The following is a 71,277-nucleotide window of genomic DNA, read 5'->3' on the forward strand; positions in this document are numbered from 1 at the left end:
CAGGTCATAAATCTGGGTCTAGTGATGGACTTGGACCTGAAAACCAGCAACCAGGCCATAAATCTGGGTCTAGTGATGGACTTGGACCTGAAAACCAGCAAGCAGGCCATAAATCTGGATGCAGTGGTGAATTTTTACCTAAACTTTAAAAAACAAACAAACAAGCGAAAATAAAGCAAAACCAAGGGTATCAGAAACTCAGCCTACAGATCTACCTAAAAACTCAACTAGACCTGCAGATTATTCAGAACTTTGCTGTTCCAGTCCTCACCGAGAAGGTGGACCACATCAGTCCAGTTCTGAGGCCTTTACACTGGCTAGAGGATTCTACTGCTGGTCTAGGAAGATCTGAATGGTTCAGAACCAACATACATCAGAGACCTCCTGACCCAGTATGAACCTAATAGACCCATTAGGTCATCTGGATCCGGTCTTTTATCAGTCCCAGAACCAGAACCAGACCTGGTGAAGCTGCATTCAGCTTCTATGCTCAACATGTCTGAAAGAAACTCCCAGTAAGCCTCAGATCAGTTAAAGACCCTCCTGCTCTCAGCAGCAACAGATTTATTTAAATCCCAAATCTGCTTCTATTTCTTTCTCTTTTGTCTTTCATTTTTAAATCTGCTTCTTATTTATTATTATTATCTTATTATTTCTAATGTTTCTCTGTGAGCAATGCTGCCGTTGAGGTGTTTAATCTACGAATTAACCTGTTTTTCCTCAATTATACAGTACGTTTAGAAATCCTTTTTTTGTTTTTATTTTCTCATTAACGTCCAAAAATGTCCCGAATTAAAATCACTTAGACAAAAAAAATGACAGTAAAACATGTTTTATTGCCAAAAATAAAGTGGAAAACAAGAGAAAACAGCAAGGTAAAATGATGCATACACCTCTGACGTCAGCATTTACTTACACAAGCAGTCATCAGGTAACAGCCAGTTTGACACACACAGCATGATCACACACCCATCACTGTTTTCCATTAACAATCCTTCCTCCCATCAGATAGTTTCACACCTCGAGACACATTAAACTGTGAAACTGGTTTCTCCAACAGGACCTGCATGAAGAAACTGCTGGATGTGAGTAAAAGGAGCGTCGCTGTGCAGCGATTCTGCTGAAATGCCTGGATGTCTAACAGAAAGTCTACGTGCTTCATCGGGACGGGTTTGGTTCGCTTCCGACTTAGATCTTCTCTTCACGTACCAGGAAGTAAAACAGACCTTTCCTCTAAGTAATATAAAACAGTTTCTGAACACGACCCGAGTCCCAACGGTCGTTCTTGGCACGTAGAAGGTCAGCTATTCATTTACGAAGCACTTTCTGACGCGAGACCTTTCAGCTGCTCGTTGGAGGGTTTTGCCTCCAGCTGTTTGGTGTCCATACCATGAAACTCCACTGCTCTGCTTTCCGTCTGTCAGCTACAACTTCTCATGGAAAAAGATAATTACAAGCAACATTTCCACCTGATTGTTAACTTATCCTGCAAAAGTGGTTAAACTACTTCTATTGTTTAAAAAAATGCATACAGAGAAAACAGTTAGTACCAAAAGCCACACAAACATAAAGACTAACACATGAAATCAGTCCTACACAAAACATTTGGCAAAAATCTGACAGGTAATGATCATAGTGCTCCATAGTGCTGATCCCACATGGTTTTTTTCCCCTTTACAACAACTCAGCTGTCCTCTAAATCTTCTCCTGAATGAAATACACAGTTTTCAGGATGTAAACAGAGACCATGTGGAGATGTGGAGGCCTGGTCACAGCAGAGCTCTAATTCACGCTAAATTCAGCCGGAATGAAGTTACACGGGACGTTTTCTCACATTTTCATCATCCTACAGCATCAACAAGCTTTAAATAAAATATTAAACATCTTCTAAAGTATTTTTCTGAGTCAGAAATGAGATTTTTTTTCATTCTCAGTGTGCTACAACAATGTATGGGTTTCCAGAAGCTGACCAATCAGAAGACAGATTATTGGGCTTGATCACACTGAGGCCACGCCCACAGGGAAGCAAAATGGATTTGGTTATTAAAAGATTTTCGTACTAGAACATGAACAGAAAGCCACAGAAAACGTCGGCCAGCAGGTGGCGCATGCCGACACTGAGCATGCTCAGACACCACCTGACAGCCTCGTTATCGAGTCTTTGCATTCACTTCCCAAATTAATCCAGTTGATACTCAAGGATAAGACAAGACCACCAACAAAGAAGAAAACAGAAGGAAACGAAGAGTAAAGCATGGAGCTGGATCAGATCCTAGCGGTCTGGTTTCCTTGTCTCCCTGCCGGAGCTGCGTTTGTTCGGTTAGCGTTCTGCACAAGCGAGCGTTGGATAAAACATCCTGTAAACTGCAGCAGATACACTCATCGCCATGTGGACTGGTTTCACCTGGAGGAAGTGAGACGTCAGAGATCTGCCTCCTAACTGCTGAAACAATGAGTTAATTAAAGTTTCTCTGATGATGCGTAGCTTCCGGCTTCGGCGGGTTTCAAGGCAACGTTTTCTCTCGGACACGTGCTGCGTCCGGCATGAAGCGCGTTCGCGTTCCTGTTTCCTGGATGAGATTGTACCAGTGTAGTGACAGCTGGTGATGCTGCTGCAGGCGGAAAGTAAAGAAGTATTTTAAAACTTTGTGTCGGAACTGAACACGTCGCCTCTCGTTTTCAGCAGGAACGTTCTGGAATAAATCAGGAAGGAGTCACGAGCGGGTCAGCTAACGTCCGCAGGGTTTCCTGGCTACCCGAGAAAAACGCAGCGGGATGACCAGAAGAAAGGACAACGTGCACACGGGCAGAACCTCAGACAGAACCTCCGGCAGACAGAACCTCAGGCAGACAGAACCTCCGGCAGACAGAACCTCCGGCAGACAGAGAACCTCCGGCAGAACTGATCCAGACTCTGAGAATAAAATCTTGGAAATAATCTGAATGGTTCAGATTAAATGCTGCATGCTGAAATGTGACGAAACAAAAAACCTTTTGAGACGCTGGTACGACTAAAAGTACTGCTGCAGGACCGGGAGTACTTGTGATTTTTCTTCTGATTCTGGTTCTGAAGGAGGTTTTCTTCCTGGTTCTGGTCCTGATGGAGGTTTTCTTCCTGATTCTGGTCCTGCTAGACCCACTCCCACACCAACCAGACAACAGGTTGGAGGTTTTCTTCCTGGTTCTGGTTCTGATGAAGGGTTTTCTTCCTGGTTCTGGTCCTGATGGAGGGTTTTCTTCCTGGTTCTGATGAAGGGTTTTCTTCCTGGTTCTGGTCCTGATGGAGGGTTTTCTTCCTGGTTCTGGTCCTGATGAAGGGTTTTCTTCCTGGTTCTGGTCCTGATGAAGGGTTTTCTTCCTGGTTCTGGTCCTGATGGAGGGTTTTCTTCCTGGTTCTGGTCCTGATGAAGGGTTTTCGTCCTGGTTCTGGTCCCGAAGGAGGGTTTTGTAAACTAGATAATTATTTTATGAGCTAGTTTGTAAGAGCCTTTATCATGAGATGGACTGATGTGGATCATATGATGGATATGTTTCAACTGGACCGTAACTGGAAAATGAATTGGACCAAACTGGATTGTAAGTGTCTCGAGATGAGTTCATCGTGAGTGTACAAATAAAGATGAACTGTCTGTTTATGTAAATTCTGTAAGTTTAGATAATTTCTTCTTCTTTAATGAACAGAAACATGGAAACACGATGTCCTGAAGGCCCAAAGAAGCGATGAAGACTAAAGTCAGAGATATTATGCATGTTTCTAAATATCAAAACTAATCTGAAGCAGTTCTTGTTTAAAAGCAGAAAAACAAAGCATTAAACATTTCCATGAACTGGTTTAAATGTACAAACTGGGTTAGGAGGACGGGGGTTACAGCCTACGTTTTCAGTGGTTGTAATTCAGTAGAAGAAGTTCTAACAGGGAGCAAACCTCAACAACTGTGGTGGACATCCACCAGAGGAAAACGGAGCAATCGCTTCCTTAGGAATTCCTGTCATTTCCAGGAATATCTGGGATGTTGTATCATTGGCCAGTTGGCTCAGACTGGAAACAGCTGGTGAGTCACGTCTTTTTAACGTGATTCACAGCGTTTCCATACCCCCAACCTGAGAAATGAGCTGAGACTTTAAACATGGCGATCGGGTCCAAACACTGGACTCAAACTTAACTTCACCATGACCTCTGATGTGTCCAGGTCTTCACCGCTTCACAAATTTTCTCCACAGGTAAGTCACCTGCTGCTTCTGTTTGTGACATCAGCGTTCAGTAGGGGCGGAGGGATATTTCCTGCATGAATCACTGTCATGACGTAGTTCTCCGAACACATTAAGCATCTGTGAAAGAGCAAGAAGTGTAAAAAAGCAAAAACTGTCTCGTTTCTCCACACAGAACTGGAATTATTCCTCAGAGCAGGGTGTCAATCCGGCTGGCGGCGTCCCCGTTTAAAGAGCCTCCGAGGTCAAACAGCTGGTCCAGGTTGACGGTGGAGCTACAGAGGAAGTCCCCGCTGCTTTGCTCCTCCTCCTCCGGCCATGGCGTCTCCAGGAAAGCCGTGGCGAGGAAGGTCTCATCATCAAAGTCAGACATGTTGTTATTTCGTTGCTCCACCGTCCCTTCAGGGGTCTCAGCAGGAGAGATGTGGGTCCCCCTCACCGTCAGGTCCTGCTCTTTCATGATGGGGCTCAGAGGTTCCCCTCCCTCCAGACTGAGCTCCCCGCTGAGGGCCGAGTCCAGCAGGGCATCCCAGTCGAAGTCTCCCTTCAGAGGCCCGACTTCCTTTTGTTCCTCCACGCAGAGAAGAGGGGAACTGGAGCGTCGGGGGGCTTTTCTGGAGCCCAGTGGCTGTTTCCTTTTGTGCCCACTTCTTCCCCTGACCACTGGCCAGGACCCCAGCATGGTCCCTTCGGCCAGGTGGGGGTCAGCTCCAGTCATCTCTTCAAGCTCCTGGAGGAGCAGCTGGGACTCTGGGTTGATGCGCAGGCCGAGCGGACTCCTCGCGGGACTGCAGGGGCTCCTGGACTGGGGCTGGAGGTTGACTCGCAGTCTGCTCTGCAGCGCTGGGTTGATCTGGACCGGCGGCATCCGTCTCTTCTTGTAGGCGCCGCTCAGGAGGCGCTCAGCATACTGCGGGTCAATCTTCCAGAAGCCTCCCTTCCCCGGCTCATCTTTCTGCCGTGGCACCTTGATGAAGCACTTGTTGAGGGACAAGTTGTGCCGGATGGAGTTCTGAAAACAGAAATAAGAGGTTTTTTCTTACAAAGACAGGAAACAAAGGCTCCAGCATCAAACGGCTGTACATCAGGCTGTTAGGACAGGAAGCTGAGGTGGCAGAGCGCCGTACATCACATTAATGCCTGTGTACTCTCGCATTCATCCAGCTAGCCTCTTCACTGAAGCTCAAACAGAGCGCTGACCCGCTGACCTTTGTTAAATATTATCTGCCCCGTGTACGGCCTTAAAATAACAAAATGCTGTGAAGAGAGGCTCAGGAGTACAGCTAACAGCTTCATCAATCATTGATCCAGCAAAATTAAACTGGTGTGGAGAATTCCTGGCAGCCTGGGGGGGGATATCTGCTCCTCCATCACTTCAAACGACCTCAGATGAGAGTTCAGAATACTTTAGAATGAGATAGAAGTTTTACATTTGTGCTTCTAGCAAAGTTTTCCTTCATTTAAGGGGATTGATTTGGTATTAATCACCTGCAACTCTCAGAAAGTTTCCTCAGAGTGGCAGCAGACCCACTCAGCTTATTTTCCTCAGATAGAAACAAATCCAGCTGAGTAAAAATCCACATCACTTTGAGCGAAATGCATCATCTGTAAACCTTTTGAATCGAGTGTAAGTTCTTTTTTTTTATCATCTGTATTACATTAATAAAAACATATCGTGAACTACATTAAATAACTGGATACCACGTCAGAAAACGTCATGTCGCCATGAGTCAGGACAGACAGCAGGAAGCAGCAGATTAAGTCATTATCTGCAGATAAACACCTGATACCAGACTGTTTGTTTAGGTAAATGATGTATCTTTTACGTTGCATGGTTGTTAAGTCAGTTCATCCACTAGAGGGCAGCGCTGAGTTCAAAGTTCATTTCCAAGTTTGACACCAGTTGGTGGTAGTTTCCAACTGTCAAAAAACACCAGAAGAAGAAAACAAAGTATTTTTTTGGCCTATTCAGCTTCTTCTTCACACTTCTCAGCTTCCTCTGTTTTCTATGTTGGTGGTTTCTATCATCTTTCTGTTTCTCTGGTTGTAAATCAGCTATTCAGTTTAACGCTGCCCTCCTGTGGTTTCCGGTGGTATTGCGCTGTTTTCCGTGTTGGACAGCTAAGCTCCAAAACAGACCAAACGGACAAACCTGTCTGTCTGTCTAAACATCCGTCTTCCAGGTTAAATGGACCTTTACTGCTTCTATCTGAAGATGTTTTTCTCTTTCAAATACAAGTTCAGTTCATCAAACATCACATTGCATGTTAAATTAATACCAGAGCTGTTTTTCTGAATTTGCTGCCTCATTAGGGTTCAAAACCACAGCAAAGATGGCTTCCATCATACAAAAGAGAAGAAGGAGGGGGAGGGGGTTCAATTCTGCCCGAGGCTGCATAAAGGCCCACACCGGCCCTGCATCTATTACACACACACTCACGCGCACACGCAGTGATACTTAAACCCCCCCCCCACACACACACACACACCAGCCAGACAACAGTGCGTGTGAGACTTTCTATTTCCACACAGTGAAAACTGTCAGAAACAACACGTCCTGTCTCTGAGGACAGTGTGTGTGTGTGTGTGTGTGTGTGGTCCTGTACCTGCCAGGTGGGGTCCGCGTGCCGGTAGTAGCAGAAGTTGTCAGTGATCCACTTGTAGATGCAGGACAGGGTGATTTTGCTCTTCTTGCTGGCCTGCATGGCCATGCAGATGAGCGTGGCGTACGAGTACGGCGGCTTGATGTGCGCGTTGGTCTTATAGTCCACCTCGTCCGGGCAGTGCCCGCGCGCCACGATGCCGGGGAGGGGCTGCATCCGGCTGTAGGCCGCCGCGGTGGGCTTCCCGGGGGTCAGAGGCATCCCGATAGAGGCAGGGTCCCCGGCCAGAGGGGAGGCCGGGGCGTCGGATCCCAGCGGCTGGTGGCCGAACAGGTGCGGCTGCTGGTGCGCGTGGTGCGGCACGTTGGCACCGAGGATGGAGAAGTCCTGCAGCCACTGCAGGCTGGTGAGACTGTCATCCAGGCTGATGGAGCTGCTGATGCAGCCGGCGTCCCGCTGCTCGGCCTGCGCAGCGGCCGTCACCACCTCCTCCTCCAGCCCCACCGAGCCTTCAGGCCAGGGGTCCGTACAGCTCAGAGACAGCATGGCTCCCCCTCAACCTCTCCCTTCCTCCCGATGCCACAGTCTGAAGGACCGAAAATAATAAACACACAACTTCAAAGTGCGCAAAGACAGAGAAAATCTTAATGATGTGAAAACAGATCCTGTGCGCGCGCGTAAAGGCCTGTTATTTGCCTTTAATCCAGTGGTACCTGGATTAATGTGGAAAATAAAAGCTAAAAACATTCTGACCCCCTGAAAAGTGTTCTGTGATAAAGTTCAGCTGCCTTTTCTGTCTGCGGCTCTCAGAACTTTCCTGAAAAATGCGCACTTGACGCTCAGGCTTGAGAGGAGCGCACGCGCCACCCGCGGCCTCTGCAGTCTGTAAAACCCGCTCACAGGACTAAAAACGCCGTTTTTCTCCTCTATAACCTCGTATGATTGTAAATATAAATTATTTTTATCAGATCTTGGAGGAATTTGCGCATTGGAGACATTTTCAACCTGTATATTTATGTAACAGTGTTGATGTTTGTCATCAGTTAAATAAGTTATTTATAACTTTCTTTTTTTTAGAAAAATAAACTTTTATAGATCCTGAAAGAAAGAAGCCTGTTGTCAGAGCGGGGGGGGGGGGGGGGGGGGGGGGTTCCAGGCCTTGTGGGTCCGCAGTATTTCCATCCTGACTCACCTTCAGTTCGCTGCGACGTTCAGCGCAAGACGTAGCAAATCCCACACGAGCAGCAGGTATTGAACCTTCAGCCTGACTAACGCGCACCTGCGGAGAGAAATGAGGAATTCCTGCGCTCTGCGTTTGGCGCTGCGTCGCGCGCTCCTTCTGCTCTCGCGGAGGTCTGTGTATCGGTGTGAGCGGGCTGCGGGGTCGGCCGGGGAAGCAGTTTAATACCTGGTGCAGGAGGTTTGTCCAGCAACCATAGAAACGGGACACCCCTTGTAAACAGCTTCCCGCTCCGCCATTGGCCTGCTGGTTTCCATAGTGATTCATTTTTAATCACCCCCCAAGTCAACTGTGGCTGCTGCCCGATCAGGTTCTCAAGCTGAGGCCCGGGGCCCCTGCAGGGGACCTGCTTGGATTTTCACCCTTACAACTTGCAAACCACCTTTATCTAGTCTTGATTGCATGTTTTTTTTATTTTTTTTATTTTAAACTACATGTTAAAGCGTTGACTCCCAGTCAGATGCAGACATAATGTTTCCACGCAGACGTGATGTTTCCATGGAAACATGATGTTTCCACGCAGATGTGATGTTTCCAGCCTCAGCTGTCAGATTCTGAGGCTAAAATGATGTAAAATGAATGTATGAATAGACAAAGCAGCATAAAGAGCAACCAGAATTTTGTAGAAATAACACACAGATCAGCAGTGACCAAGCCTTTTCTCATCTGTACATCATTTTCTCACGTCTGAAACACACACACAACATACACTATTTACGTGTTTACACACTTATTTCTGCTATACTTTCTACCTGCTATCCTCACTAAACCAACTCCAGCTGGAAACTGGATGGAAATTTCTGGTCTGGTTTTAAACTGGTTTGAATCCTACCTTAAAAAAAAGGGACTACTTTGTGTCAGTAACTATAGATCTACGTGTGGCGTTCCCCAAGGCTCCATGCTGGGATCCCTATTGTTCATCATCTACATGCTCCACCTCAGCTGCATCCCAAACATCTTCTTGGCTTTATTCCAGCCATAGAGGATCCTTATTTTCCTGCTTTTCTCATCACTTGTTGATCTTCGGCTGCTTCTGATAGGACATTACTGTCAGTTTAAGCTCTCTGATTGGTGGAAAGTCTGACAGGAAGTGACTTCATCATCCTCTGTGAGGTCTCCTAGCAGCATAGCAGTGATGAAGATGAAGATGTGATAAATAATGGTGTTATTATGGATCATTTACCATGTAGAGTCTCTGAATAAACACTACATGTTGCGTAGTGGATAGAAACGCTGGAAAACCTCTGTAGACCAGCTGGAGGGTCACATGACCATTACATGGTATCCTGAGACCCTGGTAATGATATAAACCATCTGGTGGAGTTTTAAGGTTTAAGTTAAAGTAATCTTGACTGAATAAAACTGGAAGAGTAAAATTATAAATAAATGCAGTAAAAATTGGGAGAAGAGACTTAAATAAAATATTCTACAATTAAATATTAGACATAATAATAATAATAATATTAATAATGATCATAATAATAATAATAATAATAATAATAATAATGTCTAGATAGCCTGAAATACATCAAAGCCAAATCATTTTAGTAATAAAATAAAATTTAAAAAAAAGCATATTTGTGACAAATAAGATAAAATATTTCAGGAGGAGCAGTCAGATTTTAAGCTTTCAAACCTTCAAACTGCCAATTTAAGGAGCTTCAATCCAGGTTTATGCTTTTCACCCTCTAACATGCATTATGTAACTGGCTACTTTAAACTCTGACAGCATTGTGACTTCTGTTATGTGCATTTGTTGGACTTGCAGCATTCTCTGCTTCTTGCCTGATGTGAATTTAACAGGACAGATTATCCATTTTCTCTTTACTTTAACCTTGTGCAGAATGAAACATGTTTACAGTTAGCCTTTGTTTAAAGGAAGAAGTGAGGTAACAGGAGAAAGCACGCTCATCTTGACCTTCAACATAACGACTGCTTTGCATACGGAAAGGTTAATGAAAGCTGTTAGAATATATAAACTAACCAGAATATAATAGAAAATGAAACGACAAATCCAGCATTTGTTGCTGCACAGCTGAGTCTGAGAAACCAAACAACTTGTGTTCCAACATTTCTTCCTCTCTCCAGCAAGGCGTCTTACCTCCTACACATGCACAGTTCATGAAGACATCATTTCAATGTGCAGAGAGGACCCATCCATCCATACCTGCATCTCATCGCTGGACCACCACGGTGGGGGGGCTTATGTCAGCTGTGTCTCATAAAATAGACTAATAACTTTCATTTAATGTTTCCTATGTTATATACATACGCAGAATTTTATATAAATTATTTTAATGTGTGATGGATGGGCGACCTGTCCAGGTGGACCTGCTTCTCCTAAATGTTCAGAGGGACTCCAGCCTCTCATGACCCCAAATCCAATTCAGCCGTGTAGACAATGAAAACATTCATGGATTGAATGTTTTGACATATTTGGGAATATATATGAATTTTTCTACACTCTCAAATCTATAAATCTACTGATAAGAGTTTGTGGTCTACAAAGCAGCACATTTACACCCCTGCAGCTGAATTTGCTTTCATGCAGCACATCAAACTCCAGCAAGCGAACAGAAACACACTTTTTAAAATGCTTACTCAGCTGATTCAGCAAAGAAATGTAAGAGGACATCATCAGAGGAAAGGAAAGGAAAAGAAAACAGGAGATGAACCAGACTTTTCCTGTCTGGACACATATCAGACCCAGCGATAGGAGGCACCACTGAGGAAACCTGTAAAAGTTCCTTTGTGCTTCTTAAAGAGGAAACTCTTTCAGCGCTTCTCAAATCACAACACAGACGTCTTCAGTGTTCTCATCTAAAGCAGACACGTTGCACCAGAGTCCTGCAGGTTTTACACGTTTAGCAGCGCGACACATCAAAGCACGACCCGGTACCAAAGGAGAACGGCGGTCATCCAGCAGTTTGTGCAGTGGTGCTTCGTCACGGCGTTTTAAATGGACCTTCCTGCTTTGTTTTTGTTCCAGGACACACAGGAAGGGATGTTTCTTTAGTACGGTGGCCCTGAAGCTACAACTAAAAATAATAAATAATGCAAGAAAAAAAACCTTATTGCAAATGACGACGATCGTTTAAAAAAAGAATAAATTAAAAAAACAAATCAAACTAGAAAAGCACTCGGAGAGCTTAAACCTCTGCCGAGGGCCACTGTTCTAAAATACTCCTGGATCCAAACGGTGATCCGGATCAGCCCTAAAATGAAATCAGTTCTTCCTTTTCACATTTCCAACAAGTCCGGAAAGTTTCATGAAAATCCGCCCAGAAGTTTTTTAATTATCTTGAACACAAACGAGATTAACGCCGTAAATAAACAACCTCCGTGGCAGAAGTAAAAAAGACTGCAAATTTAAAAACATGCCTGATTAAAAAATAAATAAACACATTAATGTAGTTGTGTCTGTTAATGTGCAGCTGTGGTTAGCTCTCACTGTACAGTCTGGAAAGTTCCCCTCTTATATCTGACCCATGAGATGAGGAGCTCCACAGAAGGATCCCAATAAACTAGACTGGGTAGGATACCTTCGCTGGGGGGGGGGCACCTACAGGCGGGAGGAGTCAAACATGGAAAACACGCCATCCGTGTGCAGCCAGCAGCCTCAACGTTAATCAGTCACAAGCTGAAAGTTGGACCCGTGTTTGGACTTGCAGGAGGGGAGTGGTGGTGGAGGGGTGAGGGTGGGGGAGGGGGGGGGGGGGGTGTATGTGAAGGAATGTACTGTTGTTCATAAAGCAGAAAAGGAGAGAAAGGCGAAACAAAAAGGTTCGGCCCCTTGAATGGTGTGTTAGTGTGGCTGACTGGTTTCCTGGGGCCCCACAGAGACAACTGGAACGCTATAAAACCGGGGCCTCTTCTTCTCTGTGTCCCCAACATCAGAGACTCACCTCCACCTGGCTGATGGAAGGTCAGGTGTGGGAGGGGTCAGGATTAAAACCTCGGTGACATATAGGAGGGAGGGAGGAGAGAGAGGCGCTTCCAGCTGAGTTTTATTCATATTCCAGCTGATTTTTATTCATATTTCAGCTGATTTTTATTCATATTCCAGCTGATTTTTATTCATATTCCAACTTCAGCTTCAGTCCCCCCCCCCCCCTTCCCCCCCCAAAAGTCTGACCTTTACCACCTGCTTGGAGCAGGCTGCTCCGACAAAGTTTGTCTATAAACCGCCTGCAGACATTGAATCAGGGAATAAAACAGCAGAATAAATAACTACATCGTCATCGTTCATTTAAACTATAAACGTCTAAATGTCTGCAGGAATTATTCATGAAAATAGTAATTCTGTTAGAAAATGAGCTGATGTCACAATAAAGATCTGTGTGCGCCGATGCTGATCAGAACCGAATTTCCAGGATCAGCCGAGGTGTTGAGTGGATCCGGTTCGGTGGTCTCAGGATCTGGTCTGCTCTTTGCAGATGATGTGGTTCTGTTGGCTTCACCTGGATGTGATGTCCAGCTCTGACTGGAGCGATTTGCAGCTGAGTGGAGAGGTTGGGATGAGAAACAGCATCTCTGAATGATCCTCAGCTGGAAATGTGGGGAGCGTCCTCTCGGGGTCGGGAATGAGGTCCTGATCCAAGTGGAGGAGTTCCTGTATGTCGGGATCTTGTTCAGGAGGGAGAGAAGGACTGAGCAAGAGATGGACAGGCAGGTCAGTGTTAGTCTGCAGACTCTGCAGTAGTGAATAAAATGGATTAAAATAAAAAATAAAATGAAAATTAAATTAAAAAGAAAATGAAATAAAGTGGATCAAACCAAAATAAAAAAAAAATCATTTAAAAAAGATCAATCTGAAGTAAAATAGCATTTAAATCATGACTGGGTGATGTTTCAGCCTGAGTTCAGGTGTAATGATCTCAGCTGGACACACGAGGGCGCCAAACAACCACAGATTTAAAAAAAAAAAAAAACCTGAATGAAAGAGACGTAAACAAAATTTACAGAAAAATACAAACATTACACAAGTGATTCGTGGAAACACTGAAAGTAAATCACTTAAATGACAATAACCCAGTGTTTTAAGTTTCCCTGCAAATGATGTGATTGAAATAAAAGAGGCATCATTAAAAATAAAGAATATTGATCCGTCTGACTCTTTCAGCTTTGTACCCATCTGATTTATCACCATGTTGAACAGTTTAGTTTGTCTCACCATCATCTCAGATTATCTGGATTATGTGGAATTATTTAAGACTGAAAAATGACGGAGTCGTACTTTGGATGACTGTTGCAGGAACAAACGTGACATGTTTACCTGTAAACCACTGAGTGTGTGAAGCTTTTCCGGCCTCCTGCACACATCAACTCCACCAAGCTGCTGGTGACCCAGTCCAGTCTGGTTTGGTAGGTGGAGACGACATCAACATGTAACAGGCTAAACGCAACCAGAAACACACGGCGTTGCGCACACAGCATCTTCACATGGAGGCAGCCAATGATGACGACGCTCCAAGCATCTTCAGTAGGACACGGATGTGGACGTCACCTTGACGACATAAGAGTTCCCGGATGTTTTCCCACATTCTGCTCCCCCATGAAGGCATCTCTATAATCTGCGGGGTACTCATGTCTGCGATGCTGAAGAAGAAACTCGGACCACTAAAGCGATTCAAGCAACAGAAGACTACATGTTTACAATAAATTACGCTCCTGTTTGCAGGTCGACGTGACTGAATGTTAATCTATGAGCAGAAAAATGAGTCACACGGTCTCTCGCTGTGTGAAGACTTCAAGGTACACTTTATGTACTTTATTTAGTTTAATCTTTAAATCTTAATCAAACAGTCAGTAACAGAGGTGTAAAACTCTGTGATGGACGTCTGACCCTCCAGCTGGTCTACGGAGGTTTTCCAGCATTTTTTCCAGCATCCGCCCAGGAGGTCTATAATCCAGACACAACATGTAGTGTTTATTCAATCTCTATATCATAAATGATCCACGATAACGCCAGTATTTATCACATCTTCATCAACTATGATGCCAAGAAATTTCAGAAATGATGATGAAGTCACTTCCTGTCAGACTTTCCACCAATCAGAGAGCTTAAACTGACAGTAACGTCCAATCAGAAGCAGCCAAAGATCAACAAGCGATGAGAAAAGCAGAGAAATAAAGCCAAGAAGACGTTTGGAATGCAGCTGAGGTGGAGGTGCTTTAGTGAGGATAGCAGGTAGATAGTAGCAGGAAGAAATGAGGAAAAAAAAACAGGTTGGGCAAAATTAAAAACAATATTTTGGAGTTTTTAAAATTAAAACTACTGAACAAACTCCAGCCACAAACAAACTAAATAATGTTCTGGTTCTAATCAGGATTTGGTTAAATCTGAAACTATGTCAAATAAATTAATCAGTTTTCACACATTTACACTTTGACTTGAAAAAGGAAAAATGATGTAAAACGTAATATTTATTAAACCTATTGATCATTCCCTGGTGTTTGCCTCAAAGTGTTGACTTATCACCCATCCTTATTTTTAAAAAAAGAAACTTTTGATGAAAGCTGCTTTTGTACCCAATCATGGCACCCTCACCCGTCACTAATTAATCTGGAGGTTTGAGAAGCTTCCCAAACACCAGAAGAACTGTTACAACAACATTTACTAAGTGTTTCTGCATCAGATTTAGACTTTGTTTCTGTTTTCTAAAGATGCTGAATACGATTCATTCTGTGAACCAGATTATCAAACACACCAACATTTTCATTTACAAAAGCAGATTAAATAATGTACCTATATTTAGTTAATGGCTCAGCCATCTTCCTCTGTGCAAACTATTAAATTCAAGAGAATTAACAAAGCAGTAACAAGAAGAATGAAGCATTAGGAGGCTGCAGGTCCTTCTTCAGAAGAAGTGAGGTATTTGCTTGGATTGCAGATCTCCCAGGTACCTGAATGGAGGAGTGTCTCGTGTGTTTTCACCTGCAGATCAGCTAAATAATTCAGCCAGCGGCAGAACGTGAGCTGGACGGCCTGCTGCCAACGGCTGCTCTCACATAATAAGATTAGTGTTGTTCCATCAGGAGAATAGTGACTGTAAGTCTGTCAGCCTTCAGTCCACAGAGGAGATAAAAGCTCCGGTTTCACTCGTTTGGAAAGTGTTGAAATGAGACGCACATCAATGCAGAAACACTCCTTAAAACGCCAGAAGCGTTTTAAATCATGTTATTTATTAGTTTATATGGATTTAACCTGCACAGCAGTCCTGTTTTACAGATTAAAACCTAGGTTTTGTGTTTTTACTGAACGTACACCTCTTTTTTTTTTTTTAATCACCGTACATCAGTTTTAATTATTCAGCTTGATGCTCATGTGAAAAAACTGGCATTTCCCAAAAGAGCAATTGGTCAAGACAGAAGGCGACTATGGCATATAAATAGGAATTAAAAAGAAAAGTTGTATGAATCAGTATTTGTCTACCTAGAAAACAGCTGCTTCAGATAAAACACCGTCAGTTGCATAAGGAGGAAGACCAAATCCAGCCAGAAGATTTTTACGAGTGATGATTTATGATGAAAATGTTTTCAGGACGTAAAGACATTCTGAACATAACAGAATAAACATGTAGTTAACTGCAACAAGCTGAATGTTGTTAAAGTCTGGAGCTTCTGGATGTTTCTATGTTGGGCGGAAACAGAGAAGACTCAAAAACACGAATCCACACAGAAAACACAGATTATGCAGCCAGATGATATGCAAACAGGACACAAAGTACTTTCTAAAACAGAGGTCCAACACTTCGGTCCTCCAGGGACCATGTCTTGCAGGTTTTACAGGTTTCCCTTCTTCAACACACCTGATGAAAGTTAATGTGCAGAACCTAACAAGGTGTGTTTGATCTGAATCAGGTGTTGAAGAGAAATATGTAAAACCTGCAGGACTCCTCCAAAAACCAAAGTTTGATGGCTCTGATCTAAAACGATGCTGCGACACAAAACTTTTTGGACGACTCAAAGCATCAACGTAGCAAAGACTCAGTGATGAAGATTTTCCTCCTGATGTTTGAAAATTTACTATAGTTTTTTGTTTTATTTAATTTTTTCTCTTAATTCAATTGGAATTATTTCCATTTTTTTAAATTACTTAACTTATTTTTTAAAAAATATTTTAAATGTACTTATTCATTTTTTTCTTATTTCTGTGATCATTTTTATTAATCATTTTTTCCTTTTTAAAAACATTTTTCTTAATTTCATTTTTTAAATATTTAAGTTATGTGACAGATATGACATATATTTATATATTGCTTAATACTTTTATTTCTGTTTCAGTGAATGCTTGTCATACTTTTTATTTATCATTATTGAATTTAATCAATACTTTCCTTGATCTAAAATGAAGAAAATATCATTAAATTCCGTTTTTAAGAATTAAAATAGTAATTATGTGCAATGTTTACCTGCTACAGGAAACAGCCAATCAGCTCTATGAATTCACGCTATAAACAAATCAAACACATTACGTCAACATAGCAAAAACGAATACAAGCGCGTGTTTGCATATCGGGACAACCACGGAGGGTGGGGTACTTATTTTCCTTCCAATTCTCTTCGACTCCACCCACCAACATTGCTCCTATATATCAAAGCGAACACACAATCATTTTAAACACTAGCCAATCAGCGCTTCCCTACTACGGTCTGGCTGTGGTTCTGACCAATCAGCTGCGCGCTCCTCTTTGTTGTTGGTGATGACATGAAAATATTGTTGTTGCTGCTGAAGGCTGCGGCAGGACGCGGACAGGGAGGCAGCGATCACCAAGCTTTCGCTGCGGTCGACTCGACAGGTTCTTTTACCTTTGTTTTATTTCCCTCCCCTGCTTTAACGCAGCTCCGCGTCGCCATGTCGGTGAATATGGATGAACTCCGGCACCAAGTGATGATTAACCAGTTTGTTTTGACGGCAGGCTGCGCCGCCGATCAGGCGAAGCAGCTCCTACAAGCGGCCCACTGGCAGTTTGAGGTGAGTGTGATTTATTCACATCCCGCTTTCTCTTTTCTGGTCCATATTTGACCTGAACACGAGCTGTCGGGTGGTTATCAGGAGTTCATGTTGATGTTTGTGTGGAGCGTGTCGGCCCTGCGACCACGCGCTCCCGGGGCTAATGTTAGCGCAGCTAGCCGCACTGAGGACGTGGTGCTCCGCTCAATGGCCGCTTTGTTTACATTCTCATCAGGGCTCCACCGTGTCACTGCAGAGCTAATTGTTGTTAGCAGGATAATCCAGGAAATGCTAAAGAAAGGCCGGAATGGATCCTGAACAGTTTACCAGTGTCTATCACTTCTCAGTAAAGCTTTAGGACAGCTACACTCAGCTTCTTACAAACAACTTGCTTCTGATATTGTTGTATTCTTCTAAACAATTTGACTCTGAGTTATGCTGTGCAATCACGATTGTTAATTAAATGTGTATGCCCATGGACGTACTGTACTTTTCTGGTTAATGTATTTTATTTCGCTTGTACAAAAGCGAAATAAAATAAAAGCAGATTGAGTTGGATCTTCCTTATATGGGCTATTGGCTTTCATTATGTTTTATGTTTGTCTGTAAAGCGTCTTGAGTTGGCATTGCCGTGATTTGACGCTATATAAATAAAGCTGAATTGAATTGTACCGAGGGTTGGGTTTATAGGGACCATTAGACATCTTTTGTCTTGTCAAACTAAGGATTGTATTGTTATCTGTATCTGTCTCGAAAACGAGTTGTATCATCATCTCAATAAATTACAAATGAACTGTTGTTGACAACAGTTTGGCTTCATTTACATCTGATAACATGTTCCTCTTTCTCATCACACTGATCTTTATTTACTGGTTTAACGCGTTAAAACCAACCAAACCAGCAGAGATGATCCTGAAACAAGCACTAATAAGTTAGGTTGAGTGGGAGCTTCCCCCAGCAGCGCATAAAGAGGTCAGAGTCTCTGGGCTCGGTGCGCCGACATTGATCCAAGTCTTGTCCAGTTAAATATAGACTGATTAAGATGCATTATCCTTCCAGCTGTTCTCCGATCCGTAAAGTCAAGAGAGCCTGAACCTGCGGGGGAATCAACTTTCAGACAGGTTTTTTTTCTTAGACTGTAAACAAACTTTACTCATGACATGTGCCTGTGGCTGCATGTCAACTTTCCCCACAACAAACCCACTGAGGAAACTTTTATCCCACTAAGTTGCTGGTAATATTCAATAAAATCAAATAAAAGAATAATTTCCTGAGCGATAAATTGATTCCCATTCTTCTGAAAGAGTCTCCTGGATGGGAAATAACCAGATACTGAACCCTTTTCATCCAGATGGTTGCTAGATTTCTAATCTGGGAAGTGGATACAAACACAGCTGTTCCAGGACGAACTCCTCCTTACCAGCTGACACACCTGAAGGATGTTTGACATCCAGCCTGAGCTTCCAGATGGTTCCGTCAGACCACAGCTCCCGGATCAGCTCCTCTGTTCTGGACTTTGTTTCCAGTTTGGAGGCTCTGACTGGTTTGTTGTATCTCGGAGCATAAAGACACCTGGATGACATCACAGGTGTTCAGAGACAGACCGGTTGGTTAAAATGTAACGGCAGAGTTAGCAGCGGCGCGGTTGTCCTCCTCCTGACATCATCAGAACCGAACCGGGCTCAGAACAACACAGCAGCCATGTTGTGTAAAGATCAGTGATGATGATGTTGTTTATATTTATTTCTTAGAATCGTATAAATCAAGTTTTTATATGAGGTGTTATTTGGCCCAAAATGTAATCTTTCTTCTTTTTTTTTTTTTAACCATTTAGCATCCATACCATGTGATTCGTCACATGATTATACATCTGGTCTCCACTGGCGGGTCGGGTTGGGAAGGGAACCCAGAAATCCAGCCCAACTCGTCCTACTTTTCTGAGATTCGTTTGTTTGGGTATTGTTCTGACTGATCTGACCCAAAAGGGGCGGGGCTTAACACGCTGCAAGCTTTGGTTCGTTAAAAACCATCCATTTCTGTGTGAGTTGTAATAAAAGCAAATCAGGAATTTCTCTGATTTTCTGTGTGTTGATTAAATGTCCGTTTATAACAGTGGTACGAAGCTCCGTTCTGTGGACACGCGAGGTCCAGACAGAAGTTGATGAAGGACGGCGTCACGCTGCGTCACGCCGTTACGTAGCAGAGGCATTTGTCGCGATCCTGCTAATATTCTACTTCTCAGGGACGGTTACAGCCGGCTGTAGGAACGCAACACCACCAGGCTTTAGTGTTTGTTTTTTCTGGTATCTATCAGGGCAGATACCAGAAATGGTTTTTTTTTATCGGGTTTTGAACAAAGTTTTTACCATAAAATGATGCAAAATGTCTCAGAAACTTGTATGTCTTTGGAGAAGGTTGTTTTTTAGGACTAAAGTTGTTTTCATCAGTTAAAGCCAAACTGTGGGTTCTTCAGGTATCTGGGAGGAGAATAAAAACATTTCTGGTTACCAGTGCAGGCAGATGGACGTGTTCAACGTATCTGCTGTTTATACAGAGACTAACAAGACTGTAAAAAGTAAAGATTATTATTGGTGTCAGGTCTGCAGCAGCTTCCTGTCTGTCAGTCTTTCTCATGAAGCAGAAGCTGCTGTTTGAAGACGTCGCCTGCGGATCTGGAGTCCAGAAAATGACGTTTTTAACAGCTTAAGCTGGAAAATGTTGGATGTTTCTGCTTCAGTTTGTCCCAGTTAGTTACATTCACTGCAGGAGGAACTTCCTTCCTTCTCTGTAGGGGTACATTGTGTTTTTATGAAGGTCGGGTTTGTCGCTGCGGCGTCGCCGTCCACTCGGCTGTGGGAGACGAGGGACGACCACATCAGACCCAACCTGACAAATAAACTAAGTGGAAACAAAGAGCTGTGTGGCCTCATTGCACAACAGCTTCACGCCTCCACGTGTGTCAAGTTGGACGGCCGACATTCCTGTGCAGCCGCTGCTGTTGTCAAACAACCCAGTGGTGGGGGAGGGGGGAGGCTGGGAGCGTAAGGAGGGGGAGGAAACCTGCATTCATTCATTCTTTCAGAGCAGAAAACAAAAGGCTGCAGACAGGCTCATCCTCCATGTCTGAATCAACAAACACTCCGCTGTCCCACGGCTTTTTCTGACAGTCAACTCACCACAAACACACCGCCATGCAGTGTTATTTAGACAGTTAACTAAACTATTCATCTGGTCTCCAACCACTTTTACACTCTATTTATCAGAAACGACAGTCAGGAAACGGTGAAAGTTCATTCGTAGCAGCTGCTGATCAACACCCTGATCAGTCGCCATGTTTATACGACGTTTCAGACCTGAACTGTTTACGCTGAAAGTCGTCTGTGCATCACGTGAAGCTCTGCCCGACGCTGGACGCCTGTTAGCGTCGCCTCGGTTTTAACAAGGAAACATGTTTATAAACATCTGCTGAAGAGTGAAAACAGATGTTTTTAATGAGAAGAGATCTGGGCCCAACAGGGAACCCTGAGGCGGTCCACAAGTCTTAGACGTTACAGGTCAAAGTCATGACCGTCCACAGATGGCTCGTAGGGAAGGGCTGCTGTTTGGCGGCTGAAGGCCCGTTTCTGTTTCAGTTTCGTCTGTTATGGTCGTAATGTGGTCTGTTTTCAAGAAGCTTAGCTCAGGAAGTTACGGAGGTGGTGTAGGGTTGTGTAGCTGACACACAATCAGAGAAAGGAACAAACCAGAGAAGAAGAGGAACAGGAAGAAGGCAGCACAGAAACCGCCAAATAAAACACACACAGCAGAGAACAGCACAAAATGTAGTTTTCTTCTTCTGGTGTGTGATGGTTGTAAACAACTTTATATCGGGGGGTTACGGCTACGCCCTGCGATGGACTGGCGACCTGTCCAGGGTGTACCCCGCCTCCTGCCCAAAGCTTACTGGGATAGACTCCAGCTTCCCCGCGACCCTTCATCGGAGCAAGCGGTTCGGATAATGAATGAATGATTGCTTGGAAGTGTAACTCAGCACTGCCCTCTAGTGGATGAACTGACCCAACTGGCAACGAAAAAGTATGATGCATGATAACATTTACAACAGAAGTCCACATTTACGTTCGTAAGGGAGCAAAAAAAAGCTCTGTAGGTTGACAAAGCTGGAAAACTGGGAAAATGTCCTTTGTAAGGGAAAAGTGAAGCGAAATTCCTCAGCAGCCGAGTGGAGAAGCTGGACTTGCTGCTGCAGGAGAAGCTTCCAGACTGTAAAATGACTCGTTTACCTGCGCGATGTGCTGGAGCTTGTCAGTTTTACGATGTTGTGATCATTGGAATGACTTTCCCGCCGGCGTTTCCCGTCTGCGAGGTGAATACGATGACGTCAGAGTCTCAGGAATGTTCCCTGGAGAGCTGCTGGGTGTGCCGACTGGCCTTGGCCTTGTTTACAACGGAGAGGAACAATACAAGAAGCCGGCTCTGAAAGCTGCTGTTTACGTTGAGAAGATCTGGATTTCTGTCAGAACGTGAGGAAAAGTCCGACTGAAGGACGAGTTACGTTTCTGATGGACGGAGACGCCGAGACAGAAAAACTTCATATTTCTGTGTTTATCAGGAAAGTTGATCCAGTTTTCAGCCAAACTTTGTCACTGTTGTTTCTGACAGTTCCTGAACACATCACAGGTTATCAGCAGCTTCAGATTGTTTTTCACACTTTATTATTCTGAGATAAACAAGTTATTTTTCCCTCTGTCCTTTTATTTCTACGTATAACTTTTAATCGTATTAATTTATTTTAGATTATTTTCACGATTTAATATTAAATGAACATTATTTTGTTCTTGTCTTTTTTATCTAATTTCCCAGTTTTTTTTTTTCATTGACATTTCTTAAATTTTATTTATGAAATTGTATTTTTTTATTCCTGTTTTTAATCAACTTCTTACAATTTAATTGAAAAGAAATCTATTTAAACTCCTTTACGAGATGTCATTCAAGTAATTATAGTGGAAAAATTTAAACAAAAAAAGGAGAAAAATCCAAAAAGTTATATAAAAACATTTTTTTAATGATCTAGAAATGTTTTGACTTTTTTTTTTTAAGTGTTTATTATTTTATTAAATATATATTAAATTCTCCATCCAGAGTTTTAACAACAGATTGAAGGCTGAGACCATCGTAGAAAAGTCAAACATGATTTCTGTCCTGCTGGAAAAACAAATATTTTAGTGAATGACTCAGTTTAATAAAGTTTGTAATAAATGAAGAAATTTGTCCAGTTTCTGCTGCATTCTGAAGTTTTCTGTCGATGTCATGAATAATGATGAAAAGGGTTGAAGGTCATGTGACCTGCGTGGTGATGATGATGCATGTTTTCCTACGGCGTTTGGAGGAAAACCAGAATATGATGATTATTATGGATCTATGTATTTTCCTGCAACATATCATCCTGGTTTAAAGGATGCGAACATTAACCATCTTCCGTCTCTGCCTGCAGACGGCGCTGAGCTCCTTCTTCCAGGAGGCCAACATCCCCAGTCACCACCAGATGGTAAGTCCACCTCCTCATTCTGAGGTTCAGACTGTAGATCAGGGATCAGCAACCCGGGTCCTGGAGGTATCAGATGTTTCACTGCGGGAACACCTGATTTATACAAACAAAGCTTGTTTTGGATATTAAAATGTTTATATGGTAATCCTCTGATCAGGAACGGTTTCCTAGGTGTTGCAAATCTGCTACAAACTGGTTTAATTATCTGAAACATTTCCATTATTCACTAGTATTTACATAGCAGTAAATAAATTCAGGCGTTACATGTTAAAAAGGAGCTTAAATTCTTCTTTGTGCCTTTTTAAACGACAAGAGAAAATGACTCAGTAATGTTTATTATGATCAACTGAAGCTGATCAGGATATAACAACAGACGGATGTTAAATATGGAAAGTCTGAAATTTACTGTGGAGAAGCGTGGTCCAGATGTCGGTGAATGAAACACACATTTCCTGTTAAAGACGTAAAAAAATGGCGAACTGGATGTAGTTGGAAGGAGGCTGAGACGCTCCTGGACGTCGGCGCAGGAAACGTGAAACTGCTGGAGGGAACGGAACTCCGGTGTTCATTATGTGATCCCGACCGGGCTGCATGCCGGCGATCTGATAGCCGCTACGGAGGAACAGCGTGCTGGACATGTGGACCGCAGCGTGAAACAAATAGCCATTCAAAAACTTATTATTGTAGAATTAAAAAAGCCAAAAGGATCTTTTTCTGAGGAACAGCTGGGAGAAGTGACGCGATGCTCAGCATTTCCAGACTGTTGTGCAGATGGTCTGAATCCAGTTTACAGACCTTTAACCCTTAAAACGCCAGCAGATCACAGAGCGCCATCTTTTCCATCATCACCAGTGTCTCAGTACGATAGTGTGGAACTCTGATGGTCATGTGACCCTCCAGCTGATCTACGGAGGTTTTCCAGCGTTTCTATCCGTCCAGGAGGTTTACAATCCAGACACAACATGTAGTGTTTATTCAGAGACTCTACATGGTAAATGATCCATGATAACACCATTATTTATCACATCTTCATCACCATCACTGCTATGCTGCTAAGAGATCTCACAGAGGATGATGAAGTCACTTCCTGTCAGACTTTCCACCAATCAGAGAGCTTAAACTGACGGTAACGTCCAATCAGGAGCAGCCAAAGATCAACAAGTGATGAGAAAAGCAGAGAAATAACAATCCGTTATATCTGGAATAAAGCCAAGCAAACGTTTGTGAATCAGGGAAAGACGGACTTGCTTCCTCTGTAAACATGGCCGACATCAGCGTGAGATGGTCTCATTAATGTGGAAACCATCTGTCTGCCCATTCACTTCCACTCACACAGAGATAGCTGGCAAGAGAGACGATGTATCACTCTGAAACATTTCCAGCTGATTAAACTGTGAATCAGAAACTTTAGCTGGATGAGATTTAGTTTCATCGAGTCCAACTTTTCACTCGGACTTGTACAGTTAAACGTCACCTATGTTCCGCCACATCAGAGCGTGCTTTGACGGTGTGAAGCGTCAGAACCTGCTGCAGAACCGGTTCTCCATCCGTTTGCTGAACACTCATTGTGCAACAATATGAAAGTCCCTGATAAACATCTGGTGTGTTTGACTTACACCACATCTGTTCTGCTTTTGTTCTTTCTAAACCTCTGATTTCAGGTATTTATAAGTTAAGAGCTGTGAAAGCCGTCATTTGAAAACTGGGTTCAGGTTAAAGAGCAACAGACTGCAGGCAGCAACGTTCCACAGCAGATGCATGTTATTCAGTGATTATAACCTGCTGAATGGTGAAGGAGAAGAGGTTTATTTAAGCAGTCAGACTTTTTCACCTGGTATGATTCTGCAGAAACTTCCAGTAGCACCAAAGAACTGAAGCCGTCGCTTAGAGCGAGGCGACCGTTTTGTTTTTTTAAACCTTGCCTGTTCCCGGGTTTTAAAGGACCAAATGTAGCTTAAACTCTGGTTTTTCTGCATTGTCACCAGTGGCCACTAGAGGGCGACTCACACCGCTTCTGTATGTAGAAATGTGAGAAAAAAATTCCTCATTTGATTCACATTTTATATATTAAATAATTTATAATAACAGTGATAATGTTTTTTACTTATAGAGCATAAGGCTGCCATATTTTTTATGCCAGGGGGAATGTACATGTGGTGGTGGGGGGGGGCGGGCGTTAGGGGCCTTTTTATTTATACCACATATTAAACATTTCTATTAAAACAAATTTGTTTTGCGATTTGGTTTATTTTAAGGTATAAAAACCTAAAACTGATAAGAGTTTTGTTTTGGTCTAACTAAACGCTGAGGGCTGTCTCCGTCTGTGGTGTGCTAAGCTAATAGCTAAGCTAAACAGTAGTCTGTGATGTGTAGTTCCCTGAATGATCTGACTCCAAGAACAAGTTCTTGGTACTGAATGAGATGCGTTGACTCAATCAGGGATCTTAAGAAGAGGCGGGACATCATTTTGATGCAGCCAATCACAAGTGAGGAAGAAATCAGATCATACCATTACGTGAAAGAAGGGAGGAGGGCGGACTTTCAGAAGACAGGGGGAGTAGTGGGACGGAGGGAGATGGAATTAAATACATTTATGTCTGGAAAACATGGAGAAATGAGTGATGAGGTGTTGGGGAATAAAAATATGCATATATTTCAAATAACCTGTCATATATAGGAAATTGATCCTAATTAATTTAAATTGCTTGTTGTGGTTCTTTGTTCAGTTCATTAAAATGTTTTATAAAAATATTTAAAAAATGCATAAAATAAACACTACATGAAAATTTAAACCAGTTATAGATGTTAAATTAGGCTAAAACAGGATGAAGAACCATTTGGTAGCTGAAAGAGTCAAATCTTTAAAAAAAAAAAAACCCCCGAATCTTTAAAAAGAACCGAATCTTTAAAAAGAACCGAATTTTTAAGAAGAACTGAATTTTTAAAAAGAACCGAATCTTTAAAAAGAACTGAATTTTTAAATAGAACCGAATCTTTAAAAAGAATTGAATTTTTAAAAAGAATCGAATCTTTAAAAAGAACTGAATAAAAAGAACCGAATCTTTAAGAAGAACTGAATTTCATTGCATGCAGCTGCAGTTTCATGAGAACATTAAAACATGGCGTCTTTTTACAAGAAGTTGTTTTATAATATGAGGCCCCCTCCCTTTCCAATTCTGGCTGCTACCTGACACGTGTGTGTGTGTGTGTGTGTGTGTGTGTGTGTGTGTGTGTGTGTGTGTGTGTGTGTTGGGTGGGTTTTTTTTAACTGGATGGATGTCTGATCTGATCAAACCATCGAGTGGATCCTTTAGTGTGTGTGTTGTTGTTTTCTTGTGTGTGTGTGTGTGTGTGTGTGTGTGTTGCGGTAACTTTGCCGCATCATGTCAACCGCTGGTTCTGCCGACACCTGACAGCTTGTCTTCGTCCCACAGATGTGCACCCCCAGAAACACCCCCGCCACGCCACCCAACTTTCCTGACGCCATCACCATGTTCTCCAAGCTTCGGGCGTCTGAGTGTGGCCCCGGTGCGGGCAGCGGCCCCTCCCAGGTTTCCATGGCCTGCTCCCCGCCGCCCTCCTCCTCCTCGTCAGGCTTCAGCTCCTTCTGGGCCTCCTCGCCCCCCAGCCACCAGCCGGCCTGGCTGCCCCCGTCATCACCCACAGGCCACCACATGCACCACCACTACCACCACCACATGCAGCACACTCCCATGTGGCCCCCCGTGTCTCAGCCCAGTGGCTCCCAGCAGCCCCCCGTCGTGTCGGCGCTCCATGGTCAGAGATGAGACCAGAGGCTGAGCTGCAGTCAAAGGGGGGCGGGGGGTCAGCTGGATTAACCGTCAGATCTGTGAGGGGGTGGGGATAAAGACTGCTGTTTTCCAGTCGGAGGACAAACGACTCGACATCTTCCTCAGCAGTCTTGAACGGTGAGGAAGAACCCGCCGGGTCTCTGACGACTCTGAGCCCAAAAACTGTTAGAGGGCCACGTTGATGCAACCAGGACCCAACAGAGCACTTACTGAGGATCGGAGCCATGTGATCTGTTGATGCGCTTCGTCATCAGTCTCTGTTATTTCTATGTTTTATTTGTTTTTTCTAGACATTTCTCCTTTGATAGAGTTGAAATAATCAGTGAGTCAGCAATAACCAGCAGAGGGAGTGAGGAAGAGGAGCCTGGGAGAACAGTGGATCCGAGGTGTTTGGAGCTTTACAGCCATAAGTAAACCCCGAGTCCTGGAAACATCTGGATGGAAAGCGTTCTGCTTCCTGCTGCCTTTCATCCTGCAAACAAAGATGGCAGCAGCCAAAGTTTCTTTTTATAAAAAAGGAGTACATTTCTGAATTCCAGCATCAAATGCTGCATTTAACCAGTTAACCCCTGATGGACGCTTATCTCCTTTCAGGTCATTCTTATCTGTTTTTGGCCTCCATGATGGATTTTTCCCCCCATAAATGATATTTCTGTTAAAAATATTTGAAATTCCAACTTTTTTTCCTCAAAGATCAACTGGATAATTTGTGTTTCAACTCATCAGAGGACAAAAAGTTCTGAAAACATGAGACGGACAGTTTTCATTTCAGTCAGCTTCACTCCTGACCAAAAGTAGCAAGTATGTTGTTGTTTCAACCCTTTGATCACACAGTGACACTTTTGTGCTAAAAAAGATTATTTTGATAATTAAAATTAAATTTCCTCCCCTATAAAGTATAGTATAGTGAAAGTGACTAATTTTACTTTTTGTTTAAATAAAAACACTGACACTGACCAAACGGCACCTAAAGGGTTCAAATAAAAGGGAAAGTCAATATTTAGTATTTTTGAGTGAAATTTATTTGAAAACGATAAAACAAAGTATGAAAATTTATGTTTTCACAGCCATGTTTGGGAACAAACCTTTTTATTCTCTAATGACCTGAAAGGCAGTAAATTATTTATCTGACAAAAAGAATAAATATTGATTCCAGTTTTGCAGTATAATTTCAAACTGAACTTTTTAAAACTCTGTAATTACAAAAAGAAAATCATTATCTTTTGTTTTAGTACATAAAGTAGCATCATGTGATCAAACTGGCATTTAAATGGTTAAAATGATTGAAATAATCACGTCTGGAATTTCTATTAGGACTGAAGTTGATTGAACTGTGAGAAAAAGCAGAAAACAGCGAATCTTTAAGGTTTTTCTGCAGTTTTTGGACATTTTTTCTGGGCTGGGCTGGTGGGAAACTAAAGCGACCCTGGTGGGATTGACAGAATCAACTATGCAACCGCGTGCGACTCACGACACACCACAGAAGAAGAGACGGGGTTTAAATCCACTAAAACAATGCGTGAATAACTGATTCAGTTAAAGCCCTAAAATGACCCCAACATCACACACAATGCGTGTGTGATGTTGGGGTCATTTTAGGGCTTTAACTGAATCATTTTGTGGCAAATCTTTTCCTGAGCAGGAGATGTGGTCGTTCTCCATCCAGATGTTTGGAGGAATCGTTTCGACCCATTTTTTAGGTAAAATCAGTTTGATTTGAAGCTCCCACGGCGACCAGTGAGGCGATCATGTGAGGACGGACAGCGGTCATGTTTCTGAGGGGAGAACGGTGGAAATACAACTTTCTGTTGGCGCTCGAGGCAAAACGAATGCGATCTGATGTGGGAGAGCGGCTACGGAAGCCGCGGCGCCCTGGTCTGCAGGAGCTTCTGAGGCCGGCTCGGTGATGCGATAAGCCACGCCTACCTCCGCGCGCCCTGACGGACGAGGCCTCGGATGCTCTGAATGTAACTTTGCTGCAGACACGGAGGCGGCGCGGAGATTTGGGGTCGCCGTCAGGAGCGGGATGTTCTGTTTCACAAAGACAATCAGCTATTTCAGGGTCAGAGTTTGTCGTTGCCGTGGCAACCGGGGAGTTTAAACCGTCAGGCTTTGGGTTCAGATCTGAGTAAATTGAAAGAAAAACATGGCGTTTAAAGGAGCATTCCTGTGTTTTAGGAGGCTTAACGGGATGTTTGGTATCCTGAGCCGTTCGGGGTTTATTTCCACGACTCCGTCACACTACACACAAACAGCTGCTTTTCACTCTCATGATGATGCTCCAGGTTTTATTTGTCTCCATGAACTTTCAGTGGACTGAATCCTCCTGCAGCCGGTGCAGGTGAACCGTCGTCTGTCTGGTTTGCAGGTAAAAGCAGAAGAAAACCGGTTTGGTCCTTTAAAGGTCTGAAATGGACTCAGATGAGTGTTTTATGATGGAAACTGCAGAGATCTGGACCTTTAAACCAGACTGACGGTGGATTTGTTTGGTTTTTTTTCTGTCTGAACTGTAGACAAGTTGAGAGGAATGACCTCTGACCTCCTGGCGGGTTTGTTGTGGTGTTGAACGGCAGCCTGGTTTTTGTGTTTTTTATCTGCAGGATGCTGAATGTGTCGGTCTCCACTTCATGCTTTGAACTGTAAGCTCCAGCTGACGCGTCACAACCACAATGACAAGTTTACAAACTGGGCAAACGTACCTCCTACTCCAGTCTTTTTGTTTCTGTTGGACTTCTGTCTCTCAGATCCTCTGAAATTCACTTTAATCCACCAACAGATCTTCTAGAGAGTTCTCTAAAAACCTTTGTGTTCATTTCCTCTGTTTAAATTTGTATTTATATGTTTAATAAAATGAGTTACGACCTGCTGTTGTGCTTGTTTTCACTGTAAAGACTTCGGGGATGAACTTCTGCAAAGCTGCTTGTTGGCGAGGATGAGGAGTGAGGAAGGATGTAGTCGGGGAGGAAGAGTGAGAAAAGTGAGTTTGTTTCTCATCAGTTTAAAGTGAGAAACCGATGTGTGATGAGGAGTAGCTTAACATGCAGAATGACCACAGAGCTCATTACAGAATCGAATGTGAAAGGAGTGAAACTCCTAAATACAGGGTGATGGAACATTTTAAATGTGTAGAAACAGCTTTACGTACGATCCCTAGAATGCCCCCCTAGAGCTGAATTGATTGAAAACATCCAGCTGTTGTACATGGTGTTAGAAAAGCACTAGTTGTGCTGCAGATGAGGATTTGTGTTTATAAACACACAAATAGGAAAAATAACGAGACTTTGTTAGAAATAAAACAGGAAATACATGGTAGAAAGTCTCACATTTGAAAATGAAAATGTAAAAACTATGATCTTGATGCGTTCAAGCCGTCCGCCGCCACACAGATCAGATCGTTCATCCCTCGGTTCCGATGATTTCTGGGTTGTTTACGTTCTGACTCGGATCGACCACACGGCCTGTGAAACAGCATCCTCTCCTTCATGACAGGAAGTCGTCTGAGTGAGTTGTAACCACACCTCGACGCGGCCTTCCGGCTCGCCGCCTCCTGTTTCTGTGAACAGGATGTTCACCTCGCTGCTCGGAGCCAACAACTTCCCCACATGATGCAACGAGGCTGTTGACTCAGCCACACACACCATCCTGACACCAAAAATACTCACTCCAGCTATCTGACTCCCGTCCGACACACACTGCCTCTGCCGCCTGAAATGACGCCTTCAGGAGGACTCAGAGCTAGTTTAACGTTCTCGCTCCGCTCAGAAAAACATGAAGCATCGGGATATTAATGCATTTACACTCGTTTATTCACTGTTGTAACGGATAACAACACTGGAAGTGGCTGAAAACAACTGAAGCTGGGTCATGTGATTGTTTCAGTCCTCTGATGATGAAGATTACCTCGCACACGCCAGCAGCTTAGCGTCGCCCCCTACAGGTTGAGCGGCTCTTCGCTCCGTGCGTCCGCGGCGCTCTCGGCTGCAGCTGAAGCCTGAGTGATGGAGCTCTGAGACGTGTAGCAGCCCAGAGCGGACACTGGCCAGTCCCGCTCGGAGCCGCTGGAGGCTGGACGGGAAGAGGACAGGTGTGTTGGAGCAGGAAACATCTAAAACCTGCAGGATGGTGTGGAGTCTGGCTTCCTGGAGCTGATCACACCTGGACCTGCGAGCGGGACTCACCTGAGCGGCTGCACTGCATGCTCTTGGCACTGAGGGAGGAATGAAGGACGGGAGTGTTGTGTCCCACCTCCAGAGACGTGGCGGGTCGGTGGGAGGCGGAGCTCTTCACCTGGTCTTTCGTCTTGCACATGGCTGTGGTCAGCAGAGCGAAGGTTAACGTCAACAACAAACCTGTCGGCTATTTTCTACACAAAATGGCCATTTTTCTAAACTCCACATCAAATCAGATCAGGAGCTTTGTTTGGTCACACATGGTCACAGTTTTTCCTTCTGAACTCAGACTGATGTTGTCTCAGGAAGTCTGTCCAGCTACGGATGGTTTTATCCTGATGTTAGAACCACAGAGAGGAACCCTGGAGCTATTCTGGACCAGGATCTGTCCGCTAACTCACATAAAACAGGTTTCTAGAACCTCCTTTTTTCACCTCCAGAATGAGGAGCATCCAGGCTCAGAAGGATGCAGGAAAACTGCTCCATGGATCTGTTACTTCCAGACCGGACCGCTGTGATTCCTGAAAAGTCTCCATCTGGTCAGGATGCTGCAGAAAGGTTCTGATAAAGATCATCATCAGAAATCTGACACTTCTGTTGTCGCTGGCTTCCTGTAACGTCTACAACAGGATTTAGAAATCTTTGTCACCAGGCTGCATCGGATCTGAAACGTCTCAGAGATCCAGGTTGTCCAGAGCTGCAGGTTCTAAACCTTCAGGTATCAGGCCCTCCTTTAAGATCAGACTTAAAACCTTCGAAGTCTTCTAAATCTGCATCAGCTGCGATAGCTGATCCAGCTGTTGGGAGGTTCTCCGCTACAAACTCCAGAACTTACCGTCTTTGGATGAGATCGTCGGTAGTTTAGCTTCTGTGTTTTTTACAGATGAGACGTTCACACGGCCTTTGTAAATATGCCCGTGTAGTCCGATGATGTCTACCTCCTGCAATATGACCAACACACACACACACACACACACGGTACTTTACCAACGGGAATAAAGGAGATAAAAATCTTACATTTACAATGTTAAAGACGAAGTACAGAAAACAAGAATTCATGTGAAAACTGATGGATCAGATCATCAACCCGGGTTCCTAAATGGAAATAAATTAAATAATTACATTGTTCTAAGTTTTTTTTTTATTGACAACAAGCACTACAACATGATGTTTCAGTGACAGAGATAAATAACAGTAGAGTGATGCAAGAGTAAAAACGAGTTACGAGTTTGTTGACATACGACACATCCAGCAGGTGGCGCACTTCTGTCATGATAACTACTACAGTGACTACTACTAATATAATAATAATAAATTAGTAATAAACAGAAACATTTACACTATTAAAATACATTTACATGTGCATATATATCTATATCTAAACTAGATATATATCATCACCATTATCCTGTTGAAATAGTAATAAATATGGTAAATATAAAAAATAATAAGTAATAAACAGTAAAAATAAATTAATAAATAAAACTAATAACATAAATAAGAATAATCATATACCTTATTTAAATGTATGATTCTTTTGAAGTGTTTATAGGAGAGATATTAATAATAAGTTTGTTCTTTACAGTAACTGAATTTAAATAGATCCATATCTAGTTTCTCATGTGCTGCATGTCCCGCGTTGCACCGGCTTCAGCAGACACCAGGGATCCTCAGCCGCTCCTGCAGGTTTTAGATGCTGCAGAGTCAGTCTGCTTCTTACCCACTGATTCTAGTCAGGGGTGTTGCAGCAGGGAAACTCCTAAAACCTGCAGGACCCGGATTGAGGATACCTCCCCGACCCCCTTTTTGGTTTATTTAGCTTTTCTTGTGTCTTATGTAGCAGAAAGACAACCAGTGGCCATAAATAAACACACCGTTTTAATGGGTGAGATGTGATCAGCAATCCATCCTACAGGTTCAGACAGGTTAGGGAGTCTCCTACCTGGAACACGCCGTCCACCTGGGGGTGGAGCTTGGTGTGCTGCAGGCCGCTGCGTCTCTGACTGCTGGAGGTGGTGGTGTGATTCCCCCCGCAGCTCCGTGGCTCCGCCAGCTGGCTGTAGTCCGTCAGCTCAGAAATGCGCTCGCTGTGCGGGACAAACAACAAGCCTGAATGTGTCTGTGGAGCGTCTCCAACTGTTCCCACCCGCCCGGCTTTTACTTCCTGCAGCACAGAAAACTGTTTTTACTTCGTCTCAGGAGGACTTTTCTCTTTCTTCCAACTGAATAAATTATTTTATCATCTGGTGTCGAGAAGCTGCTGTTGTTTCACAGACAGGCACATGTTCACCAGTCTGCTGGTATTGGTCCAGTTTAATCTGAACCCAGATTAGAACCCGTCACCCTGACCACCCCAACTCGGAGCGGCCACCCCTCACACTGCAGACCCTCCTGTCCCCTGCCTGGACCTGACTCACTGCGGCACTCCTGCTGGGTTCTGGTTCTGGTTCCATCCCTGAATGTCTAAGCTTTCTAACTGCTTGCACATGTCGGCGTAGCTCCTCCTCAGCTGCTGCGTCCCGCTGCCAGCTTTCATTCTGAGACGAACAGAACAGCAGGTGTGTTTGTCACGATTTCCACACAGAAGAGTGGCAGGAAGTCGGCGGCAGGTCTCACCTCCGGTTGTGGCGACGGAAGTGCTCCATGCCGCCATAGATGCTGAACGCCCTCATGGACTTATGGGAGGGAAAGGCAGGAGAGGACGGCAGCGACACCACGTGTCTTTCATGTCCCAGAGAGAGGAAAAAAACAGGAGCAGCTCGGTCAGACTTGGTTTTTTTGCGCCCCTTCCCCTGGAAATAAGACTTTGTGTTTTGTGAGTTGACTCACGGTCCCGGAACGTGCTTCATGACGGGTCGGTCACATGACAGGCAGTGAAATCTCTCCACCAGCTGTCTGCAAAGAAACACAACATCAGTTTCTTCCTAGAATACAGATCTGTTTAGTCCTGCTGCCACAGGCCCAGGATGCTGGTAGACGTCCCATGTTGCACTGGGAGACGTCCCATGATGCACTGGGAGACATCCCATGATGCACTGGGAGACGTCCCATGATGCACTGGGAGACATCCCATGATGCACTGGGAGACGTCCCATGATGCACTGGGACATGTCCTGATGCTGGTTTCTGTCCTGGTTCTGGTCCTGATGCTGGTTCCTGTCCTGGTTCTGGTCCTGATGCTGGCTCCTGTCCTGGTTCTGGTCCTGATGCTGGCTCCTGTCCTGGTTCTGGTCCTGATGCTGGCTGCTGTCCTGGTTCTGGTCCTGATGCTGGCTCCTGTCCTTGTTCTGGTCCTGATGCTGGCTCCTGTCCTTGTTCTGGTCCTGATGCTGGCTCCTGTCCTTGTTCTGGTCCTGATGCTTGGTAAAAGCGTTTCCTATTAAAGCTGGAGTAGGTAATATTGGGGAGCTAGCAGGATGTGAAAATGGCGCCCTGTCTTGACTCCTCCCCCTGTATTGGCTCCTCCCCTTGTATTGCCCCCTGCCCCTACTTTGGTCCCTCCCCCTGTATTGGCCCCTCCCCCTCTGCTTTTGCTCCTTGCATGATCCAAGGCGTATTTCTAACGTTATGTTCTTACCGGCGTTTATCTGTTTGTGTTCAAGATAACTCCCAAAGTTCTGGACAGATCTTCATGAAATTTTCAGGACTTGTTGGAAATGTGAAAAGGAAGAACTGATTTAATGTTGGAGGTGATCCGGATCACCGTTTGGATCCAGGAACTTTTTAAAGGCCATGATGGAGGTTTGCGTTATCAGAGTGTTTATCTAGTTTGCAGCTTTTTCCACCAATGATTTTCTCGGCTGTTTAGCAGGAGGAGACAAATAAACAGAACCGGGTCGGGAAACCCTTCCTGTATTTTCTCAGCCGTGAAGAAGCTTAGGAGACGTTTGGATTGGTCAGAGTTTTTACAGCCTCTCCCTGAGCCGTCACCTTATCGTGGTGGAGGGGTTTGTGCGTCCCGAAGATCCTAGCAGCTATGTTGTCGGGGGCTTTATGCCCCTGGTAGGGTCACCCATGGCAAACAGGTGTCTAGGGGAGGGACCAGACCAAGCACGGCTCATAGACCCCTATGATGACGACTAACCTGGGCATGAATGTTCCCTTGCCCGGACGCGGGTTACCGGGACCCCCCTCTGGAGCCAGGCCTGGAGGCGGGGTACGAGAGCGAGCGTCTGGTGGCCGGGCCTTCGCCCATGGGGCCCGGTCGGGCTCAGCCCGAAAGGGTTACATGGGCCCCACCTCCCGTGGGCTCACCATCTGCGGGAGGAGCCGTAGGGGTCGGGTGCAGTGTGAGCTGGGCGGCAGCAAGGGGCGGGGACCCTGGCGGTCCGATCCCCGGCTACAGAAGCTGGCTCTAGGGACGTGGAACGTCACCTCTCTAGTGGGGAAGGAGCCTGAGCTTGTGCGCGAGGTTGAGCGGTTCCGACTAGATATAGTTGGACTCACCTCGACGCATGGCTTGGGCTCTGGAACCAGTACCCTTGAGAGGGGCTGGACCTTCTTCCACTCTGGAGTTGCTCATGGTGAGAGGCGCCGAGCAGGTGTGGGCATTCTCATCAGCCCCCAGCTTGGTGCCTGCACGTTGGGGTTTACCCCGGTGGATGAAAGGGTAGTTTCCCTCCGCCTCCGGGTGGGGGGACGGGTCCTGACTGTTGTCTGTGCTTATGCACCGAACAGCAGTTCAGAGTACCCACCCTTTCTGGAGTCCTTGGAGGGAGTGCTGGAGGGTGCTCCTTCTGGGGACTCCATTGTTCTGCTGGGGGACTTCAATGCTCACGTGGGCAATGACAGTGAGACCTGGAGGGGAGTGATTGGGAGGCATGGTCCCCCCCCTCTGAACCCAAATGGTGTTTTGTTATTGGACTTCTGTGCTCGTCATGGATTGTCTATAACGAACACCATGTTCCAGCATAAGAGTGTCCATATGTACACCTGGCATCAGGATTCCCTGGGCCGCAGTTCAATGATCGACTTTGTAGTCGTATCGTCGGACCTGCGGCCACATGCCTTGGACACTCGGGTGAAGAGGGGGGCGGAGCTGTCAACTGATCACCACCTGGTGGTGAGTTGGCTCAGATGGTGGGGGAGGAAGCCGGTCAGAGCTGGCAGGCCCAAACGTGTTGTGAGGGTCTGCTGGGAACGTCTGGCTGAGTCCCCTGTCAGAGCGAGGTTCAACTCCCACCTTCAGCAGAGCTTCGAACATGTCCCGAGTGAGGCGGGGGACATTGAGTCCGAATGGGCTGTGTTCCGTGCCTCTATTGCTGAGGCGGCCGGCCGGAGCTGTGGCTGTAAGGTAGTTGGTGCCTGTCGTGGCGGTAATCCCAGGACTCGTTGGTGGACACCAGCAGTGAGGGATGCCGTCAAGCTGAAGAAGGAGTCCTATCGGGCCTTCTTGGCCTGTGGGACTCTGGAGGCAGCTGATGGGTACTGGCGGGCTAAGCGGCATGCGGCTTCGGCTGTTGCCGAGGCAAAAATTCGGGCATGGGAGGAGTTCGGTGAGGCCATGGAGAAAGACTTCCGGACGGCTTCGAGGAGATTCTGGTCCACCATCCGGCGGCTCAGGAGGGGGAAGCAGTGCTCCGTCCACACTGTGTACAGTGGAGGTGGGGAGCTGCTGACCTCAACTCGGGACGTTGTGGGTCGGTGGAGGGAATACTTCGAAGACCTCCTCAATCCTACCAACACGTCTTCCCATGAGGGAGCAGAGCTGGTGGACTCAGGGGTGGACTCTCCTATCTCTGGGGCTGAAGTCGCTGAGGTGGTCAAAAAGCTCCTTGGCGGCAAGGCCCCGGAGGTGGATGAGATCCGCCCGGAGTTCCTTAAGGCTCTGGATGCTGTGGGGCTGTCCTGGCTGACACGCCTCTGCAGCATCGCGTGGACATCGGGGGCAGTACCGCTGGATTGGCAGACTGGGGTGGTGGTCCCCCTTTTTAAGAAGGGGGACCGGAGGGTGTGTTCCAATTACAGGGGAATCACACTCCTCAGCCTCCCTGGTAAGGTCTATTCAGGGGTCCTGGAGAGGAGGGTCCGCCGGATAGTCGAATCCCGGATTGAGGAGGAGCAGTGTGGTTTTCGTCCTGGTCGCGGAACAGTGGACCAGCTCTATACCCTCTCTGGGGTCCTGGGGGGGGCATGGGAGTTTGCCCAACCAGTCTACATGTGCTTTGTGGACCTGGAGAAGGCATTCGACCGTGTCCCCCGGGGGCTCCTGTGGGGGGTACTCCGGGAGTATGGGGTACCGGACCCCCTTGTACGAGCTGTCCGGTCCCTGTACGACAGGTGTCAGAGCTTGGTCCGCATTGCCGGTAGTAAGTCGGATCCGTTTCCGGTGAGGGTTGGACTCCGCCAAGGCTGCCCTTTATCACCGATTCTGTTCATAACTTATATGGACAGAATTTCTAGGCGCAGCCGAGGTGTTGAGGGGATCCGACTTGGTGGCCTCAGGATTGGGTCCCTGCTTTTTGCGGATGACGTGGTCCTGTTGGCTTCATCTGGTCGGGATCGCCAGCTCTCGCTTGAGCGATTCGCGGCCGAGTGTGAAGCGGCTGGGATGAAAATCAGCACCTCAAAATCTGAGACCATGGTCCTCAGCCGGAATAGGGTGGATTGCCCTCTCCGGGTTGGGAGTCAGGTCCTGCCTCAAGTGGAGGAGTTTGAATATCTCGGGGTCTTGTTCACGAGTGAGGGAAGGATGGAGCGCGAGATCGACAGACGGATCGGTGCGGCGTCTGCAGTAATGCGGACTCTGCGCCGGTCTGTCGTGGTGAAGAAGGAGCTGAGCCAGAAGGCGAAGCTCTCGATTTACCAGTCGATCTACGTTCCTACCCTCACCTATGGTCATGAGCTGTGGGTCGTGACCGAAAGAACGAGATCTCGTATACAGGCGGCTGAAATGAGTTTCCTCCGCAGGGTGGCCGGGCTCTCCCGTAGAGATAGGGTGAGGAGCTCGGTCATCCGGGAGGGGCTCAGAGTAGAGCCGCTGCTCCTTCGCATCGAGAGGAACCAGTTGAGGTGGCTCGGGCATCTGGTCAGGATGCCTCCTGGACGCCTCCCTGGTGAGGTGTTCCAGGCACGTCCCTCTGGGAGGAGACCCCGGGGAAGACCCAGGACACGCTGGAGGGATTATATCTCTCGGCTGGCCTGGGAACGCCTCGGGATCCCCCCCGCAGAGTTGGCAAATGTGGCTGGGGAGAGGGAAGTCTGGGCTTCCCTGCTTAGGCTGCTGCCCCCGCGACCCGACCCCGGATAAGCGGCAGAAGATGGATGGATGGAGTTTTTACAGATTTACAGTAAACTGAGGGGTCTAACTATGTTTCTTATTGTTCATGATAACAGAATGTATAGACTACTATCAGGAGGAGGAACCAGTTCACCCAGAGCAACATTACTCCCCCGGCTGTAATAAAAGCTGACTGAAACGTTCTCTGTTCTGGACCTGACAGATCACTGATGTAACGCTGGTTTTATCCGGACTGGGAGCTGGACCAATGAGCTGCTGGTGCAGACCTGTTAGACGGACTGTGATGAGTTTTTACTCACTTCCTGATGGCGGCGGCATCCTCGTGCTCTGGTGCTCCCTGAGCCTGCAGCTTCTTGTGGATGTTCTTCCAGCGATCCTCCAGCTGCGTCTTCAGGGAGTCCAACTCCATCCTGTTCAGCTGTCCGATCAGACAACGATCATTTTTACTTTTTATCCTCAGAAAACATTTAAAACAAAAGACTTGAAGCTGAAACTGAAGCATGACAGGTTCTGACGTTGCTGCTGACAACTCCTCCGTACCTTACACTCCATCTCGGTGGACAGCTTGTTGATGACCTTGTGCCAGTCCTCCTCCTGGCCCGTCACTTTGTTCAGCAGCTCGTGGAACATGGCGTTCAGCTGCTCCGTTGCAGAGTCGAACTGACGACGACTCACTTTGCTGTCCAGAGCGGATTTATCTGCTTTCTGCAGGCGTGAAAGGAGACGACAACATGAGGCATGTCATGACCTCCGCCAGCTGTAAAATATCTGTTCACGTTCCTGTCAGGAAAGTCGCAGCAGATGTTTTATTTCAGCGGTGCAGTTTGGACTGATTCGTTTATGTGGATGAAACTTTTACCTGCTAAAAGTTTACAGAATGAAAACAGCTTCTTTTATTCCCTGCAAACGTCTCTGACCTCATTCTGCAGGTTTAAAATCCTCTAACTGTTATCTAAAACGTGTTTTTACTAAGCAAAGATTGGAGAAACTGCTTTACTGGTCTGCTTTACTGGTCTGCTGTTACTGGTCTGCTTATCTGGGCCTTTCGAGATGCATGAAGCATCTGCTACTGGATTCCCAGACGACCGGTCTGAGATAAGTCTTTACCGAACCTGCAGCTCTGCTGGAGTCTGGCCCATCAGACATCACACAGGGAGAAGAACATGTGTCGGCGCATGGAAGGTGAAGACAGTAAACAATGTTATTATTTGTGAACCGACTTCGTGTCCCACACGGGACATCTGGAACCACCAGGTTCATAAAGACCGAGATGTTGCTTCTCTTCAGGAATGACATTCACTGCTTCCTCACTAACACTGGATGTAAATTAAGTTTGATTTGTTACTGAACTGTTGTAAACGAGTTCATGTCGTTTTCAGGAGTTGATATTTGACCTAATGAGATGTGTTTTATATGAAAGGGACATTGTGTAACATTTTCTGCTGTTTACTGGATTTCTGTGATATCTCTGGTGTTTTATGACCCCTGTTAACAATCTGACACATCCTCGTCAGCCAGGACATTTAGATTAGTTTCTACAGACGGGTAGGCCAGCAGGGAAGCGCCTTGTCATTTAGAGAAATGCAGCAGCAGCTAACAGCCAGGTGGAAGGAGCCCAAGAAGGAAATGATTTTAAAACTTTTTCTCCTCCATCAGCTGTGTTGCTGAACTTAGCCTGAAACTAACTGCTCCCACAGGTTTCATTAGCGTTGTAGTTAATGGCGGCTTTTTGTCCCAGTACATGCAGCTTATAAAAGCTTCTCACCGGCGTTTAGTCCGGCTTTACCGCCACTGAGAGCCGGCGTTTACCGCGGCTACAATGCTACAGAAACCATGGAAACACACCCTGCATGTTGTTAGATGTGAACTCATCGGACAGCAGAATTATGTCGTCCGTTTGTAGTTGTTGCGTTTTGCGATCAGGAACCTCTTCGCCTAAAAGAAACCTGGATGACATGGTTTCCTTAGTGATGTCGAAGCTTTTTGGCCCACAGAGGCTACTGTTGTTGCAACAGCTGTTAGAAAAGATGAGATAATGAGTTGAAATAGGATTTTTTTATCGTTAGATGGGACTAATTCTTACACAATGTCCCTCTGAATGCAGCGCTTGTGACTCCTAGAAGTCAACACGTGTCTCCATCATTCCTGCTCAGTAAGCTTCAGAAACCCGTTTTCCTTCCTGCTGATTACTGAGCAGTTGGAAACTTACGATCATGTCCTCCAACGTCTCCCTGTCGGCCTTCCTCCCCTCCAGCTCCTCCGTCATCTTGTACAGCTCCTGTGGAAACAGCGGTTCAGAGACAGCTTGTTAGTCGCTGAATGGGACAACAAGCTGACACTGTGGGACCAGTCTTGACCGGTCTGGACCGGTCTGGACCAGTCTGGACCAGTCTGGACCAGTCTGGACCGGTCTGGACCGGTCTGGGAGGACAACATGTCCTTCCTGCAGTTAAGACACACAACCTCTTGTTCACACAAGCATCGATGTGCAACAGTGATGTTTGATCGTCTTCATTCCCGAACCCCTTGATGATCCAGTGGAGTTAAAACTATCCAGGTTTTATTCTGACAGATCTGGAACACTGAAGAGCAACCGGATGGAGACTACGGGAGCTGACAGAGAGAAGGGAGCAGAGGTATTCTGGGACTGTTGTGTATGAAGGATCAGCGATGTCCAGCTGGACGACAGAGGATGCAGCAATGAGGAAGAGACTTCACGTTGGAACTGAGACATGGAGCAGCTGCATGCTTGTACGGTAGATAGAAACATCTAGGAGTCTTTGCTTTGTACAAACAGGATTATCTCTAAATTACAAACCAAGTTTTTAAACGCAATTAGAAAAATAAATCAATAAATTCATATTCCCAGATATTTACACATCAGTCAAATATTATCCCAGACCATCGGATCCGATGAAATCTCAGGACAGGTCTGAGATCGTGTCCACATGTTGGAGTCAGTGTACAGCAGTGCATATGGAGTGCTGCTCTGCAGACCCGGAAAATAATTATTAAAACTCTCAAACTGTCTTTGAACTGTCCACAGTTTCAGGAGTCAGAATCTGCAAACGCATGCAGATTAAGATGGATTCCCGTATTACAATGGAGTCTGATCACCTTTACCAGACCTGGAAATAAAGAATTATGGCGTTCAGTTACCAGAAGCCTTAGCTTGAAGCAGACGCAGGGAATCACATGTGGATCCCATCGTAAGATCGTTCCTGCGATAAGCTTCATCTCCACGGACCAGCAGACCCATCAGGTCTTTCATGAACCATTTCAGAGCTTCAGGACCAAAACCAGATCATTCAAGTTTACAGGTGATGGTTTAACATCTGGAAAGAGTCCCTGCTACTGGCTGCTTACCTGGATGTGTCCCTGCTTCTGTCTGTTGTCCTCATGCAGACTCCTGGTGGTCTCGTGCAGCTTTTCACAATCAGCTTGGAGCTCGACGATCACCTTCTGCACATCGTTGACCAGCTCCACGTTCTGACAAACACACACAGTCATGTTTCCATCACTTCAGAGACATTAAACCCTCCTGCTGGCTGCCGTTACTCCTCCTAACATCCGCCTAACGCAGCCTGGTGTTTTCTACTCTCCATCCTGGTCTGCTGCACTGACTCGGCTCGTCTCTCCTTCCTCCAGCGTCCTCCCTGCTCTGCCTCCGCTCCGCTGATGCATCAGGCCGTTCACGCTGTCCTGCAGCTGCTCGTATTGCTGGAACAGAAGGCTGAGCTTCTTGCCAAAGTTTACAGTCTTGGCAGTGAAGGCCGACCGCTGCAAGCTCTGACCGAGGTCCTGACTTTCGCCACTGTCCTGCTCGGCCTCCAGCTGGAGGCTGCTGGACAGCTGGGAGGTAAAGGACAGTATCATGTCCTCCAACATGCTACGGAGGTCGTCCAGCTGAGGTCAGAGGACAGGGACAGGATGAAGAATGGAGGTTAGGAGGATCTATGTTGTCCCTGAGTCATACATCTGTTAACATATCTCATATTAGCGTCTCAATCTGCAACAGTGTGTTAAACAGTCCTGACTGACTTCCTCCGCTGACCTGATCCTGCAGGTGCTGGTCTGCAGCTCTGTCCTCACACTGAGCCTGTCTTATCTTCAGATGCTTTACGTTTTCCTCCAGCTTCTGCACACACTTCCTGGACATAAAGGTAAGGACATGACAGCACAGACCGACATCCAAACAGATTATGATGAGGATTTAGTGTCACTTAGGACAGAAAGACCATGATGATTGTGGTGATTTATGGTGAGCGGAGGACCACACAGGGTGGACTGATGCTCTTCCAGCCCGGTTTGGTTCTGGTTGGTCTCGGTGCTGCGTCTGACGCAGTCATCCAGAGCATCCCGACTAGAAAAGTAGGCAGGAATCTCTGGTCCAGTTCAGAAGTGGGAGACTTTGTATCAGTTGGTAACTACAGATCTATGCAGGGATGATCTGGAGTTCCTCAAAGCTCCATGTTGGACCCTTTAGTTTCCATCTCTATGTTCCCACAAGCTCAGAAACAAGACAAACGTCTGACCATCAATATGCTGACGACGCTCAGCTCTGCATCACGGCCTCAGCAGAGGACTCTGGTTTCACACTTATCAATAACTGGATGTTCCACAACGTTCTGCAGTTAAAGATGAAAAGTAAAATATTGATTTTGGAACAAAAGACAAGGATCAACAGATTAGTGTCCAGCTTCAGTCAGCAAAGTTAAAACCAACAGATCAACCCAGAAACCTTGGTGTTGTTGTGGACTGAGTCCAGTTTAATGTCTGAATGAGAGCAGGAGGTGGATCCACCACCTGGAAAACAGATCTGGAACTAAGGAACCGATGACTTGGCACAATTCAGAAAAACTAAGCCCGGATGCTTCTGATTGTGTCCTCACAGGGACCAGGAAACAGGAAGTTATCACTCCGCTTCTCACATCTGAAAGGGACCTGCAGAGTCCTGGTTTTGTGTCAGGGTTTTAGTAAGGTTCTCTTTAGTGCTATTTTCTACTTCCTGTCCTGTCAGTTGAATTAGCTGAATGAGAAACACCTCGGACCTCCATGCCGAGTCTACAACTGCGTCTCAGTTCAGGGTCTGCACACCTCCAAGTGCGCAGACTACGTAGGCTACAAAGTGTTCTCCGTCGTCTGCACACACCGAAGTGCGCTAATTGTCAGTAAAATGAGACGGACTATCTAGTGTACGAGATTTACCCATAGTGCTCCAGTCCTCCGTTGCCTGGCAACTACATATGCCAAGTTTATCTAATTACTGATCCCATTCTCCCACAAAAAGACACAAAAATATTTTTTAAATGACAGAAAATGGTGCCACTAATTTAACTTTGATTTATTTTTCTTTTCCTTTGTGTGTAAATGAGCAACATGAGGAGGAGGCGGTTATTAAATGACAAAACAGTGTCTTATGTCACTGAAGCATAATTTAGCACATTTTTAATTATTGTTCCTTATTCCAGTCTCCAGTTATCTGAGTGACTGTAATAAATTCAGCATTTTCTTTAATGAAAGGGGACGAAGACATCTGAGGACGACTGGAATGAAATTCATTTGTGGTTATTGGACACAATGGTGCTGTCCTCCCAGCTGGGTCTGCTGGGACAAATATGTGTGCATATACATAAAAATAAATAAATAAATGGTCTGGCTCTGCTGCTCATTCTTTTCTATCAGGAGCGCAATGAACTCTGGGATAAGAGGGCACAAAGGATACATCTCTTGTATTCTTTGTTTTAAGCTAATCTGGAGCCAAACGAAGTGCAGATATGATGCAAGGAGCCTTTGAATTGAGACAGCACTTGGCGTGTCACTGTGACCCATGCAGACAATGCATCCACATTGGAAGTGTCCAGAACCGGAATAGAGACACGGCAGTCACAGTTGATCTCCTGCCTGTGTGGTGTCCAATGTTATGTTTGGTGCTTGATCCAGCTGTAACAGTTCAGACTGTGATGATGATGATGATGATGTAATTCCAGCAGATGTTAGTTTACCTCCTTGTATACGTTTTTCTCTTTTTAACTTCTTGCATTTGTATTTTGTTTCTTTTTAGCTGAACTGAATGTTTCTGCACTTCGCTATTTTTAATGGTTTATATAAAGAACTTTTGTTGGTTTTTACTGTGTAACTCTTATTTTTTTCATTTCTATTGGCGTAGATGCTGTATTGTTAATTGTTATACTGGATTATTTTGAGCTCATTTTGCAGCGGTGTCCTTTAAAATGAGCTAAATGAATAAATGTTGATCCTGCGCATTAAATTTGATGTAGAAACCTGCTATGTTTAACTCGGTCCTCCAGAAGCTTTTACGAAGTGGGAGCCTCCTGCAGTTAAAAGTGAAGTCTATACGGAAGTGCATAAAACTGCAGTCCCCCCATCATCCAATAGGAGGTGCAAAACAGCAAATCACCATAGACTCCCATGTTAAAAAGAAATAAACATGTTTACAGCTTGGTACAAAAAAAACATTTTAGGTTTATTACGTCAGTAATTAAGTAATTTCATCTAGAAATTTGGCATAGCTAGGGGCGTGTCCTTTTGACAGGTATGCAATATCCTGCAACAAGAAGGCAGAATGTGGAACAGCAGCAGTCTTCAGCCAGTTAGCAGCGTGATTTAGCTTTAGCCGACTACCTCCATTACCTGGTTGGGTCCGGGTTAGCTCAGTTAGCTCTTAGCTTCAGCTTTTCTCTTTGCCTATTTCTGTATTTTCTGAAAGAGATGGCACATGCCAAGATGGCGACGGTAGGAACCGCCAACTCAGCTCTTACTGGGGAACCTACGAGTGACGTCACGGAGGCTCCGCCCATCTTTCATATCCAGTCTGGGGTTTTTACCTGATGTATGATACTTGCTGTCTGAGCTCACAAGACACTTTGCTGTCTGCTTCCACACTGTCTGAGTCTGTCTCCCTGTCCTGACCCATCAGGTTCATCAGCATGTCCTCCAGGTTGTCCAGCTTGGGACAGACATGTCAGCTCATCAGAACCACAGAGGACCAGACTGAGAGGGATGATGCTGAGGACTTTGTTTTTTTTGCTCACCTTCTCCCGGTCGCTCATGAGGCTCTCTATCAGCACTCTCTGCTGGTTCAGCTCCTCCATCAGGGTGTTGGATGTGTTCCGGGAACCTGAACGTTAACAAGACCAGAATTCCTTCTCAGATAAGAGGTCACCTTATAGAGACAGGGTCTCTACGTCCCTGTTCCTGATATGAAGCTGGTGTTGTGTTACCTTTGCTGGAGACGAGCTCCCTGAGCTGAGTCAGCTGAGTCTGGTCTGCTTTTCTTTCCTCTAACACTACGATGCGAGCCTCCAGCTGGACGAACCTGTCCTGCAGTTCACCCATGTTCCTCAGGGCCTCCATCATCTCTGGGTCTGAGCTGCTGGCCCTCTGCGACGGGGCCCCACCAGGAACCGCCCAGCCAGTCCCGGTCTGTGGAGACGACCCCGACAGGAGAGAGACCTCTGAGACGTCCACGGCTTCCTGCGGGGTGAGAATCTCTGCAGGAACGGTTGGAGAAGAAGGAGCTGCTGGCGTAGTGGAGCCATCAGGAGGGAGGGGGGAGGAGGACGGGGTGGAGGGAGGAGGTCCAGCAGGAGGTTTGGTCATCATGGCTGAATTTTCAGGTTCCTGTCAAAACAGCAGAAAGTGAAGCAGGAAGATGTTTCTGGACTTTAACTTCATATGAACGTTGTCGTCTAAAGTTTGTTTATTTACTACATTATTTTCTGTAAAGAAAATATTTTAACAATACGTCTCAAGATTTTTGCTGTCATGTGACCAAAATGACTGATTTTAAGCTGTGCAGCTGTGGGATTTATCAGGTAAAAGCGGCTTTTCTCGGATGGAAACACTCATAATAAACAAAGAGGGAGAACTTGTTCCGTCACCTGATTTTACTGTGATGAGGCGAGTCAGGATTTCTCCACACATGCAGAAATGTACACGTATGAAGGCTTGAAATAAAAGTTACTCTGATTATTATCTGAAATACAGTATTAAGGATTATGTAATTATGTAAGTAAAATAAAAAATTAATAAAAATTTTTTATCTAAATATAAAATATACTTAAAATATCTAAGACAAATGAAATGTATTAAGAATGAAAATGATATTTTATGAAGAAATTTATCAAAAAAATATAAAATATTTTACAAATTGAATTATATTTTCTTCAAAATGTGTTTTTAATGAATATCAAATAAAATAAAAATATCAAATGCAATAAATAAAAATAATATATTTTAATCATATAAAACAAAAAAGGTTTAGAAAAAAATATATATATATAATGTGAACATAAAATATATTAAACTTTAATGAAGTATTTAAAATCTCTTTATGTTCAATTTGAAAATCTATTATAAATACAATATTTTTATATTCTTTCTACATAAAAGATAAGAATGTAAATAAAATTAAATAGAATGTAGATAAAAATATAAAATAAAAATATAAATATGATCAATAAAATATGAAAAAAAAATGTTTTAAATTTTTTAATTTTAAGAAATGTTTAGTAAAAACATTTTACAAATCTGTATTTAACAAAATCTAAAAATGTTTCGATTTCCAGCATGACCAGTGATTGAAATATATCCAATAAATTATAGTAAAATATGAATGAAATAAAAGAAAATATATTCATATCATAGAACAGACTGTGACAAAGTGGGTAGGCATCACCATTTGTCACTGCTGCTTTTTAGGGTCTTACACAGAAGCCAGAGCAACGTCTTCATGCAGAGGAGTCTTTCTGTGGATGATCTCTTTATTTCCATTCCTCCGGATAATTTATGTGTCAAACAGCAGCTGGAAGCCACAGCTGTTCCTCTACATTAACACGAATAATCATCATCATCATTAAACCGGAGTTATGACAGTGATCGCATCAAGAGGATCGATAACAGACACACCCGCAGTAAAACTTGTGTCCGTTGCCATGGGGATGAGATATAAAGTAGATTTTAGTAAAGTTCAGTTTAGTGAAGTGATTAGAAACCAGTAGAAACAGGCTCCAGAAATCAGCGTGCTTCTTACCATCTCCCTGAGCGATGGCGACCAGGCGATCCCGTTCAGCTCGTCGCCGTCTGGACGTCTCTGAAACGCCACCCTCAGAGACCTCTGTTAGCCATAACAACAAGGAGACATGCATGGACTCCATCATCATCATCATCATCATCATCACCACTTCAAGCTTCCGTCCAGATGGTTTGGGTTCATTCCAGTTCCTCACCACGGCGTCCTCCAGCACGTCCACGCGGTGGCAGCACTTCTCCACCGCCTCCATCACCTCCACCTGAACATCCTTCATCTGGACAGAGAGGCATCACATGCTTCACTCTGCAGCCAATCAGAACGCAGCAGCTCATCCGCACACCAACAGGCGAACCAACCGGCAAACTAAACTCATGACTTTTCCAGATTCTCCATCATTAGGGAAATGATCTGCTCCATCTCTGATTGGTGGAGGTCAGAGGTCAGAGCTGAGTGGGGAAGAAAGCTGAAAGCTCTGATTAATTATATATGAATGAAGCTGCTGCTGAATACTTTACTTCTTTGTTCTACATAAAAACTTCTTTCAGCTTCGTTTCATTCTTTATAACCTGCTGACCTAAAGATGTTAAAAAGAGTCATTTTCTTGCTTTATTTTTGCATTTTTCCAGAGGAAGAAGGTACAGATTAAAATGCTCTCAACAACCAGCTGGTCTGGTTTCTCAGACACATTTAAAGTCTAACAACCGATCATTTTCATCAATTACCCCAGCTGTGGTGCCTTTGAGCGCTTTCCCCTGATGCTGCTGGGGGTGCTCCTCCATCCCATCCTGCAGGTCGTCTCTCTGGTTGGTCGGCGTCTGGCTGAGCCTCATCGCCTACAAACACAATCACAATCAATCCTGGGTGTCCTGACTTGACCCCGTCACGTTGAGCCGTGTGAAAGCAGACGAGAACAGACGAACCAGGCTGGTGCTGGTTTCCGTGTCGCCCTGATGATGATGAGCAGGTTATTAAGATTTCCTGCGAAGGCATTGGAGGGTTGTTTTCTGAGCAAACACTGGATTTTAATCTATTCCGACATTCCTGAGCCGCTGTCCGGACAGGAAATGATGCACGGAGACCCCTCAGCTGGTCCTTCAATGGTTTCAATGGTCATCAATATTCTCTTTACTTCATAATATATTAGTTTTATTTAACACATTTTTGTAAACGTGTAACATAGTTACATTCACATCACATTTCTTCGTCATTAAAATGATAAAACTCCTGACTCCACTGAAGTCGGGACATGATGTAAAAACAATACAGTGATTTGCAAATCAATTTTAAAACGAATTCTATTTTATTCACTACAAAGATGAGATATTTAGAATTCAGATGAATAAATTTGATTATTTTTTGCTAACAATTGCTCTTTGGAATGTGATGCAACATGTTCTTAAGACGCCTGGGACGTGGTCAACAGAAGACTGGGAAAGCCGAGGATCTATAAATATCTGTTAGGATCGTTCCACATGGGAACGGGTGTCATGATTGGGTATAAAAGGAGTGTTAACTGGGTAACTTACATTATTGTGTTTTTGTATTTGCTGTTCCATATCTTGGACATGAACTTCCTTCTAAAAGAGGTTTTTAATCTGAATGGGATGTTTTCCAGGTTAAAAAAATGTTTTTTTAGAAAGGCTCTGTCATTCAAAAGCAAGTACAGGACAAGTTTAAGCACTGCGCTTGTCTCCACACTCTGCCTACTGGATAGCGGATCCTGTCAAACATAAAGGACACGCCCACAATTATGCCAAATTTAGAGATTAAATTTGAACATGGGACTCTAAGAGGATTTACTGCTCTTTGGAGCCCCTAGTGGACGAGGGGGAAACTGCACTTTCTAGCACATCCACACAGACTTCACTTTGACTGCCAGAGGTTGCCACTTGATGTAAGCGTGTCAGATCAGATTACAGTAATATGATTACTCCCAGATATCTGATTTTGAAGTAAACAGACTATGTTTTATAAAAATATCTGAGAATCTCTTTAATATTCAAGAAAAAGTGTTGTAAAATATCTGTAAATAGAATTATACTGCATGGAATCAGGGATTTAGTGACAATACCGACCTTAATGGGCTTTTTGTTTACTTTTAACTGTTTTAATGGCAGACAAACAAACAAACGCAGAGCTGAGAAAAGCCCCCCAGCGTGGCACTAATAGTTCAGCTTCATTGTTGTTACTGTTTAACCAGTCTACCCAGTAACACCAGTCACTTATTAACTGAAAACAAACAGCATCGCCATGGGAGGGGGGCATGCAGGGGTTTCCACAGTCAAACAGGGTTTATAATAACCATCCTCCGCCCTGGCGACATGTGGCGCACGCCGGTGGACGGGGGCACCCCGGGTCACCTCGTCATGGTTAATCCAGCAGGAACAGCGGCTGACCCGGTCCATGCCCACGCAGGACATGAATGATTCAGACCGGCTTCAGAAAGCCTGCAACCTGCCCGATGTCCTGCTTTTCACCTGACAGCTATTCATGCCCTGACAGCCAGAGTCATCTCTGCGGGGGACTAATTACCCCCTATCGCACAGAGGGAGAGGACGGGGGGGGGGGGGGATCAGGAGCAATGGCAGACCTGGACGTCACCGTCAACAACTTCATATTTTAACACACATTTCAAACTCCTGACTTCGTCACCAACAGTCAAACGTGTGTCTTCTGAAGACGTGTCTGAGTTTGTTTACTTTCTTCTTCTGGACAGAAACCTGAAGAGAGACACGCAGGGGTCATTTGAGATGTCAGGGTGGCGCCCGTCTCCTTTGTGCTCCCTGTCATCAGCAGCTTAGAGCTGCGCTGACACGTCTACTTCGGATGGCAGAGGAGGAGGAGGAGGACAAGGAGGAGCAGGAGGGCAGGCTGCTGGCTGAATGACTTTGGTTTACGTCACACGGAAAATAAACTAAAGAACAAATATCCTCAGTGGTTTATCCTGGTAGCATCCAGCTTCATCCAGGCATTTACAACTCAATAGCACCACTGGGAAATGTACTGTGGGCCAGATGTGGCCCAGAGGTTATGAGCTGAGCCTAACTTGGATTATGGCATGTGTTTTATGAGCCATATCTGGCCCAGGAGTCACAAAATGACCACATGGTTCGGAGTAAACCGTCTTCACCGCCTGGTCTGCATCCACAGACCACTACACTTCCCGCCTCTCTTTGTCTGACTGTATCTGTCGGATGACGTTACGGGAAATGTTTCCAACATCTAGGAGAAGCAAACATTTCTCCACATTGGTGCTCCTCTTGTTCCCAGTCCATCTCCCCGTCACCTGGAAGTCGATCCCAGCACATGAAGGATGTTGGAGTCTCAAACTGCAGCTGGAGGGCAGCTGTTCGGAAAGATCCTCTCCAAACAGGTGCTTCAGACATCATAACTTATGAAGTGAAACAGACTGAACTAAAAGCAGAAATAAAATTGTTAAAAACAGCTTTAGAGGAAACAGCCACGGCTGTAATCCAGGGTTAAAAAGTTGCACTGAAATGTGAGCTGGTATGACATCGCAGACGACGCAGTCTTGTTAATTCACACTTAAAGACAAGAAAACAGAAATGATGGGTCATAATGGAGGGTCAGTGTGCCTTAACATCATACAGGGAGGCATAAAAAGCTTAAAAAACTTAACTTCTTTCGAGGCTTTTGGAAAATCCCAGCAAATGTGTCAGATTGCAGCTCCTGATCTCATCATGTGATGCCCTCTACAGAATCTGTTACCATAGATACATCTAAATACCTGTATATTACATGCGATCTGCACTGAAGCCACGACGTTGTGCAGTAACGTCTTGATTTTATTTTTTCTTCCAGCATGAGAACACTGCAGCAGAGTTTTTCCTCAGACTGGCAGCTCAAACACCCAATTCGGCTCAGACAGAGGGTTAGCATGGAAAAAACTGACTTGTGATGGAATATTTCATGCTTTTTAGGTACTAACACCATGCTGGGTTCTGGTAAACCAAAGGTTCTTAAAAACAGTTTTATGTCTGACAGGACATGTATTTATATAAGAAATCATTAAAATGCATGTTTATCACTTTTAGAAGTGACATATTTAATACCTTTAAAGACATTTATTCCAACATTTTCCAATATCAGAAGCTCTTTTAGACACTTCTTTTACAGGTCAGATCTTTAGGGGACCAAGAGGCTGACTGATGCTGGAGCATCTGTCTGTGTAAAGGACTGTATGAGCTGCTGTTCTCACCTCAGACACGCCGTCCTCGCGTATCTGGATCCCTCCCAGTCCATCTGAAGCAGAACCGGAGGTCAGAGATCCGTCAGAGCCTCCACCCTCCAGCAGCTGTGATCCGGACCGAACCTGCTGCTGGTCCGGAGAGCCAGGACCCACCGGGACATCAGGCGTTCTGTCACCGGGCACAGAGCCTGTCCACCGGATCGTCACCTCGCGGAGGTCCAGCTGTTTGAGCACCGCGTGAAGCAGCGCGTGGAGAGCGGTGAAGTTGACACAGCCCTTCTGGTGGGTTCCGATGGACAAGTTTAACAAGTCATATAAGGTGATGTTCTCCTCCGACATGTTGGTTTGTGGCGACGGGACAACAGATTAGGCTAGCGTTAGCTGACTCAAACTTTTATCACAGTGTAAATTAATAAGACACGTTTTAAACAAACTAAAACAACCAGGACACGTCTCGTTGGTCTTCCCGGGACGGTTATGACCGGTTCCCGGTTCCCGCCTCTCTCCAGCGGAGGTAATCTCGGAGGTCGTCAGCCAGAACAAATGCCGGTTAAACGGCACTGGTGGAATCTAATAACGTTGAGAAAATATGAAGCGCTGTCAAATTACACACATTCACCGGAAGTAATGGCATTTACCTTTCACCTTAAACTAATTACGTAAACTGACAATGAATGAAAAACAAAAATTAAAACCAAAAAATGTCTCAAACATATTTATTTAACCTATACTTTAAAACTCTTCGGTGCAGGAAACATGAGGATGGCGAGATCGCCATACTTTGGCAACCAGCGATGCTTTAACTTTGAAGACATACACCGGATGTAGTTGTCGCTTAATCGCTATTGACGTCCCTATCTGCGAATTCCCACGTTGACCCACTCACAGCGTTATCTGTTGCCTGGCAACAGGCGGCCAGGCAGCGCTGAGAAGCAGGAAGACAACAAATCTCACAGTATGGACACTTGGCTATGATTTTTTTTATACATAAAATTAAAAATCATTGAGCAAACCATATGTGTAAAAAAAATTATATATTTAGATATCTATAATGTCTCTCTCTCTCTATTTATATAGATATCCATCTCTCTTTCTTTCTCTCTCTCTCTCTCCACACACACACACACACACACACACACACACACACACACACACACACACACACACACACACACACACACACACACACACAGTATATCTACATATATAGTATATATTTGAAGGATTATTCTGTTTTGTGAAGGTGCTTCTTGGTAACTAAATCTTATAAAGTTGGAAAATACATTTATGGGATGAAGTTGTAACCTGCTCCACTTAAAGGGGAAATAAAGACACAAACAGTATAAGATTTATTAGCAAGAAGCATTGTCAGAAACAGAAAAATAATCATCCAATCACTCGTTTACTTTTCATGCCAAATTTATAGTTTTATGTATTGTTGATCAGAGTTGAATTATTTGCTCATGAGGACGATTTAAAGACTGAATACTTTGTTTTCCCAGGATAACCAACTATTTGTAATATTTAAACTGTAGATGTTCAGGCATAAAGTTCACCAGTTTCAGCTTTAACCAGGTAAAACACACAGCTGTTCAAAATAACATTTTTATTAACAATAAAAATAAGCAAGCGATATTCTGAATGCCATTCTTCATTTCTACATTCCAGTATAAAATCACCCACAAGTATACATGTTTAATTCCCTTAAGATCCTTGATTGCATCCATTGCAGTGGCAACATGAAATAAAGTAAAGAACCTGTCCCCTCACGTCTCATTATGGCAATAAATTATCTAGAACAGTGAACTGATTCACACACTGGCAGTTTAACAAAAACAAAACAAACATGTCAGCATATCTGATCGTGTTGCTTCAGGATCACGTGAAGCTGTGTAGAACGTACAGCACAGGGCTCGTAATCAACAGCGAGGTTGGCATCGGCGCCGTTTAGAGTTTTATTAGCAGGAAAAGTGTCGATTCGATCAGAAACAAGAATAAAAAAAGACCCAGGGCAACATCAGAAGTTTGTTATGACACCTTTACGTCTTGGCACGGTCGTGCTATGATGATGTTTCAGGATATGCAACAATAAAAACTCCAATAAAGGCACTAATTCATATAATACATGTCTGTTTAAGTTCTATTTTCATAATGATGCTGAAAAACATTTGTACTTATTGGTCTGAAATCTGTTTTTTGTAAATTGTTAAATGAAACATGGTTATGCATGAGCTGCTCATTTTTATACTGAAGGTGCCTTTAGAAGGAGCTGACGCAGTTCACCAGATGAACAAACAGCTGGGATTTTTTCTTTTTCCTTCAACAGGGGACCTTTAAGCTCTTTTTATTTCAATCTCCAACATTCAATTCGAGGAGCACATTTACCTGGCCAAGTCAGTCACAGCAGATGCACCTGAACTCATCATGCAACCATATGAAGCCTCCATCATCATCATGCAGCCTCGCATGGCCTCTTGCAGCATCACAGTACTCATCCTGTAATTCTGACACAAGTGATGCTTCTGCTTCACCTGACTCAGACGACACCTTCATACGCAGACGCCAGAGATGGAAATATGTTCATTACAGGAAACAAAAATAGCTTGAAGAACATAACAAATATTATATGTGTTCAGCTACTGAACTTCTCGTTTCTTGGATCAGTTTCTTTGTTTAAGAAGCAAATTTCTTTACTTATTTTGCACTAAAACAGCATCTCGCAGTCGCAGCAGCATGTTATGATGGGGGGGGTTTCTAACCAGCAAACCGAGCTGATCTGGACTCAGAACAGGGACAACACACATTTCGAGCTGACGTGGTGACAGATAAGTAACAGATACGGATGGGAAAGTGTTTAGAGATTTAAGCGGCTTTCGATGGGAAGGTTTGCATTTCTGTGAATTTCAGCCTTAAACTGGTCAGAATTTCTCCCAGCTTCTGTGACTAGAGGCGTTCCACCTGTGCTGCAGGTGTACAACCTCACTCCAACTTAAATCCACTTGTAAGCCTTTAAAGATGCTCATTTTGACATTTTTATCGCTGGAAACTCAATGGGATCCCTTTAACAAAAGGAAAATAGGAAATAAACCGAAGTTCAGCAGCTAACTGGGAGGAAATTGTAAATCTGGGATGAAATTCCATGATTGTAAATGCATGAAGCAGCATATGTGGGCAAACCTGACCTGCTGCTTCTAAACGCACCTCTGGTGCATCATTTACAGTTTTATCCAGTTTTCTTTCCAGCCATGCTGCCAGCGAGACCAAAACTTAAACAAACAAATGTCTGGTTTACTGGTTTTGTTGGGTTTTTCTGCTGAAATGGTGAGGATGAGAGAGAGTGGGAAATAAAAGACAAAAAGGCACAAAGTCCTCGGTTAATGTCATCAGAGCTAAACGCAGTCAGCTACAAGCAATTACAAGCTACTAACTGGAATGTGGAGGTCGAGACCATCTGGACCAGATTACGACTGAATCAGTTACGCAGAAGAGGGAGAGAAAGGAGTGAGAAGACAAAGTTCAGGTTTGTGATGTTTCCCTTTAAACTTTAGAGTGCAGCGGGATCAGGGTCGGACTTTGTTTTACTTCTTTTCTTGTCAACAAATCCATAAAAACAAAAACACTGTATGTTTAGTTTGTGTTTGTGTTGGATGCAGAGATTCTTGGTGACTAACTAGCATCTAAATGAAGGAGAAAACACGTCGTTTGGCTTTTTATGGGATTTGTTGTCAAGATAAAACGTATATAAAGTCCCCAGAAAAACACAGGAAACATGAAAAAGCTGCAGGACGGCTCCTCCAGCTTCCACGTGACGGCGTGATGCTGCCTTTCGGTCAAAGTGCCTCATGCTTTCTTCACCGATGCTTCTGAACTACGACTTCAGGCTGGTTTGAAAGGCGTGCACCAAAACAAAGAAAAGGCCAGAAGGATAACAGAACGAGGTATATTTGCCGTGTGCACAAACTCCTCCACTGTGCAGTTTACCCGGACATATGAGAGAGTTTGCTGCGGCGGGGCGGCTCAGTGGAACACAAACCTACCGCAGCATCAGTCACATCCGGGTGGGCCTTCCATCAGATGCTGCGGTAGTCCGAGTCCCGCCTGCTGGCCTCAGCCACCCACTCAGCCAGAAAAAAGGAAATGGTTCCCAGAAAGCCTACGATGACCAGGATGAGCAGCTGCCAGTGCAGCAGCAGGTAGTTACTGTAGAAGAAGGCCACGGCCGCCATGATGGACTGCAGACGGGAAACAAACGGTTAGATTTGATGTGAAACTCGTCTGCTACGCTGAGAGAAATGTTTTTCCTGCAGTGGTCACCTGGATGAACTTGAAGACAGCGAAGGCGGGGGCGCTGTTGTCCCGGAAGATGAAGCCCACGATGCTGAGAAGCTGCGTGTTGAAGCAGCTGTCGCCGAGGCCGAGCAGGAAGCTGCAGAACAACGCCACGCCCACGCTGAGATGCAAAGAGAAACACATTCAGCCTCCTTCTGCAGCCGCACGGTTCAGAGGCAGAGCAGTGACAGATAACGCTGTGACGATACGCTTTTGTCCCGATTCGATTCCGATCTTTTGGTGCCGATTCGATTTAAATTATGATTATAACAATTCTTTGATATTGCTGATTAAAAACAAAAAAACTTTTTTTTTTTTTGCTCGTCATTTTGTAACATCTTTATCCTTCCCCCTTTAGGTGAAGTGTAGAGATAGTTCTTTTTTTTTTCCCCAACACCCACCCATCCTTCCTCATGTCATCTTTTCCGCATTTTAAGGCAGCGCCGGTAAAAAAAACACTGGTTGCAGGGCCGAAGTATCAGTTCGTTCTGTAAACTTGTCAAACGTAAATGTCTGTATGTCTAACCTTGGATGAGCTGACCTTGAATTTCCCCTCGGGGATAAATAAAGTATCTTTGATTTGATTTTTCTTCATTTCAACGAGGAAAAAACAGCGTAGTTGTCAGACCATCATTCTGCTGCTATAATGCCCAAGAAGACAAATAAAAAGATCAATAAAAACAATAAAAAAATTTTTTTTAAAAATCTATTTTAAAATTGTGAAGAAAAAAAATCCAGATTTCTGATTTTTCAATTGGATTTTCCCACCCCTAGTGACGAACATCCCAGAGAACAGTGGCCCGCCTTCAGTTTGGACACCTCATGTAGAAAGGCCTCCAGGCTACAGGGCTTTACATGAAACGCTGCTGATCACCTACAGACGAGCACATCGCTTCCCTCCAGCAGGTTGGGATGTCATGATGACCTCATTTTACCTCAACACTGTCTGCAGCGCGACGACAGACTCCACGTGAACAAAACCAGGAGGGCCATCCTATAAACCGCTGTTTCTCTCATGGGGGTACGCGTACCCCTGGAGGTACTTCAAGGCATTCCAGGAGCCACATGAAATTTTTTGAAAAAATATATTTTTTAAATATTTTCTTTATAACATCCTTAAATAAAATCATATAAATGTAATTTCATATAAATATTTAATATATTCCTATAAATGTAAGTGTACATTCATAAACTGAATTTACGTTTAGATTTACAGTATTTCATTCCTCCTAAAATCCCAGATGCCGACGTGAATTGAACCCCACTGTCGCCTTGACAACAAAAACAATGGAGTCCTGGTTGAAGTGTATAGTAGAGATGTGCAAAACACGACTAAAGTTTAAAAGACCAAACACAAACAATAAAATGCTGTATTTCGTGTTTTTTCTGAACCAAAAGTACTTTGCACTGGTTAGGGGGCGTTTCGCTGAAAAAATATTTTACAAGGGGTACTGTGATGCAAAGAGGTTGAGAACCGCTGGTCTAAACCAGCGGTTCCCATCTGGGGGTCGCCTGACTGGAACAAGGAGTCCCCGAGGTTTTTCAGGCCCACGTGAGTCAAAGATCTTTTATTGTGAACACGCGCCTGCATTTACACTCAAAGACACACACCTGATGCCTCATCCGAGTAAGGTATGGTTTGTTAGGTTGCGAGGTGTAGAACGTCAACAAACTTTATTTAAACTGTCAAACTGCAGGACGCATATGAAACGCTGGCGCATGATGCTGTGTCCCAACCATAGACTATCTATAAAGAGATGGGCGGAGCCTCCGTGACGTCACCCGTAGGTTTCTGAAGAGCTGAATTGAAGCTTGGTGGGCGGTTCCTACCATCACCATCTTGGCAGCGTCATGCGTGTCGTCTCGCCCAGATAATACAAATATGGGCAAAGAGGTGGAGCTGAGAGGGGGGCTGTGAGCGTCATGGTGGATGATTGACATTGAGCGAACTCCGAGCTTTCTGTAGCTAAGGGCTAACTAAGCTAACCCGGAGATAACAGGAGCTAACCAGCTAACGGAGGTAAGCGGGCTAAAGCTAAGTCACGCTGTTAACCGGCTAAAAACCAGGGTTGTTCTACGTTCTTCTGACTTGAAGCCGGAGATTGGTACCCGTCAATCAAAAGGACACGCCCCTAAAATTTCGAGATTAAATTACTTTTAAACGGGCGAGTTAGAAAAAAATTCACTCCCCCCACAGTTGTCATGAAGGTAAACCTGACCTATTAAACCTAAAATGGATTTTAGAACCAGGCTGTAAACACGTTTATTCCTGCTGTGAAGTTGGTCTTTTTAACATGGGAGTCTATGGGGAATTTGCTCTGTTTTGCAGCTCCTAGTGGATGAAGGGGGAACTGCAGTTTTATGCACTTCCGCATAGGCTTCACTTTTAACCGCCGGAGGTTGCCGCTTGGTCCCAACGGGGATGAGCAGGCGCTGGACTTTGGTGGAAAATGAGCACGAAGTGGTGGGGAAATGAGATCATCTGCTTTTGGGAGGAATAGTTTTGGGATGTGGTGAAATATTTTGGGATAAACGTGGAATCTGATGCGCTGGCTGTGAAACGTGAAGCTCGGCTTTGTGTTGCCTTCAGGCGGACGTCAGGTGGTCGTAACTGGTATTATCTGGAAGCGCAGCTTTTCTGGGTCCATACAACCCCCTCCATGCCAGGTGGAGCGGGTGGACGGATCACATGACCTGTTGGGGGCGTGGCTTATGGTGACGCCATCGTTATTTACTGCATATTTATTTTAAAGTTGTTATAAGACAAATACTTTGTTGACAAATTAAACTTTGAGTGACGTTTTAGTTAAAAGCTACATGTGTGACAAAGTGCAGAAAAAAGCAGCACCTACATCACATCAACCGTTTACACGCATGACCTGGTGCAGCAGATGCCTGCAGGTGACAGAGAACGATCCTTTCCAGCCCTGTTCATCGCTTGTGACACACTGGTTTCTGCTCGGTGGTTAAACTCAGAGGAATGAATAACAAACGGCTGTTCAGGTTTTACCTGGGGGGGATGTAAGCCTCCAGATCGGTGCCCGCTTCTGGCGCCAGAGGAGCATCGCTGGCGATGTTGAGGAAGATCAAGTAAAATGCGATAAAGTGCGTGAAGAGTCCCAGCAGCACCACGGGGTTCCTCCCGAAGCGGTTGCTTTTGTTCAGCATCCCAAACACACCCCCTCCTGCTCGGAGAGAGATGGGAGGAGCGCTGTGAGTGCAGCTCGCCGTCTCTGCAGAGCTGCAGCAACACAACCTGCATCATCAGGAACTCACCCAAGATCTCGCCGATGCCGATGCAAATGCCGGAGATCCCAATCAGGCTCTTTGCATCTGTGCCGAAGCGCGTCATGGCTCCAATGCACGTCCCGTACACCCCGCTGTAAAACGTCAGCTCCAGACCTGTCGGTGCAAGCGTAGCAGAGAGCATGGATTCACACCCAGACATGGCAGAAAGACATCGTCTACCGTCCCCCTGGCGAGCCCCCAACCCACTGAAACCAACCAGGAAACCAGTCTGGAATAAACCCAAAACTAGTCCAAAGCCAAGCGTTAAAGAGTCCAAAACAAGTTCAGAATAAATCAGGACAAGGATGCAACCGGGCCAAAAACCAGGAGTCTAAACCAGTTTGAAACCAGTATAAAACCAGTACAAAAGCAAAACATCAAATCAGTTTAATGTATGTCTGAAAACAAGTTTAAAACTGACAAAAAAAGAAGTTGAAAATATAAAATCCGGTTCAGAATACATCAGGACAAAGTCTCAATCCAGTTCCAACTCAAGTCTGAAAACAGACTGGGCACCAGTTAGGAACAGGGTCTGAACCAGTCCAAAGCAAAACATTAAACCAGCCTAAAGCCAGTTAAAAATGTGTGTGAAGCAGTCTAAAAGCATGGCTGCCTCCAGTGGAAGGCCAAGCTGAAATCCAGTCCAAAACCAGTGTCTGAACCGGTCAGAAACCAGTTATGACGTTGTTCCAACAGATTCGTAACAAACAGGAAACACGGAGAGCGACCAGAGCGGCCCGAGCGACCAGAGCGGAGAGCGGCCAGAGCGGAGCACGACCAGAGTGCATAGATCGGAGAGCGGCCAGAGCGGAGAGCGGCCAGAGCGGAGAACGACCAGAGTGCATAGATCGGAGAGCGGCCAGAGCGGAGAACGACCAGAGTGCATAGATCGGAGAGCGGCCAGAGCGGAGAGCGGCCAGAGCGGAGAACGACCAGAGTGCATAGATCGGAGAGCGGCCAGAGCGGAGAGCGGCCAGAGCGGAGAACGACCAGAGTGCATAGATCGGAGAGCGGCCAGAGCGGAGAGCGGCCAGAGCGGAGAACGACCAGAGTGCATAGATCGGAGAGCGGCCAGAGCGGAGAACGACCAGAGCGGAGAGCGGCCAGAGCGGAGAACGACCAGAGTGCATAGATCGGAGAGCGGCCAGAGCGGAGAGCGGCCAGAGCGGAGAACGACCAGAGCGGAGAGCGGCCAGAGCGGAGAACGACCAGAGTGCATAGATCGGAGAGCGGCCAGAGCGGAGAGCGGCCAGAGCGGAGAGCGACCAGAGTGCATAGATCGGAGAGCGGCCAGAGCGGAGAGCGGCCAGAGCGGAGAACGACCAGAGCGGAGAGCGACCAGAGCGGAGAGCGACCAGAGTGCATAGATCGGAGAGCGGCCAGAGCGGAGAACGACCAGAGCGGCCCGAGCGACCAGAGCGGAGAGCGACCAGAGCGGAGAACGACCAGAGTGCATAGATCGGAGAGCGGCCAGAGCGGAGAACGACCAGAGCGGAGAGCGACCAGAGCGGAGAGCGGCCAGAGCGGAGAACGACCAGAGTGCATAGATCGGAGAGCGGCCAGAGCGGAGAACGACCAGAGCGGAGAGCGGCCAGAGCGGAGAACGACCAGAGTGCATAGATCGGAGAGCGGCCAGAGCGGAGAACGACCAGAGCGGAGAGCGGCCAGAGCGGAGAACGACCAGAGTGCATAGATCGGAGAGCGGCCAGAGCGGAGAGCGGCCAGAGCGGAGAGCGGCCAGAGCGGAGAGCGACCAGAGCGGAGAGCGGCCAGAGCGGAGAACGACCAGAGCGGAGAGCGACCAGAGCGGAGAACGACCAGAGTGCATAGATCGGAGAGCGGCCAGAGCGGAGAACGACCAGAACGGAGAGCGGCCAGAGCAGAGAGCGGCCAGAGCGGAGAACGACCAGAGTGCATAGATCGGAGAGCGGAGAACGACCAGAACGGAGAGCGGCCAGAGCGGAGAGCGACCAGAGCGGAGAACGACCAGAGCGGAGAACGACCAGAGTGCATAGATCGGAGAGCGGCCAGAGCGGAGAACGACCAGAGTGCATAGATCGGAGAGCGGCCAGAGCGGAGAGCGGCCAGAGCGGAGAGCGACCAGAGCGGAGAACGACCAGAGTGCATAGATCGGAGAGCGGCCAGAGCGGAGAACGACCAGAGCGGAGAGCGACCAGAGCGGAGAGCGACCAGAGCGGAGAGCGGCCAGAGCGGAGAACGACCAGAGTGCATAGATCGGAGAGCGGCCAGAGCGGAGAACGACCAGAGCGGAGAGCGACCAGAGCGGAGAGCGGCCAGAGCGGAGAACGACCAGAGTGCATAGATCGGAGAGCGGCCAGAGCGGAGAACGACCAGAGCGGAGAGCGGCCAGAGCGGAGAACGACCAGAGCGGAGAGCGGCCAGAGCGGAGAACGACCAGAGCGGAGAGCGACCAGAGCGGAGAGCGGCCAGAGCGGAGAACGACCAGAGTGGAGAACGACCAGAGCGGAGAGCGACCAGAGCGGAGAGCGGCCAGAGCGGAGAACGACCAGAGCGGAGAGCGGCCAGAGCGGAGAACGACCAGAGTGCATAGATCGGAGAGCGGCCAGAGCGGAGAGCGGCCAGAGCGGAGAGCGGCCAGAGCGGAGAACGACCAGAGTGCATAGATCGGAGAGCGGCCAGAGCGGAGAACGACCAGAACGGAGAGCGGCCAGAGCGGAGAACGACCAGAGTGCATAGATCGGAGAGCGGCCAGAGCGGAGAACGACCAGAACGGAGAGCGGCCAGAGCGGAGAGCGGCCAGAGCGGAGAACGACCAGAGCGGAGAACGACCAGAGCGGAGAGCGGCCAGAGCGGAGAACGACCAGAGTGCATAGATCGGAGAGCGGCCAGAGCGGAGAACGACCAGAACGGAGAGCGGCCAGAGCGGAGAACGACCAGAGTGCATAGATCGGAGAGCGACCAGAGCGGAGAGCGACCAGAACGGAGAGCGACCAGAACGGAGAGCGGCCAGAGCGGAGAACGACCAGAGTGCATAGATCGGAGAGCGACCAGAGCGGAGAGCGGCCAGAGCGGAGAGCGGCCAGAGCGGAGAACGACCAGAGTGCATAGATCGGAGAGCGACCAGAGCGGAGAGCGACCAGAGTGCATAGATCGGAGAGCGGCCAGAGCGACCAGAACGGAGAGCGGCCAGAGCGGAGAGCGGCCAGAGTGCATAGATCAGAGAGCGGCCAGAGCGGCCAGAGCGACCAGAGTGGAGAGCGGTCAGAGCAACCAGTTCGGAGAGCGGCCAGAGCGACCAGAGCGGCCAGAGCGACCAGAGTGGAGAGCGGTCAGAGCAACCAGTTCGGAGAGCGGCCAGAGCGGAGAGCGGCCAGAGCGACCAGAGCAACCAGAGCGGCCTTCCAGACTTCCACCCACCTGTGTATCCAATGGAAACACTGAGCAGCAGCATCTCTTTGGTCACGAACATCTTACAGGCTTTCACTGCAAACAGGAGAGCAGGCGTTACCGTGGCGGCGGGTTCGGCCGAGGTCACGGCGAGGAGCTGGTTTTAGTAAACTCACCGAAAGCGTCCAGAGCTTGAGACCAGGCGCTCGAGCCAGACGGGCTGCAGAGCGGAGGGGGAAAAAAAAGGGGAAATAAATACAATTTCAATACGTCTTCTGAGACACCTTCACCTTCCGGCTCACAGCGGCGCCGGCTCTGGTTGCCGCGGTGACCGCATCACAGGCCTTTCAGAGACGAATGTTGAAAAGGCAATAAAAGAGAGCGTTTACAGGGAAAGTTCACCTGTCTGGCGCTGCACCGTCCCGCCTCAAACACGGTCATCCGTCTCTAAAGAAAATATTTCCCCACCATGATTTACGGACTCGCCTTATTTACACGCCGTCAGGAGGCTGAAGCTGCAATAACTGGAAACCAGTTTCCTCCTAAATCTCCAGGAATCCTGTCAGCCTGAAGAGTCCACAGAGCAGACGCCGGCTGTTCCAGGTGGATCCGTCCTGCTTCCTCTCCGGAAAACTAAATCTGACCGTAGAGAGATGTTTTGTCTGCTGCGACTGAATGAGAGGAAAACTGCTGCAAACGGAGAGCTGAGGCGGAGCAGAACGACGCTGAACTGGTTCTTCTACTGGAACCACAGCGTTTACACACAGCTGTTACCGTCACCAGCAACAAATAACATACCTTCTAAAACAAGAAATAAGTGGAGAAATAAACCACAACAAGGAGCAGCTGCGATGGTGGGAAAATCGAGTATTGGGATTTTTTTCTCCACAATATTAAATCGACTTTTTTTTGTTAAAAATTGATTTTTTTTTTTTCAAATAAATAAAAATAAGGACAAAAATTTAATGATAAATTATTGTTTTTATTGATCTTTTTACTCATCTACTTGGGCATAATAGCAGAATGATGGTCTGGATACTGGGTCGTTTTTTTACAATGAAAATCAAGGAAAATGACGAGCAAAATAAGTTTTTGTTTTTAATCTACAAAAATCAGCGATATAAAAGAATCACAATTTAAGTCGAATTGGCACTTAAATAAATTGTAATAGAATCGGGATGACAACGTGTGGTCACAGCCCGACCACGAGTGAACGAGATTAAAGATTTTGGAGAACGACGGACAGTCTGAAGATTTCTCATCATTTAAACGTTTCTTTAAAAAAAGAAAAAAGAATCTCTGATAAACTGAAGCGAGATTTTCTCACTGCTGACGACCATTTCTTCATATTTATATTATTTTATTTCATTGTTTTTATTCACTCTAATTTATATTTTAAAAATTTCTTAAATAAATTTTATTTATTGTTATTTCTTAAATTTTTGGTAAATAACATCAGGCCTCAGGGGGAAACAAGGCATTTACACTGGACAACACATTACACTACAGCCAACAGTATTAACACACTAAGGTTTTAACCTTAGGGAGTGCAGAATGGCGACGTCCCCTCAGGTGCACAGCCAAAGGAAGAAGAGGAGGAAGAACCACGGGACTCCAAAATTGGCAGAGCTCGGTTTCTTTTTACTTAGATTTCTTTTCAGTTTCACATGCACAGACACCTTTCCCCCTTTTGTTTTCAATTCACATTCCTCCACCAGTATATATAGGCGAGAATCATATTCATTAATGCCCAACACAGGGGCGTTGTCACAAGTACAAATCTTAAAAACATACAATACAGCTTAACTCTAAACACCACTAGAAAAAGACTAAATTACCTCACACCTTATCCTTTTACTTTAATAATCAAAACAAGAAATACTAATCAACACAAATAAAGATTAACTACTTCTTCCCCAATCCCCCCCCCCCTCTCCTCAGGCCATTTGGTTTGTGCCAACCAACTACTTAAGCACACCAGGCCCTTGTCAGCAACATTCATGGGCGCGCCTCCATGACACTGCTGATCTCCAAGATCACCTCAGAGAGATAGAGAGAGGTTAGAAGCCAACCAAAACATATACAGAAAACAAACCAAATTAATGCATCGTTCAACTAAATAGGATCCATCTTTAGTGAACAAATACATCAACAGAAACAAAAAAATAAAGGGATATGTACATGTCCGAGTGACAAAACAGCACCTGATTAGTGAGGGGATGCCTGCATCTTCCTCACACACACACACACACACACACACACACACACACACACACACACACACACACACACACACACACACATTTAGCAGGCTAACACAACTCGTGCATCAAAACGCCGCCTCATCGCTCCATCTACACGTCCATGGCCGGAGTTTGGAGGCTGAGTTCATGCAGAAACTAACTGTGCGACTTCTGAACACTGAGACGGTCTGGGTCTGCAGATTCTCACATCTTTTTTAAAAGGTTTTCTTCTTTTTAAAGAGGAGTTTTTCCTTCCCACTGTGGCCTCGTGCAGCTCAGGATGGGGGATTGGATCAAAGTCATGACTCGATGCAATCAGTTGGTTTCTATTATAGGCTATGTATGAATGAAATGATGTGGATGTAAAGTGTCCTGTGACAATGTTGTTGTGAAGTGGTGCTATACAAATAAAGCTGAATTGAATTAAACGTAAAGAAAAGGCAGAAAGTATGTTTTCCGGTTGCTAGCATGCGCCGCGGCCCTGCAGAGTAGCGTCTGGATGCTGCAGGACAACAGCAGCTCCTGAAATGTCTATTATGCAAAAAGCCATCAAACCCAGTTGAAACACAGAGATTTAAAGTGGGAAAGTTGTTCCAGAAGCTGTACAACCACTGGGATGCCCCTAGGATCTGTACTGAGACCAGTTTCCATGCACAGCATCGGCTCAGACCGGGTCAATGCCTCCCAGGCTTCCCGTTCCACCCCCACACAGACGACACCAAATGGTCCTCCCAGCTCAGCCTTCACCGGACGGAAACCTCCAGCTGAACCTCTTTATGACGGAAACTCTTCCCCAACACCGTACGAAGAGAAAAGTCAGCTCCAGCTAACCCGGGGGTGCAGCTGGCGACTGCAGCTTCTCTTCCACAGCAACTTCAGGGTTCTGCCATCTACCTTCCCCTGACCCGGGCTTCTCACCTGTCTGCGGAGTTTTCCATGGATCCCGTCTGCAGCAGCGACTCCGTCACCTCAGAGCCAGGAGGCGACTCAGGATCCGGCTTCCGGATGAGGAAGAAGAGGAAGCAGCCCACCAGACTGATCACCGTCAGAGAGATGAAGACCGTCCGGCGGTCCTTGTCTGAGACGGGGGGGAGGGGTCAAATGAGCAAGAAGCCGGCACACACGGAACCAGAACCAAGGAACAGAAAATGTCTGCAACACGGCTGCGTTCCTACCCGTGATGTGCTCGTGTCCATGCCAGGCACAGTAGATGTAGAGGTTCCCAAAGAATAAGCTGCAGAAAAACAAAGACGGGGATTACTGAGACGGTCTTCAGCTGATCGTGCTGGTTCAGTCCAAACAGAATGAGGAATGCCAGCGGATCGATGATCAGCTGATCTACAGGATCATGACTAAAATCACCACAGAAGCATTGATTTCTGATTGTTCCACAGCTGCTAAGTTCTGACGGAACAGTAAACCCCCAACGACGGTAGAAACAGGACAAATAACCTGTGTGCTCCTTGATGAAAGCCCCGCGGTTGTTCAGTTCTGGGTCTTTTGGACTAAAACTTTGAGTTTGACTGTTTTTGCTCTGCTTGACCTTCAGAAAGGCTCAGTGCAGATTCTGCAGGACATCTGATGCATGTTTACAGCTTTTATCTGTCCTGCTGCAGCTCCAGTCAGCTGTGGAGCTTCAGGAAACCTTTAAACCACACAAACGCTTTGTCGTGTCTGGAGATGCTGGAGGTTCACCTGAACTGCAGCAGCGACCAAAATACGCCGCTGTTTCTTCCGATGGTGTCGTCGGTGGAGTTGATGGTGAGGACGTTTCCCTGAGCGGTCCAGAGCACTGAGGTGCAGAAAAGAGACAACCAACATCAGAAAGAAGGAAGATCCTGGCAGCCGGGCTTCTCATTGGACAGGTAGTTCTGTCCGTCTACCTGCTGCTGCGATTCCAACCAGCACGGACGCCGTGTAGAAGCTCCAGGTGAAAGGGTGAATGAACATGGCGATGTAACCGCTGTGGGAAGGAGACAAAGCAGAGAGGCGTCAGGAGCCCGGTCAGGCGGCTCGGCGAGGGCCGGCAGGGTGGACTCACCTGTATAACAGCCCACTAAAGAACATGGAGAGCTGGGGCCCGATGACTGTCACCACCGAGGGGGCGATCAGGTTGGATGCAGAGAAAACTCCGTAAATAATCGCCATGCTGCAGAGAGACGCTGGTTAGTCATGATTAAGTCGTAATTATTCATTTAAACAGATAAAATATATATACAAACATACAGACATATACACGTAAGTATATGTATTCATACATATACACATGCAGGAAAATATTATAATAATAATAATAATAATAATAATAATAATAATAATAATAATGCATCATCGAGTCGTTACACAAAGGTTAGGAAATGGAGTGGGAAGAAGTATCCAGTGCAGGGAGTGAAAAATCTTTTTCCCTGAAACTGGTTGTCTAAAATGTAATTATCCCTCATGGATCTCAGAAAACGGCGGACCTGATTCCGTACATCGGCTCTGGGGAAGTGGTTGTAAAAGCAGAGAAAAACAATATTTCATGATTGTTCTTAAGATAAACACATTTTCAGCTTTCTGGGGCTCTTCATGAATCAGTTTACCTTGTATATCCGCTCCCATGAAACTCTGTGCTGTTGAAGCTCTTGATGACTGTTTGCTGCAAAGATGGAAGATACTTACATGTAAAATTAACTATCAGAATGAAAAGTTATTGATCCGAAAAGGGGTTTCGGTGAGGCCAGCTTACCTCTATGTTGCCACATGTTTGAAAAGCTGTGAACATGAACATAAAGCCAAAGCCCAGGATGACTATATTTAACAGCTTTTTACCCTCTGGACTCATTTTGGAGGATCTTTGGATTCCCTGAGGAAGTGGAAAGAATAAAGTAAACTGTGAATCACATCAGAGAAAAGCAGGAAGTAGACATTAGAATAAATGGGTCATGTGATAGGAATGTTTAACTATTTAGCTTTAAACGTGGGCTAAAAACACTAAATATAAGCTCAATTCAGCCAATAATTAAAACATGATAGCAACTTTGCTAATATTAATGAATAAATAATCCTGTGAAAAGCTACATAATTTACTTTATCATGTTTCTTATTAGATTAGCACATTAGCCTTTAGCTTGTCATGAGTCGTTTTGAGCTCAAATCTAAAGAAATTTAGAAAGAAGTTGGAATCGAGGTGTTAGTTTATACAAATAAATGCTGTTTGTTATGTTCATGAAGGTCATAAAATAAAGAAAGGAAGAAACAATAGCAGATAACTCACCAACAACGCTGAGGACGTCTAGCTAACACTGCTTTTCTTCTTCTCACCGTGTTTTCAGGAACATCGTTAGCTCTCTGTGTAAAACTCGCTACCTTCAGCCATTTATCTTCTCTAAATGGACCCGAAAAGCAGCTCAACGTGGAGGTTTTGGTGGCATAAAAAAGGAATCTCTGGTAGACAGTCACAGCATCAGTAAACAGGACTGTGCTGAAACTGGACAGGCAGTCATGTGAATGAATCAGCTGACGCGCAGCTAGCTAGTGCGGATCGATACTGTTATATCGATATCTAGATACCAGCATTTTATGTTCGAGAATTTAATGTTACACTTTTTTTTATTTTAGTAATTTTGGCATAAACATGGAGTTTATCACAATCTGGAACACAGTAAAAAGTAACAACAATTTTTTGTTTCTACACATCTTAAGGTTAGATGTTGGGGGTCACATGACCAGTTCATTTAGACGATGGATACTGTGAAGACGCAGGTCTTTCAACAAAAAATGAAGGAGAAAAATATAACCTCCACCGTTCATAGGAAACAGCAGCGACATGTAAAGATGTACAAGCCAAACAATTAAAATAAATTAGAAAGAAGGCTTTCAAAGATTCATGACAAATCTTAAAGTTGAAAACGTAAGATCACGATACCTGGCTTCGTACATATTTCTTTTGTAACTATGTCTAAACTTTTTCTCTTTTTTTTTTTTTTTTTTTTTACTTTAATCATATAAAAAATCATATAGATTCAGATGTTCTCCGTTTTTCTGAAAAATAAAATCATTCAGCAGTTTTACTTTAATTTTGTTTTTGCTAGCTTGTTGTGATTGGAAGTAATTCCACAAGATGGCGCCAAAGTCGTTTTTTGGAAAAATATGAAAATTGTTGAGAATTTATTGGAAGCTAATAGGGTTTAAATGTGGTGTACACATACACACCATATAACACAGTATAAGAAAATTTGTCTGTCACTCTTCTGAAGAAGTATGGAACCATACATGGATTGGGCCACCGTCTCTGTGGCGCAATCGGTTAGCGCGTTCGGCTGTTAACCGAAAGGTTGGTGGTTCGAGCCCACCCAGGGACGAGTCTCTTTTTCTTTCTTTCAAACAACTGTTTTAATAAATCCCACTACCAACAAAAACACCTTTTTTTTGGGTCAAAATTTACCTTAGAACGATAAATTTTCAATAATGGAAAACATCCAATCAGCAGCCTCCTGGTCCAATATGATATTGGACTTCGGTCCAATAAACGTGAAGCGTGAAAACGAATAATAGACCATACGTCAATATGGCGTACGTCAATAGCGCCGCCATATTGGTCCTAGCAAGTTATTTTTATTCTATTTCTATTTCTACTCTATAGTCATTATCCAAAGCGACCATGTTAAGTGATCACTTAACCAAATTCACACATCTTTAGTACTCATGAACAGCTGTTGTGTCTGTTTGATAATAAAGTCTAAAGTTAAAAAAAAGTTTTCACAACTGTAAACCATAAATAATAAGAAAATATAATTTAAAAGGTAATTAAAGACCTAAAACACGTTTTTTCTTTAGTCTTTTTTTTTTTTTTTTTTTTTTTTTTAATGTTTATGTATCAAATGGAAATACTCGGTCTGTGTCTAAGAAATGTAAATATCTTGGACATTTTATTACTGATGTATGCACAGGCTAACATGCACATCCGGATGTTTGGTGCATGTACAGATGAAGTGGAAAAGTCTTACCTTTATACTTACCTTTATACACAACGACTGTTTCAGACTTTTACTGAAGAAGCCGAGGTGGGAGAGTCCAAGTCAGTTGTTTGTGACAGCAGGGCCTAAAATCTTTCAGGTTGTTTTAAGGAATATATGTATCCATTTATTTGTTGTGTCAATGGCTGTTGTAACGCTTCCAGTCTCAGTGGTGGAGGCACTGGTATAGCTGTCTTCTGTATGGTGTCTTCTTGTTTACATTTCTTATCGCCTGCCCTGTAAGTTTTTGTTGTTGTTGTTGTTGTTTTTTGTTTGTTTGTTTTTTGTCTTCGACCTCGAGTTTGTAAATAAAGTTTGCTCAGTTGTCAAGTTCGTGTTGTGACAGAAAGCAAGTCGTATCGATGAGAGAGTTGTAAATGATCCTCATGGAGCAGCTGCAGAGGGTTACTGCCCACATGTGTCTTTAACTGGTGTATAAAAAGCAGAACCACTGCAGTGTTGAAGTCTTCCGTCATCCTCTTTTTGACTGAACTGCTGTGCACCATCTCAGTCCATTCATCCAGCAGCATCTCAGAAAGACATTCCTGGACTTCAGGAGGAAATCTGAAGGAATGGATGAGTACTTTTCCTTTGGACAGCAGAGTTTCTGTCCTTCCAGAAGAACTCTTTGCCAGTCTCAAAGCCTTTCGAGCGGATTTGATGGTGTTACGCAACGTATTTCTGTCGTGGTCTTTTACACGCAGCAGTATGGATGAGATGACGTGTTTCTTGAAACTCTTTTTCTCACATTTGTCATTTAATGTACAAATGAGCACCTTTACCTTTTTCTACAAGTGGATGAAAAACACTGTTCGGAGTAGAGACGACAGAAGAGGTGAGATTTTTTAAATAATTAGGACCAGTCAGTCCCCAAGCCTTGGTGAAGGCTACGTTAGTTACAATGTGATAGTTTTTCTGCCATTCAACAGCTTTGTGGCACAAATTAAACATACATGGTTCTACTCCGTCTCTTCTGGGTAAACAGGGACTATTATAGGAGTAAATAAAAACCATTTCGATCTTTTCGCCTTCACAGCTGACAAAATCATCCAGTTTTTCCAGTAAGATTTCTTCGCTGTGTTTCTCTGTTAAGCTTTTCATTTTGTCTTTAAATTCAGGGAAAATTCTTTCAAATATTTGTACTTTGTCGTTTTTCATGCATACAATGGAAAAGGCGAGCTGCTTTTCTCTGGCAGATCCGGTCGTTGATAAATATTTTCCTATTGGCTTAAAAACGTGGTGATGATTAAAAGAGCATTTATAATTATCAAGCTTTACATCTGGCAATGAAGTAATTTGTCTGTAAAGAACAGCTGGATCGCTGGCCGCTTTTTGTTTCCATATGTTCATAAAAAAAATCATATTTTTCATGTTGTCGTAAGAATTTGTGAAAGAATTGGCAGGCGATTCCGTCCAGTTAGAAATGTTGACACCATTAGAAGTATGATTTTTTTTCTTCTTTCAAGTCTTCACTCATTATTAATATTTTTCCGCCGTAATTAAATACTCGATCTTGTCGAATACCTAGATATTGTTTCTTAGAAATTTTGTTAAATTAAATATTTTTCTTGTAAAGTGCTTTTAATGCCTTGAAATGTGCTTTGTATATCCGTTCCACCGTGAATCAAACAGACTGTTTCAAGATAGTGTCACTGGACACTTAAATACGAAAAAAAAATTTATTTTTTGTGGTTTCCTCTTCCTGTCTGAAGCTAAATCTGAACTTGTTTCCAACCATCAGGTTTCACTTCCTTGCCTGAAATGGATACTGCAAACTTAATGTGTCTATATAAGGAAAACACAGTTCAATTTGTGTTAAATGTGTTAAATCTGACACAATGATTGTCACGACTCAGGTCACGTCGGACCATGACATCAGAGGGCGGACAAACGCAGTCTGTCCGAACAGGTCTAATAAATAAAGGAACAATATGGCGGTGTAGTTGACGTACTAAACATGGACCATTACGGCGTTTGTTATTATATGTGTCCCATATAATAACGCCAAGGTG

The 71,277-nt window shown here is 45.1% G+C and overlaps 4 protein-coding genes across 4 annotated transcripts; 1 reads left to right on the forward strand and 3 right to left on the reverse strand.

Annotated features, from left to right (window-relative positions):
• Positions 1 to 4,399: 4,399 nt before the first annotated feature.
• On the reverse strand, positions 4,400 to 7,358 carry foxj1a (forkhead box J1a; the record flags this gene model as incomplete). The annotated part of the gene is made up of 2 exons (XM_079252603.1): positions 4,400 to 5,221; positions 6,816 to 7,358. 2 exons carry the CDS (start codon positions 7,356 to 7,358, stop codon positions 4,400 to 4,402), a joined length of 1,365 nt encoding a protein of 454 aa, XP_079108729.1.
• Positions 7,359 to 16,909: 9,551 nt separating this feature from the next.
• On the forward strand, positions 16,910 to 26,341 carry ubald2 (UBA-like domain containing 2; the record flags this gene model as incomplete). Its single annotated transcript, XM_079252609.1, has 3 exons — positions 16,910 to 17,029; positions 22,500 to 22,553; positions 25,988 to 26,341. 3 exons carry the CDS (start codon positions 16,910 to 16,912, stop codon positions 26,339 to 26,341), a joined length of 528 nt encoding a protein of 175 aa, XP_079108735.1.
• A 3,887-nt stretch (positions 26,342 to 30,228) lies between these two features.
• On the reverse strand, positions 30,229 to 47,670 carry LOC306765690 (uncharacterized protein). The gene is made up of 15 exons (XM_079253174.1): positions 47,552 to 47,670; positions 47,026 to 47,103; positions 46,830 to 46,913; positions 45,019 to 45,418; positions 44,830 to 44,915; positions 41,141 to 41,263; positions 39,984 to 40,052; positions 38,315 to 38,479; positions 38,074 to 38,192; positions 33,364 to 33,429; positions 33,151 to 33,255; positions 32,477 to 32,621; positions 31,370 to 31,475; positions 30,544 to 30,675; positions 30,229 to 30,430 (listed from the first exon to the last, which is right to left on the reverse strand). The coding sequence occupies exons 1-15, from the start codon at positions 47,657 to 47,659 to the stop codon at positions 30,297 to 30,299; spliced, it is 1,920 nt and encodes a 639-aa protein (XP_079109300.1). The 5' UTR covers positions 47,660 to 47,670; the 3' UTR covers positions 30,229 to 30,296.
• Positions 47,671 to 52,722: 5,052 nt separating this feature from the next.
• mfsd11 (major facilitator superfamily domain containing 11) lies at positions 52,723 to 67,737 on the reverse strand. Its single transcript, XM_079252602.1, has 14 exons — positions 67,525 to 67,737; positions 66,997 to 67,113; positions 66,851 to 66,906; positions 66,310 to 66,417; positions 66,152 to 66,231; positions 65,964 to 66,060; positions 65,444 to 65,502; positions 65,187 to 65,346; positions 62,202 to 62,245; positions 62,056 to 62,121; positions 58,645 to 58,770; positions 58,379 to 58,553; positions 55,354 to 55,489; positions 52,723 to 55,271 (listed from the first exon to the last, which is right to left on the reverse strand). The coding sequence occupies exons 2-14, from the start codon at positions 67,090 to 67,092 to the stop codon at positions 55,110 to 55,112; spliced, it is 1,365 nt and encodes a 454-aa protein (XP_079108728.1). The 5' UTR covers positions 67,093 to 67,113; positions 67,525 to 67,737; the 3' UTR covers positions 52,723 to 55,109.
• Positions 67,738 to 71,277: the final 3,540 nt, after the last annotated feature.

The sequence above is a fragment of the Telmatherina bonti genome (assembly GCF_933228915.1).
Source record: "Telmatherina bonti genome assembly, chromosome: 14".
Classification (NCBI taxonomy): Eukaryota; Metazoa; Chordata; class Actinopteri; order Atheriniformes; family Telmatherinidae; genus Telmatherina; species Telmatherina bonti.

Coding starts and splice junctions, on each gene's coding strand:
- LOC306765690 (XM_079253174.1), bottom strand. CDS start 47,659: ATGAGGCTCAGCCAGACGCCGACCAACCAGAGAGACGACCTGCAGGAT. Junction 47,104..47,551: donor TCAAAGGCACCACAGCTGGG/GTAATTGATGAA, acceptor CTCTCTGTCCAG/ATGAAGGATGTTCAGGTGGA. Junction 30,676..31,369: donor GACGATCTCATCCAAAGACG/GTAAGTTCTGGA, acceptor TGCTGACCACAG/CCATGTGCAAGACGAAAGAC.
- mfsd11 (XM_079252602.1), bottom strand. CDS start 67,092: ATGAGTCCAGAGGGTAAAAAGCTGTTAAATATAGTCATCCTGGGCTTT. Junction 58,771..62,055: donor TGTTTCCATTGGATACACAG/GTGGGTGGAAGT, acceptor TTGCACCGACAG/GTCTGGAGCTGACGTTTTAC. Junction 55,272..55,353: donor CTGTCTTCAAGTTCATCCAG/GTGACCACTGCA, acceptor TCCCGTCTGCAG/TCCATCATGGCGGCCGTGGC.